At 43.1% G+C, this 72,089-nt stretch overlaps 1 protein-coding gene across 1 annotated transcript; it reads left to right on the plus strand.

Moving 5' to 3' along the window:
• The first annotated feature begins 6,777 nt into the window (after positions 1–6,777).
• On the plus strand, positions 6,778–52,290 carry KCTD8 (potassium channel tetramerization domain containing 8). The gene is made up of 2 exons (XM_081875878.1): positions 6,778–7,701; positions 50,364–52,290. The coding sequence occupies exons 1-2, from the start codon at positions 6,795–6,797 to the stop codon at positions 50,822–50,824; spliced, it is 1,368 nt and encodes a 455-aa protein (XP_081732004.1). The 5' UTR covers positions 6,778–6,794; the 3' UTR covers positions 50,825–52,290.
• Positions 52,291–72,089: the final 19,799 nt, after the last annotated feature.

Here is a 72,089-nt window from a genome sequence, read left to right on the forward strand (position 1 = left end):
TTAGGGACTGAAGCTGGAAAGTGCGATATAACAAGCTTCTTTCACCTCCTCCTTATGCCAGGAGGACCATTGATCCCAAGGAAGGAGACATACATGCAAACAGAAGGCACTAGGTTCTATCACTGGCATCTCCAGTTGAATTAGGGAGTGAGGAATCCATGACCTTCTAGATATCGCAAGACTACAACTCCCAGCATCCCTGACCACTGGCAATGCTGGTTGTGATCTATGGAAGCTGGACATCTGAATAATGACAGGTTCCTCACCACTGAGTTAAGAATCTCAGGTGAAGACAAAAGATCCTGAGGTGCAATTGCAAGTTATTATTGAGAGCTGGACCATAAAGAAGGCTGATCATTGAAGAATTGATGCTTTTGAATTCTGGTGCTGGAGGAGACTCTTGAGAGTCCCATGGACTGCAAGAAGATCAAACCTATCCATTCTGAAGGAAATCAGCCCTGAGTGCTCACTGGAAGGACAGATCCTGAAGCTGAGACTCCAATACTTTGGCCACCTCATGAGAAGAGAAGACTTCCTGGAAAAGACCCTGATGTTGGGAAAGATGGAGGGCACAAGGAGAAGGGGATGATGGAGGACAAGATGGTTGGATAGTGTTCTCGAAGCTACCAGCATGAGTTTGACCAAACTGCGGGAGGCAGTGGAAGACAGGAGTGCCTGGCGTGCTCTCGTCCATGGGGTCACTAAGAGTCGGACATGACTAAACGACTAAACAACAACAACAACATTGAGCTAAACTGACCAATAGTTTGACCCATTCTGCGTGCCATGTTCACAAGACTCTGGGGGTAAATCTCCTCTTGCAAATTTCTCTGTATTGCCTTTTCCTGTCGTGTTTCTGATGCCAGTTTCCTCACTGGCAACCATAGACTGGATGCTAAAGTTAGATTTGCATTATTATGAGGAAGACGCCACTGAATTCTGCATTTACATATGTTAGCTTATTAAGCTGCTCCGTAGAGCTTGCCACCTTTAACCTTATTCATGTATCGCAGCACTAACGTTAATTTATCCTTATGATGCATTTGGGAGACTGCTGCTTTTAAATGCAGCACCTTGCAATATGAAGGTGTTTTACATTCTGATTACATTGCTTCACTGCAGTATTACGATGGGGGGGGGGAGTAGTCATTCCTTACGATTCCTTTTCATACATAACTGTACTTAAAGACCAACTAACACTTACCTTAAAGACCAACTAACACTTCAATCTCCCAGGACATTCTATACAAGATCTCAAAGTAGCTGTTCTATTACAAAGGAATTTCAGAAATAGACTGGAAAGAGAAGCTGCTGAATTGCAACTTATTACCAAACTTAAAACCATGGAGAGACCTGGTCTGAACAAAGACATTAGATTCTTATCTCATTATACATGACAAAGCCATTTTTCACCTTCTCACCCCTTGCTTTTTCCTGTAAGACCTATTGCAGTCGTTAAGAGTCGTCAACAGGCTCATCACAGCTATCTGCCAATCACCCAATCCCACCACCCTTCTGAGTAATACCCCTCCCCACCTTCTCACTATATAGAAGGGTCTGGTGACTTCTGTTTCAGTGTATCTGAAGAAGTGTGCATGCACACGAAAGCTCATACCTAGAACTAACTTAGTTGGTCTTTAAGGTGCTACTGGAAGGAATTTTTTAATTTTGTTTTGACTATGGCAGACCAACATGGCTACCTATCTGTAGCTAAAACCTATTGTGTTTATAATACCCATTTTTTATAAAATCTCTCTCTGTGTGTGTTTGTGTGTGTGTGTAAGAGAGAGAAAGAGAGTATACATATAAATATAAACACATAATCTTCTAAAGGGCAGTTCTAATTGGTATCATTCTTAATAATGGGGTCTTCCTGCCAATAGCATTTCACTATGAAGCAGCCTGGTGGACAGTTGCCTATTTCTCCTTCTTGGGCAAGGGTCTTGACTGGGTGTATCCAGGCACTCTGGAAGGAAGAGGAAATGGGTTTTCTAAATCCATTTCAATTGGTGGAGAGGTAGAGGTTTTGGCACAGAAACTGCTTTGGTAGCCCTGTACGATGACCTCTGTCAGAAGAGAGGAGAAATGTGTCCCTGTTAATTCTCTCTGACCTCTTAGATGCTTTCAATACCATCACCCGTGGTATCTTTCTGGAGCAGCTATCCGAATTGTGGATAGCTGCTTTGCGGTGGTTCTGGTCCTACTTGGATTATATCGTTTCCAGAGGGTGATGTTGGGGGGAGTGCTTTTCAACCCCATGGAGCCTTCAATGTTGAGTTCCTCAGGAGTTTTGGGGTACATTGTCCGCAATATGCTGACGACACACAGCCTCCTTGGACTGGATGAGAGTCAACAACTGAAGTTCAATCCAATTAAGAATGAGGCACTGTTAGTGGCTGGTTCCCTAAACTGGATGGATGGAAAGTTGCCTGCTCTGAGGTTACACTTCCTCTGAAGGAGCGGGTGCATAGCTTGGGGATTCTTCTGGACCCTTTGCTCTCGCTTGAGGCTTCCACCAGCTCTGACTGGTGGCCACGTTGTGCCCCTATCTGGAAGTGGATAGCCTAACTTCTGTTGTCTGTGTTCTGGCAAACCTCTAGGTTAGATTACTGCAATGCACTGTATGTAGGGCTGCCTCTGGAGATAGTTCATAAACTTCGGATAGCACAGAATTTGGTGGCCAAGTTGCTCATCAGCGCAAGATGGTTTGTGCATATTACAGCAGTCCTGGCCCAACTGCAATGGCTGCCAATTAGTTTCCTGGCCCAATTCAAAGTGCCGGTTTTGACCTATAAAACTTTACACCGATAATAGCTGACTCTTGCAATAACAGTAGCTGTATAATACCTTATCTTACACATAAGTGAATGGGAATAATTTGTGCTCCATTGTTGCATGGAGTGTGGACAGTACAGAAAAGAGTAAATTATTTCTGTTTTAGAATGCAGCTATAAATGCAGGGCACCCAGAGCCAAGGCAGATAAATGGCCAGGAGAGCTATAGAATGCAGCTTTGTGGGAAATATGATAATAGATTCTGCAAGTATGGCCCCCTGTGGAGAAATATACAACCTGAATAATATATTTTTGAGGAAAGAAAAGGTTTTGAATGAGGATATGTTGATACTTGGAAGCTATTGAAGATACAAGTTCTACTATGTGCAAACTCAAGATAAATCAAGATAAACTGGAACTTAAAGTTTTAAAAGCAATGGTTCTACACCACCTCAAAGGGTATAAAAGCACCCAGCAACGCAATATCTCCCTTGAGTATTGATATATTGCAATGAAATTTGATATACACTTTACATTTTTTTGGTTTCCAGTTCCGTCTTAAGCTTGAACTCGACACCTATATTTAAAAGAAGTGGAAGGAATATACAGAAGATACCTCAGTGTGATATCTGCCTTGATGAATGAGCTATCAGAATTAAAGTTGCAGTGAAGTCGGTATAAAAGTTTTCACTTCAAGTTTGGATATCATGGCAATCATGCCATTGGGTCAGGAAAACTGTAAAACATTTTAAAACAGAACTTTCCCTTGAACACTGAAAAATACCAGTGAAACTTCCAATGTATATAATTGCAACATAATCAAATGAAACTCTGATTTCATTCCTCCAGCACCTCCCTGCCTCTATTTTCCAGTGCGGGGGAAATATGCAAAAATCGGTGTAATGTTGTTATACAAGATTTAGTCTATACTTTAATTGCCACAGAAATAAAACTTAGCTACCTCTGCATCCTTAATGGTTTTGTGTTGCAACTGTGCCCAACTCTATCAATGAACTTCCAGAAGGCAGTGCATCCATCTTCAGTCACTTGGTTCTCATGCATCAGCTAGTTCTGGCCATTAAGATTTATATACTGATTCGTTCATTAACATAACCAAACGGAAGGCAACTTTTTATTCCATGGACAGAAACTGTTCCAGTGTCTGCAAGTATGAGGCCTGTACTTGCAGGGCTATATATCTGCTGAGAATCTAATATGGTAATATGTATCACTTTCTCAAAGATGCATTTGTACTTTGCACAACGCTCCTCCGATGTCCTTCCATGACGTCGGCGTCATTGTCAACTCCTAGACACTGGCAAAATTCTATTGTGGCTGAAGGGAGGTATTAATGTTTCAATTTCAGTTCAAATTTCCTGCCAATAACTGAATGGGATTCCCCCTCCCCAAAACTATCAAATGCCAACACTGCATGACTATTGAGGAGGGGGGCAAGCACCTGCACAGAATTGCACCCAACAGATCCATTGAAGGGTCAAATAACACTTGATGCCCCAGCTCTGCATCGGAAACCTTAGTTTAATACTACTTCTTCCTTGCAAAGTGCTCTAAATACTGTATACCAGTTGCATCCGAAGCGGTGCATTTAACCCTTCCCTCGCCGGCTACTTTCACACCCTGAAACATTTTCCCCAGCCATAGCTGTCAACTGTCCCTTATTTGGCGGGAAACTCCCTTATCCCAGTGCCGTGTCCCGCTGCTGTCTCTTATTGATAATGTCCCTTAAATTTCCCGGGTTTCATGCTCGCCTGGCTCGGGAGGGACGCAGAAGGGCAGCATTTCAGGGCCGCCACAGCGCTGAAACTGCCTCATGCAGGGCTCGCGGGCAGCGTGGGCGAGAGTCTCTCTCCCTCCCTCCCTCTCGGGCAGGGAAGGGCCAATGGAACTCCTCACGCCAGGACGACGGCAGCCCCGACGTGCTGCTTAGCATACCCTCCAACCAGTGCAGCATCTTAATGTAGTGATTTCCCCCTCTGCATCCCTTTCATAACTCTATTTTTATAAATCATTTGTCCATCCATAGTTCAAATTTTCACTACAAGTTTTCTGTCAATCCTACCAATAGCTTTTCAAATAAATTAGAAACTTTCCCCATTCTTTATTAAAGAGGTCCTCTTCCTGGTTTCTAATTCTGCCTGTAAGCTTTGCCATCTGGAGGTTGTTCATCAGTTGTCTGCCACTCTTCTTTGGTGGGAGTTGTAGACCCTTAGGGTCATCTAGTCCAACCCCTGCAAAACACAGCCAGTCGCAGCAAAAGCAGCATGGCTTCATCAGTGCCTGATTTCTGTATAAGCTAAGCAAAACCCCTTATTTTGGCTGCTGATCCCTTATTTGGATTTGGATTTGATATCCCGCCTTTCACTCCCCTTCAGGAGTCTCAAAGCAGCTAACAATCTCCTTTCCCTTCCTCCCCCACAACAAACACTCTGTGAGGTGAGTGGGGCTGAGAGACTTCAGAGAAGTGGGACTGGCCCAAGGTCACCCAGCAGCTGCATGTGGAGGAGCAGGGAAGCGAACCCAGTTCCCCAGATTAGGAGACTACCGCTCTTAACCACTACACCATTTTCGAGGCTGCTGGTCCCTTATTTTCAAATCTGTAAGTTGACAGCTATGTCCCCAGCTGCTATTGGCTAAACCAAGGTCCCAACCATGGACAGAGTCAAAACACTCAGGGGAGCGCGCGCATGCGCAGTAAGAGGTTGCCGTCCTAAACCTTGCATTCTTACTATCATGGGGCTCAGCGGACCTTCTATTTCCGTATAAACCTGATTAGATTCGGGTTGCAGGTGAACCCTCCTGGGCCCGGCCCCTGCTCTGGAGGAGCAGCTCCGCAATGTGTTTCTACTTCACCTCTCCAATATCCTCTCACTCATAAACCGAGAGGTGGGGTGGGGTGGGGGGACTCTAAACGAGACCCCAAAGCCACCTCTTTCCCCTTCCCAGCGCCCCGCTCCCTCATCCCAGCAACGAGCCGCGCCTGCCCAGTCCTCCCGCCGGTCCGCGATTCCCCAGAAACACGACAGCTGTTCTGTTCGCAAGGTCCCGGCCGCTTCTTTCGCGCGTGGTGTTTTTTGCAGGCTGGGCTTGACGTCAGCGCGCCTTTCTCGAGTTGCCGTCGCGGCGGGTTGGGAGTTGGTGAGGCAGAGAGCGAGCGAGAGAGCGGACGACGCTGTTGCCTCACCAGAAGCTGCTTCCCGCGCTGCGCTCTCTCTCTCCCCCCCCCCACCCCGCCGCCCCGCGCTGCTGCTCGGTCCGGAAGGCGCCGCTGGTGGCACGCCGCTGCGCCAGAACCCGCGGAGTGGTGCATTTAGCTGACGGCAGAGGAGCGGGAGGAGTCCTCCTCCTCCTCCTGCTCCTCCTCCGAGGGAGCCGAGGCGCCGGCAAGAGGGGAGAGCGGGGCGCGGGATGTCCAGGAGTGAGGCGCTCCCTCCTGAGGAGAAGATTCTCCTCAAGAGAAGAGTCGAGCCCTCTAAGTGGGAAGTGGGGGGATAAAGGGGTCTTCCTCCTCCTCCTCCTCCTCCACCACCACTCCTTCAGCGCTGAACGAAACGGGACCTGTCTTGTGGGGAGCCAACGAAGGAACCCGCTTCTCTCAGAAAGGAAGAAGCCGCTTCTCCAAGAAAGGCGTCCCGCGGCTGGGGGGGGGGGGAAACACCCTGTGAGGAGCAAAAAAGGCGGGAGAAGCGGACGAGTGAGGAAAATCGCCCGAGGCGCATAGAGAGAGCAGGGGGGAGGCGCGCGCGCGCGCGCAATCGAGGTTGTGCCACCGAGTGGCCTCTTGGCCAACTGAGGAGAAAGCAGCCGGGCCGCTCGGGCGCGGGAAGGGGGAGACGAGCGCGCACGTGGCCCCGGAGGAAGGCGAGTGGGTTGGGCGAGCCCGCCCGCCTGCCTGCCTGCCTGCCTTCCGCGGCTGCTGCGCGCGCGGCGTCCCGAGGCACTCGCGGAGCGGCGGGCGCCGCCGTCCCTTCCCGCTCTCCGCTGAGGTAAAGCGCCTCAGCCATGGCCCTCAAGGACGGCGGCGGAGGGGTGAGCGGCGGCGGCGGCGCCACCATCCTGCCCATCAGCGACATGGTGTCGTCGTGCTCCTCTCCGTCGGCGCCGTTGTCGGCGGGCGCCTTCCCTGAGGTGGTGGAGCTGAACGTGGGCGGGCAGGTGTACGTGACCAAGCACGCGACGCTGCTGAGCGTGCCGGACAGCACCTTGGCGCGCATGTTCTCGCCGCGGCGGAGCGCCCCGCGGGAGCTGCCCCGGGACAGCCGCGCGCGCTTCTTCATCGACCGCGACGGCTTCCTCTTCAGGTACGTGCTGGATTACCTGCGCGACAAGCAGCTGGCGCTGCCCGAGCACTTCCCGGAGAAGGAGCGGCTGCTCCGCGAAGCCGAGTACTTCCAGCTGGCCGAGCTGGTCAAGCTGCTGTCGCCCAAGGTGGCCAAGCAGAGCTCGCTCAACGACGAGGGCTGCCAGAGCGACCTGGAGGAGGCCAACTCGCCCGGCAGCGGCGAGCTCCTGGTGGCGCAGCAGCAGCAGCAGCAGCAGCAGCGCAGCGCCGGGGAGAAGCGCGCCGGCTTCCTCACGGTGGGCTACCGCGGCTCGTACACCACGCTGCGCGAGAACCAGGCCGACGCCAAGTTCCGCCGCGTGGCGCGCATCATGGTGTGCGGCCGCATCGCCCTGGCCAAGGAGATCTTCGGCGAGACGCTGAACGAGAGCCGGGACCCGGACCGCCCGCCCGAGAAGTACACGTCGCGCTTCTACCTGAAGTTCACCTACCTGGAGCAGGCCTTCGACCGCCTCTCCGAAGCCGGCTTCCACATGGTGGCTTGCAACTCCACCGGCACCGCCGCCTTCATCAACCAGTACCGAGAGGACAAGATCTGGAGCAGCTACACCGAGTACATCTTCTACAGTAAGTCCCCGATGCTCTTCCTTCCCCGGGGGTGAGAAGCTGAAGGTGGAGGCTTCACGCTTAATAAGAATAATTTTATTATTAAGACTTGCCTGGAGAGCTCAGTTGGTTAGAGCATGGTGCTGATCCCGCCAAGGTTGCAGTTTTGATCCCCTTATGGGGCAGCTGCGTTTTCCTGCATTGCAGGGGGTCGGACTAGATGATGCTTAGAGCCCCTTCCAACTCTACAATTGTTGTTGTTTAGTCATTTAGTCGTGTCCGACTCTTCGTGACCCCCTGGACCAGAGCACGCCAGGCACTCCTGTCTTCCACTGCCTCCCGCAGTTCGGTCAAACTCATGCTGGTAGCTTTGACAACACTATCCAACCATCTCATCCTCTGTTGTCCCCTTCTCCTTGTGCCCTCCATCTTTCCCAACATCAGGGTCTTTTCCAAGGAGTCTTCTCTTCTCATGAGGTGGCCAAAGTACTGGAGCCTCAGCTTCAGGATCTGTCCTTCCAGTGAGCACTCAGGGCTGATTTCCTTCAGAATGGATAGGTTTGATCTTCTTGCAGTCCATGGGACTCTCAAGAGTCTCCTCCAGCACCATAATTCAAAAGCATCAATTCTTCTGCAGTCAGCCTTCTTTATGTTCCAGCTCTCACTTCTATACATCACTACTGGGGAAACCATAGCTTTAACACTCTACAATTATATGACTCTATTTATACCTTGTCCATCTGGCTGGGTTTCCCCAGCCACTCCAGGGTTCACAAAAGTGATTTATAATTTTTTTTTGAAGGCTCCGCAGTAAGAGATGGAGCTAAATCGGTCTCTAAACATGTGCAGAGTGCATTTTAGTCTCCCACCTAAAGGACAAGGGGAAAGGATGGAAGAACAGGGGGAACCTGGCAGCTTTCCATGCAGTCCTGCATTCTCTTTCGAAGAGTTTCCAACCAGATGCTGCTGGGAACCCCCAAAGCCCTGTGTATCTAGTCAGGCTCGATCCCTGACAGTGCTGGCTTTAGTTGCTGGGATATGCAGGTTAGGGTGTTGCTAGGTAATTGAAAATATTTTCTTTATTTCATCGCTTCAAAGATGTAGTTGGTCCCTTTTAGAATTCTGCATTAATTTGCCCAGTGCTGCGGGCACTCATGTGTAGAAATGTCTCATTGCAAAGAATCTCGTCTTGTAAAGCCCACTTAGGCTCATACATACTGCAGAGGAAGAGAAATTTCCATGTGGAAAGTAGCTAAATAAGTTACAACTTATCCATTAACTACCACTGCACCAAGTATACCACAAATCTTTATCCCTATACATAGTATTTAAATGTGTGTGGCAGGAAAAAGAAGAGCCCCTAAGCCCTCAGTTTCCAATGTGTAATCTATTTCGACTTGAAACAGAACATAGTCCTGGAAACCCCACCATATGGGTGGGCTATAAATCATAAAATTATTATTATTATTAACACTTTTTGAACAAATTCATTGATATTTGCATACCATTTATACATTGGGCGCCTGTGCAGTGAAATACCAGTAGGAGGGCAAATTTGACTTTTTCAGGATGAGAAAGCTCTTCCCTGATGAGTTTAAGGACTCCTGACATTGTTTCATCCCAAGGCAGATGCACATATTTATGTTCATCACCCACCAGCTCGCTATTCTTGATAACTCAAAGCCAAATATGTGAACTGTTTTCCTGGGAAAGTATTCCTTAACTTGAAACTGGGTGATACAAAAAAGTTCCACATGTGGTGATATATACCATCACTTTGTTCTTGAGTGTGTGAATATGCATGTGTGAAGTGGAACTCAACCCGTATTTTTAGTACTCCAAGAAGTTGTCTTCTTGATGCAAGTTGTTATTGATCATTTTTCTTAGAACCAGTAACTTAAATCAAGAGGATCACGTTGAAGTTTACTGTGGTGGAACCAAGTCACTACCAGCTTATTAGTATTATGGTTGTTGCAATTGTCAGTCTTTGGAAATGGGTGAATGGGTTCCTATATTTAAGGTTTTAATATTTTTCCATGCAAAAAGTTTGGAGCTCCCCATTTCTGCCTATTGAAACTATTTGAAGTCCCCCAAAACCACAACCTTTCTTGCTTTTTAAAGAAAGGTTTAGAGAGTGATGCTGTTTGACTTTGAAGGTTTCACAGAGTTTGTTGAAGGAAGCTTTGCACAAGATTAAAGCAGGCAATGCTAGAAGTAAGGAAGGGTTTTTAATATTTCATCACTACATTTCCTTCCATTCTCATTAACTACAAAGTAAACAGACTCCATCTGGACACATTTCAGTGGAGGACAGAACAGCAAGAAGAGTCTCAGTTTTCCAAAGGCTACTGAAAAGATAAACCTCAAAAAGAAAAAAAAAAGCAAGAAGCTTCTCAGTAGGAAAAATTCTTTAAATAACTCTCTCTTAGGTTCGGTGTGCATAAGTGTACTTTACAAACTTCAAGATATTTGGAAATGAAAAAAATAAACTGTAGCTGCATACTGCTAGACGGCATCCTTAAATCTCACAAAGTACATGTTGTGTTGAACAATAAGTAGGAAGTGATTTGAACTAAAGAAAAGCATAACTGGATTCCATATGCGAACGTCTGTTTGGCAGATTTTTCCTTCCCAAGTCTCAGTAAGCTTTAGGTCTTTTAAAAAATGTTTGAAAGGGTTTGAGTTAAGTCTTGTATATGAGAGACAGAGTGGAGTGAGTGTAATTTTTCCTATTCACTTGCTTTTGTGGAGGTGCCTGTGTGTTTATGCTTTAGCTAAGCAGGGAACTACGGATAGAGGAAATTGGAGCACTCTAGTGCAGTGGCTTTGTGACTAGGAAATGACTGCAATTTAGCACTTTTAAACAAATCAAACAAAATATAATGGGAAGTCATTTATGGATTTTCACTGATTGGCATATTAAGCAGCAGCTGAGGACAACTCATGCACCCATTAGGCTTTTTGAAATTGCTGCCAGCTTCCTACCTGTGACCATGTGCAGGAGAAAACATGTTTCAGGTCATTACACATCTGCCCCTTTTTTGCAGTGATATTGAAAAGGCTCCTCACATTTCATGTGGTGGCAGCTGCTGGTTGCATCACCCTGAGCATGATGGTCATGTGAATCGACTTTGAGGGCCAAACTAGACACAAAGTTAATTGTATGAATGTAGTTAACATGCACTTTAAAATATTAGTATGTAAACAGCAGTCACAGGGAACTTGAGGTAGCATTGCAACCACAGGGAGTGGACAGGGAGAGTTTAACCCTTTCACGGTTCCCACAAAATACCCCCAGCTGCTACTTGTACTGGAAGGTAAAGGTAAAGGGACCCCTGACCATTAGGTCCCGTCGTGGCCGACTCTGGGGTTGCAGCACTCATCTTGCTTTATTAGCCGAGGGAGCCTGCGTATAGCTTCCGGGTCATGTGGCCAGCATCACTAAGCCACTTCTGGCGAACCAGAACAGCTCACGGAAACATCATTTACCTTCCTGCCGGAGTGGTACCTATTTATCTACTTGCACTTTGACGTGCTTTCGAACTGCTAGGTTGGCAGGAGCAGGGACCGAGCAACGGGAGCTCATCTGGTTCCATCTCCTTTTCATAGAATCATAGAATTGTAGAGTTGGAAGGGACCATGAGGATCATCTAGTCCAACTCCCTGCAATGCAGGAATACGCAGCTTGATGTCCAAAGGGTTCCCTGCAAATATGGACTGCAAACATTAAACGAGCAGACTCTCCCTTTATTATCAGTTTGCTTTGTGTCTCATGAAAACAGCTCCAGAGAGGTAGGCCAATGGAAGATGGTGGCACAATGGTGCTATTTGTTTTTTGCCACTTGTTCCCAAAATCTGCATGCTTACAAATAAGTCTCCGAATCTATTATTCCAGCTTTTTTTATAGGTATAAAAATAACTATCTGAATAATCTTTGTGCTTCAGAGTCCTGTTGAACACTGAGTGTGCAATTACTAAGTTTTTTCTCAACTTTGACTTCTGCTCTAACATACTATCTAGACTTAATTACTCTCTTCCTTACTGCCTCCTGTATCAGGAACAATATTTACAAGGACTCCTACCTGCCATATTAAGCTACTTATAATTCCTGGCAAGACAGAGACTCTGTGGGTGATTGGTTCTTGCATCTGAGAACTTGGCCAACAGCCTGCCCTGGAGGGAATTGTACTCACTATGAAGGAGTAGGCAGGCAGCCTGGGTTTGCTCCTGGATCCAGCTTTGTAACGGAGGCCCAAGAGATTTCAGTGAGGCTGGTACCACTAGCTTCAGTTGGTACCACAGCTGTAATCATTCCTGAATCAGGAAAGGTTAACCACAGTAATTCAGACATTGGTAACTTCAAGACTGGATTACTGAAGTGCAGTCTGTTATATTCTTCTTCTTCTTCTTCTTCTTCTTCTTCTTCTTCTTCTTCTTCTTCTTATTCCCCGCCCATCTGGCTGGGTTTCTCCAGCCACTCTGGGCAGCTTCCAACAGAATATTAAAATACAATAACCTATTAAACGCTTCCCTAAACAGGGCTGCCTTCAGATGTCTTCTATAAGTCTGGTAGTTGTTTTTCTCTTTGACATCTGTGAGAGGGCGTTCCACAGGGCGGGTGCCACTACCGAGAAGGCCCTCTGCCTGGTTCCCTGTAACTTGGCTTCTCACAGCGAGGGAACCGCCAGAAGGCCCTCGGCGCTGGACCTCAGTGTTCGGGTAGAACGATGGGGGTGGAGACGCTCCTTCAGAATGTTCTACTGATTTTATCTGTGTTTTGTTGATAATTTATTTTTGTCAGTATTTTTATTCATTTTCAAATTTGTGGCTACTGTTCTATTTACTAAAATGGTTCAGTTTTATTTTGTATAGCACTTTGAGCTGAGGGTGGTGGTGGTCTGTAAGTCTTTCTAAATAAATAATCAATGGGGAAAGCCCTGCTGGGTAGCTCACTGATATCAGAGACACTTTTGGTGGGAACATTGGACATAGCCATCTTTGTTGTGGTGCCTTAGCTCTGGGTTACCCTCCCTCAACAGATTGGTCTTATGCTTCTGCTTATGGCATTCTGTTCTGCGCTGGAGACTTAAAAAAATAAAAATCCAACAGGGTTTTGGATATGTGGCTTTGCTGACCCTAATATTACTTTGTGTACCCAGAGTCCTTCTGCTGTAATATTTGTCTGTGTTTGTTTTTTGTTTCTTTGATTATTTTTGTACTTTGGGCTTGTCTTAGACTTGTGAACCAACTTGAGTGTCTCATTTTGAGGCAGAAGTTTGGGATAGAAATGGTTTTAATAAATAAAATTCTCCCAGCAACTATAGTGCCTTTGGAGACCGCTTGTGTGTTTCATGGGCAGTTGTTTTAAACCGAGCCTCTGTCTATGACTAGCAACCTTTTGGATGCTATGCTGGAGTCTGCAGGGGACGGGACGGGACGGGACGGGACAGATACATATCTAACATTGAGGCAGCTTAGTGAACCAGACTTGCTTAGTTTCAGTTGCAGGCCTGCGTTATGTGCAATGAAACCATTATCTGAGTTACATGCTCTGTATTAATGTGTCAGTTAAGGACATAAGAAGAGCTTGCTGCCAATGTCCCATCTAATTCAGCATCCCATTCTCACAGTTGTTGACACAGCTTTTCAGCTAATGTGTTTACAAGGTCAGAGTTTCTTTTTTTAATGGTAAGAGGGGTGGTCAAATTCAGTTTGCTTCTCCACAAAAGATGGTTTGCACATGGGTGTTAATGTCCTTCTTCATTTGAAAAACCCAGTGGATCTTAATGGAGTTCACATTTAACACGTGAAAGATTCTTGGGGTATCTGTTCTGTGCTACTGTGCTAAGCTTAGGTTTATTCTTGCAATAAATGCACTAAAAATATAATTTTTTAAAAAAAATCTGTCCAAATAATGTTGCTTAGTTTTCCATCTGGAGTTACAATTCTCTGCTCCCTCTGCATTGGTGGTTGCGGAAATTGTCACAGCCAAGCAAAAGTATTTTATCATCAGCCCTTTTGGGACATGAGCTCATCATATTCTTTGCTTAATATATACCTATAAAACATATGACACCTGTCCCGAAACTGTTGGAGGGCAGACTGTAAACGTAAATGCATCACTGGAAGAGATGAAATATTTTCTTTCTGAATCTGTTGACTTTATAATACTGCTGAATATCCTGAAGAAGTGAAGCACATTGATATCACATTGTTTATTGGATGTAACTTAAAGTTTGTTTAAAAATTAAAAGGGAAAGTGTCAGGACAGACTTTTCATAAGTCTACCTTTATCAAACAGTAGCATCAAAACTGTTCTATAATCACAAAGTTTGTTGGTTTTTTTAATAACCTGATATTAAGGGGCAAACCCTCTGAAGGTGGCCAGCAAAAATATAATCAAATAACCAAAAACAAGTTCAAGTTACCTGCAGACAACTTGTAAAACAAGTTACTTGTGCATGGCTTAGAGACAACTGCATTTAAGCAGTATATAAATTATCAAAATAAATAATAAATAGAACAGAAGCAATTAAAACATGAAAGCCAGCATCAAGCCAGAAGTCAAATGCCAAATCAAATAAAAGAGTGTTTACAATTCAATTAAAAGTCATTAGTGAGAGTGCCATAAGAACTCCCTCTCCAGGGACCTGTGAGGCCACTACTGAAAAGTCTCTGTCCATGGTACCTGCCAACCTGATAGCTCTTAGCTCTTAGCAGAACCTCTGAGTTCATCTCCAGGCCTGTGCTGGAGGCAATCCGTCTGGACCCCAACTATTTAAGGCCATTAAGAACTAAACTAGCAGTTGAAAGTGAGCCCAGAAGCAAACACAGAACCACTGCAACTGGTACATTAGTATCACATAGTTCAAACTCTCATCTGCCACAAGCATCTTGGCTGCTGCAATCTGTACCAGTGGAAGTTTTCAAATTGACTTGCATGGTTTAAAGTATTATAGGAATCTATCATGGATGTAACCAAGGTGTGTATGACTGAAGCTAATAGTTAATCGTAGGAAGTCCTGAAGATACATATCTGAACTCTGCTCTATCCTCTGCATCTTACTACTTAGGGGAGTTGCTTTCTTACAGTATGTTTTGTGAAAAAAGTATTCAGCTGTTTGGACTGCAGTAGCATTCATTCTAGAACAGGAGCCTTCAACTTGTTCAGACCAGGGACGTTCCCTAAGACAAAACATGCAGCATGGGAACTATTTTGTACCACAATTGTCTCAGGGCTCAGCCACACTTGTCTCATGCCTAGAAAGCATGGGTGTGAGTGGTTTTATGCTGGACCCACACTTTCTAGGCATGAAAAACCCACTCTTTAGCTTTAAATAAGGGCACATGCCAATTGAGAAAAAATCCGATTGATGTTTGTTCTGATAGAGCTTGTGAGGCAAGCAAAGTCTAGGTAAGCCCTCAGTTCCTCTGCTCTCTTCTTCTGTTCTTTCCGACTCTCTCCTCTCTCTGTATTCTTTCATTCCCTTTCTTTCATGGCAACTCCCCTATGTTGCATCATGTCCATGTTGTATTCCTGATCCACTTGTTCAAAAACAGTGTTCTAGACATTCTTCTTGCTTGCAAGATCCACTTTTTTACTAGAAGCCAGGTGCAGAACAGTGTTGAAGGAGGCAGAGCCAGATGCAAAATGGCGTCTCAACTCATGAGCCATGTATTGAACCATGTGTTCCTTCCAATCAGGGATTCTAACTGCCCAAATTGGGTGGACCAGTTTTGCACGTTATTTACCTAGGGGCTGCCTCTGTCATGTATGCAATTTGAATACAAATTGCCTTTCTGAGGGGATAGGCACTGCAGTTAGGGAGTTGTGGTGAATGAAAATAGTTTTGAGTCTCCTTGGAAACTAGAGTTGTTAGACACAAAACTACAGATCATTGCCCCTTTTCATTTATATTGTGAGCTTGGGGAAAACGCAACATTTTGAATAGGCAACTTGCTCAAGACTGCCTGGCACTTCTGGAAGTCTGAAGCGGCCCTAAGGCTTCAGGAGCAGCCTAATTTTGTCTGGGGTGCCTCAGTGCACCTGCTTAGCACCTTGGAAGACCCCCCAAAATCTCTCTGAAGTGGCTTGATTCAGCTCAGGGGTTTGTATGAGCACAATGCACATTCTAATGCATACACTTACAGCCCTCACCTAAGGTGACTATAGGCAAGTAAAGATGGGGAGGTTGGTTTGTTGATTAAATATGTGCCAAAATGGAGACAATGAAGTTTGCCTTGTACTATTCTGTTGTTTTTGTTGGTTGGTCTACTCTTAATTACTGATTCACTCTGTTGCTATGGAGTAAAGCATTAGTTCTACCTAACTCTTCATACAGTAGTGCAGCATTTTGTCAGAACTTCCAGTTTTGTTTTACGGTTCATATTTTGACTGTCAAAAGTCAAGTCATATCAATAACTTCCAAATAAATATATGCAACGTTATCCATAAAACAATTAGTAACCTGAAGCATCTGTAACAGCACAAAGGAAGTCTCACTTCTTGGCTCCAAGCCACAGAAGAACATGGGGCTTCTCTCATCACTCTCTGCCAGAGGGCAATAACTCATTTGACATGACAAGGGTGGTGTTCATCCCATTACTATTCCACCGTTAATACAGTACAGTGGTACCTCGGGTTACATACGCTTCAGGTTACATACACTTCAGGTTACAGACTCCGCTAATCCAGAAATATTACCTTGGGTTAAGAACTTTGCTTCAGGATGAGAACAGAAATCGTGCTCCGGCAGCGTGGCAGCAGGAGGCCCCATTAGCTAAAGTGGTACTTCAGGTTAAGAACAGTTTCAGGTTAAGAATGGACCTCCAGAACGAATTAAGTTCTTAACCTGAGGTACCACTGTACTGGATACCTTCAGACAGCAAAACATTGCCATGGGTTTATCACTTCTGGTTTTGCACAGAGGAGGAAGTCATGCCGAACACTATAACTGTTGCCACTACAGTTCAGAAGTGGAAACAAAGTAAAATTTTAGTGCACCTTTTCAGAATTATCTGCAGGGTAAAATATCATGCACATTTCTAGTGCTGGATTAAAAAAAAGTATTTCAAATACCTAGGTGTCACTATTCCCCCTTTTCAGTTCTGAAAATTACTGTGATTAGGTTTGTTGGAAATACACAGCTTTTTCTGGCAATTACAGCTTTTTCACTTAATATGTCCCATGTAGCAATCTTGAAGAGTGTGTGAGAGAAGCCTAGTAGATGGAAGCAAGCAGCAAATATTAAATTCTACTGGCTGAAATTCTCAGAATAATATCAAGATATTTAACTTTTTTTTTTTTTAAAAAAAGGGCTAGAAACTAGTTTTGTTTTCAAATAATGCTAGTGTGACTACTCAGAGCTTATCCAAAAACATTTTATTGTTGCTTTCAGAGTGACAAAATAACATGGTTAAATGTTACAAAGTGTTTACATAATTTTCAGGGTAGATATTTCATTGTGGCACAGCTCTCTTTGAATTAATGAAGGGGTCAAATGCGAGCCCATGGCTGAATACCTGAATTACTCTCCTGAGAAACATCTATCTGCCTTATTCTCCACTCGGCAGTGGTTAGGGTTTGAGTTGTGCCCCAAGACAAATGTTTCTATTGACTTTGAGATAGAAAATATGTAAAAAAATAATAATGTATCAGTATTTACATCAAAGAAAGTAATATGACCATGATTTCCACCCTTTTAAAGCCCCCTTGATTTCAAATGCTAATTGATCTTTAATGATCTTAAATGACATTTAAAACTTAGATTTTGCCCGATGTGGATCTTGAGAATACATTAACTACCAGCTTATTTTGGTACGAATATGAGTAATCATTGATGTAGAAACTGTATTCCTTCCATCATTTAAAATACATGGTTGGATGTGATTATCATTATTGCTTTTTGTTGGGAACATACATTCTACCCATGCTCAGAAGCAGTCTTGTTTTAATATTTCACATGTTTAGAACGCGAGGTGCCCCTTACTTAGATGGCAACGTATTTGTATTATTTTCATTAGAGCTAAAATGCAAATCGATTAATAAAACTTTCAGTTTAACATGTTATGTTAAAAGCTGTTCATGTTCTGTCAAGCTCCAAAACGCTGCAAAATTACAGCTGTTAAAGATGACACCTTTAACAGTCATGTTATTTAGGCAATATAGATATGATTTGGTATGGTATCCTATCCTATGGTTAGTTCCAGCTTCACCACTACCTTGGAAGATGGATGGCTGTCAGGAACAGAGTGGTGGACCTAACCCTAGACCTTCAACCTTGCCTCTCCTACACTGCCAAGTTTCATATCAAACATTTCCTAGGTATAAACTATAGAACCTACTTCTGCCCCCCCCTTTCTCAAGATAATGGCAGAATGCAGTTCTGCTTACTACCCTTAACACAGGACCACAAGTGTGGCCCCATAATATTTAATTTTTCACATGCACACTGGGCATCTTAGACTTGAAGGATGAAAGAATGCCTCACATCCAGCAAAAGAGGTCTGAGTGTGTGAACTTACTCCTTGCTTCCTCAAGAAAAGATGAACACGCTAAACAAGGCAGAGCGTGCAGCAACAATTCTGTGTAGTTGTTTGCTCTTCGCTGACACTTTATTGACTAATTCATGATGGAGACTCTTCCTGAGTGAAAATGGTGCTAGTATTGCCGTTCCTTGTGCTGCTCAAAACTTTTTAAAAAAATGTCAGTGTGACGTTAACATATGAGAGTGCTGGAGGTGACTGCAGCAAGAATTCTTCTGGCAAAGTATTGGGAGATGCAAGAACTACCTACTCTGGAAGAATGGCAGACAAAGGTGATTGACTTCATGGGATTGGCAGAGATGACCGGCAGAATTCGTGACCAGGGGAAAGAGGCAGTGGAAGAAGACTGGAAGAAATTTAAAATCTATCTTAAAAACTGTTGTAAAATTGATGAGTCTTAAGATGTCAAGGGGTAAGAAGCAGAGAATTACAGCTGTAACCAAAAAATTTATGGGACTTTAATGAAGGGAACTAAATGGATAAATTGACTAAAGGGTTGCTAAAAAAAATTCTTTTTAAAATAAGGATGCAGCGAAAGGGAGGTATGGGGAAGTCGATTGAAAGAAGTTACAAGAAAAGAAGATTATGAATTTATTTATGTTTGATTTGTTTATGTTTGTTTGTGTTTTGTGATGTGTTTGTCTTTTAATTATGTGTTTTAAAAATTGAATAAAAAATTATTCTTTTTAAAAAAAGAGAGTGCTGGAGGTGAAATAGTTAAACAGGTTACCCAATCAGAAGCCAGGCGGGTGGAGTCAGAGGGACTATAAAACCAGCTCTGGGAGGGGCAAAAGGAGGCGTTCATTGGTAGTTGGGTGGTTGGTTGGAGTGGGAGTGAATTGGGATAGAGTCTGCGGGGAGGTTGAGTTAGTGTAGCGGAATAAGCTGAGTCAGGAACAGTTAGGAGCTAGGAAGACAAGTACCGTATTTTTCGCCCTATAGGACGCACTTTTTCCCCTCCAAAAATGAAGGGGAAATGTGGGTGCGTCCTATGGGGCGAATACAGGCTTTCGGTGAAGCCTGGAGAGCGAGAGGCTCTTGCTCTCCAGGCTTCAGGAAGCTCTGCACGACCCTCCGGAGCCCAGCGCCAAGCCGCGCCGGCCTCCAGAGGGTTGCGCAGAGCTGCCTGCGCTCCCGGGCTCCGTGCAGCTCTGCGTGACCCTCCGGAGCCCGGCACTAAGCCGTGCCGGGCTCCGGAGGGTTGCGCAGAGCTGCCTGTATTCCGAAGCCTCGGGCGCGCTGAAGAGTGTGCCTGGGCTTCGCATAGCTGTCCGCAAGCCTGGGGAGACCGGCACGGCTCCCAAGGCTTGCAGATAGCAGGTTGTTCTGGAGGCTGGGGTCGGGGGAAGCTCGGGCTTCCCCCATGCCAGCCCCGTGCCTGGGGGAAAATTTTTTCTTTCTTTATTTCTCCCCCAAAAAACTAGGTGCGTCCTATAGGGCCGTGCATCCTATGGGGCGAAAAATATGGTAAATATCTGAGAGGTGGTTTAGTGAGTAAGAGCAGGTAGCGGAAGTTATAGGTCTGGATAGGCACCCCATGATTGTAATTGACCAATACCATTTATGAAACCACAAATTGTTAAACTGCAATAAATAAGCAGAAGTTTATATTCCAATTGAATCCTGACTGGACTCAGTATTGTACCAGGTAGGGCCTGGGTGGTCGCAGCGAGAAATAAAGTGGTGGCACAGGGATCAGTAGACGGTGAAACGTCTGGGGACCCTGTGTGATCACCACAGTCAGCACCAGTTTTTCTCTCCCATCTTCTCACTGCTGACTCTCCTACCTTATAGACCAAGTGGGCAGCAAGGAAGAGGAGAGCTATTGTGAGAGGGAATTAAAGATAAGTGGTGGCGGCTGATCCTGGCAGGGTAGAGCAAACACAGGATGGAATTGTCTGTAGCTTGTGCTATATTTGTTCTCCCATTTCATTTAGGCAATAGGGGCAAGCCGCACTTGCTTGCTGCTGTGAAGCTGGAGTATATCACAAGTGTTGCAACAATTATGTAGTTCAGAATGGTGTTTTGGCAGTCATGCCAACTTCAGGAACTGTACAAAGCTTGCCTGGAACTATACAAAGTGCAACCATCAACACATGGAATCTGGTGCCTTTTATGTGTGTAAAAATTTCAGTTCCAAGTACACTTAGTAGGGAGTGAGCCAGCCAGACTTCTGTGACTTACTTCCTTGTAATTGCCATCTAATTGCCCTGCATATATTTGAATTAATATACATATTTGGCAACATTCTCTTAGTAAAATGTTTTACTACCTCTTCTGTTCCTAGCCTGCAAACTTTCATGGCAAAAAATATATCTCTGGACCTAAATCTTATTTTTAAAAATTGTACTATGCTTAACAGAATAAAACCTGACTCTATGCACTACCACCCCCCAAAAAAGTAACCTAGAAGACCAGGAGAGGGATTTTAGCATCATAGTAATGAGCTCTTTAGAATGTTCTGAATAGATGGGATACACTTATTGATACTGCTCTATAAAGATGTCTGAATTTATGCTGTGATGCTTCCTTTAGTGGAAAAGCTACAGGGCTTATATCATCATTGTAAAAGAGGTCTTTGCTCAACAAGAAACAGATGCTGCAGAGTAAACATCATGCATAGTAATAAGGTTTCATTGCTGGAAATTCAGTAACTGATACTACTCTTACCTTCTGGCACCTTAAAGATCCCCCCCCCCTTTGATCACTTCATGGGGAATCTGTTGATAAAAATCTGCAGTGTCTCGATTGAAGAAATGCTAAAGATATTTGAAATGTATGAACTACAGTATATTGTTACTTGGATCAGACTGCATGTCGGATTCCCGCCCCCGCCCCCCACTTGACAAAGGCTTCACTTGTTTAATATTAGCATGTGAGTCCAGAATAATTTTGCAAACTTTGCAGCACTTGGCTGTTCCCAATCAGTGGCAAAAGAGATTGAAGGAAAGAAGCTGCATGGCTGGAGCACACTATTTTTTTCATGAGTTACCAGGGTAGCTTCTTGGATTGAGAACTTTGAGCAGTTCCTTGTTGGGTGTTGTGAAGCTCTGAATAGTATGAATCTTAATGAAGGCAGCCTATGATGCATGCAGCTGGTTTGTGCCTGGGGACTAATTCTTGACAATACGGCAGAATAATCTGCCCTAATCAGTCTTTTGCCATGAAGCCGCTAGGTAGCCTTACACAAGCAACTCACTCAGTCGCTCCCTCCTGATAACGTTGCAGGATAGTGCCTAGAGACAATTTTTTTAGCTTCACAGCATTCCCACCTCATCACGCTTTCCAGGATAAGGTTAGGGAGCCTGAACAGAGATCGTTCCTCCACTGTCTCCCTCTGCCCTAATTTTTGCCATAACATTCCATGGATAAACTGGGCTGAAACTCAGGGGGAGAGCATATACTTTGCATGCAAGAATCCCAGATAAATTCCCTGGCAGCTCCCTAGGTGTCAGAAACTGGCTAGATGAGAAGTGGTGGGAACCGTAGGACCGAGAGCCTTGCCCCCTGGGGAAAGCCGAAGTAGAGGATTTGGATTCTCGATCCTGGTGGTGGACAAATGGACACACCCGAGAGGAGGGGAAGAGCTGGGAAGTGCTGGAGATTGGGAGCTTGGAGGATGAGGAAAAGGAGGAAACAGGCAGGTGCCCCAGCACAGAGCAAAGACAAGGATCAGCAGCTTCACCACAGAGCCACCCTGACAGTTTTTCTGTGGACAGCATGCAAGCCTACCCCCCCAAAAATCCCCCCCCCAAGGCGTCTGATTCCTTTCACAGAGCAGAGAGCAAGGCAGAAACAGAGAGGGTCCATTGGGGCTCCTTGCCAGTGGTGTCCAAACTTTTTTCAAAGAGGGCCAGATTTGATGAAGTGAGGGCCGTGAGGGCTGAGGACCAAAGTTGTTTACCTTTTTTTAGGATTGAAGTTGTTGAGTTTTTAGCATTTTACCCCAAAGTTGTTGAGCTTCTTTTAGGGTTGAAGTTGAAGTTGTTGAGGTGTTTTTTAGGATTTTACCCCAGGAAATAAACTGCCGCAGGGGCTGGATTAAACTGACCAAATTAGGCCCCCGAAGTGGACTTTGGACATGCCTGCACAGAGGGAGGAGCCTGACACATAGGGAATGGGGTGAAGTGGGAAGTACAAGCAAGCCCAAGCAACAAAGTTGGAGCATACCGCAGAGGTCTCTGTACTGTATGTTCTCTGTTCTGCTTCCTTACTAAAGAAACTTAACTGCAAGTGAGCTGGTGTTTCCCTGACTTTCTCTGATCTGCAAATGAGCTGTTCTCCTTTTTCAGTTCCCTGACACCAATTAGGGCTGGGAAATACTCCTGCGTGAAACTGCAGAGAGCGACTATGTGAAGCATAGAGATTTAGGTAGACCATGGTTTGACTTTTTGTAAGGTGCCTTCCTGTGTTTCTATGCTTTCGATATCCCCTAGGTTATATAAGCATGTAGGTCCATGCCAGGCCATTTGTGGCTTTTCCTTTTTAAAAATAAATACATACATACCGTATTTTTCGCCCCATAGGATGCACCGGCCCATAGGACGCACCTAGTTTTTTGGGGGGAAAATAAAGGGGGGAAATTATTTCCCCCCCCCAGGTGCTCTGCGCTAATCCCAAAGCTTGGGGCGTGCGGAGCTCAGCGCGCCCCAAGCTTCTGACTGCCGGCAAGGTCTCCTCTAGCCCTGGGAAGGCTGGGTCTCCCACGGCTAGCGGATAGCTTCCTGAAGCCTGGAGAGCGAGAGGGGTCAGTGCGCACCGACCCCCCTCGCTCTCCAGGCTTCAGCGAAAGCCTGCATTCGCCCCATAGGACGCACACACATTTCCCCTTCATTTTTGGAGGGGAAAAAGTGCGTCCTATAGGGCGAAAAATACGGTACATACATAAATTTAAAGTTATGCATTTCTGCATACTTAGGGAGTTCCCCAAGTATGTAGAACTGTAAACCATCCCTTGTTTTTGGATATCCCACTTGGCACATATCAGTTTGGTACTGGAGGGAATGACAGTTAGCTTTTTGGATTGGATTACAATACAAAATAAAAACGCTGATTTTTCTCCTTTCATTTCATTTTTTAAAAAGGGAATTTTCTGAAAATCAGTTAAACAACTTGTACATGTAGTTCACTTAGGCTTTCCTTTTCTTTTTTGAGACTGGAGAAGCAATTATACTGTTGTACCTTGGAAATCGAACAGAATCCATTCTGGAAGTCTGTTTGACCTCGAAAACCAAATCGCAGCTTCTGAGTGGCTGCAGGAAGTTCCTGCAGCCAGTCAGAAGCCATGGAAGCCCCATCGGACATTCGGGTTCCAAAAGAACGTTCGCAAATTAAAACAATCACTTCCGGGTTTATGGTGTTTGGGAGCCAAAACGTCCGAGTTCCAGGGCATTCGACAACCAAGGTACGACTGTAGTAGCTATGGTAGACAACATAACTATAGAGTGGTTTTGGGGAGCCATGTTCAGTGCAAATAGGATTAGAAATTTACAAAATCTTCCAGGGTTATAAAGAACTCACAAGTGTATTGAAATATGTACTCTTTTGGAAATTGTTTAATAATTAACAATAATTTTCAATTATTTAATTAATTTAAGGATTGTTATTCCACTCTTGGGAGAAGAAATTGCCATAGCAGTTTACATAAAACAGGAAAAGCAATAATACAATCGTGGCATACAATAGCATATTTCTAAACAAAAATGGCAGTGGCAAAACAGCATAAGAAACTTCAGAGATAATGAATAAGGAAAACCTGGTTTCCACATTCCTGTTCCACTCAGCAGTGCTTTACTCTCCTATTTGGCGATTTGTTGTTACCTAAATCCTAGCTTATCAAGTTTTGTTCTTAAAGAAAAAGTAGCTACGGATCTTTCCATAGCAAGCCAAGAGACAAACGTTGTAAAACTCTTGTCAGGACTGGGCCGTTTAAGCCATTTGATTGTACATCACCATGTATTTGATTGATTAACCCATGTAAAAAACTCAGTGCACCTAGAAAGCTAAGCCATCAGGAAGAGAGCTAAGTTCTAGTGCCTTTACAATGCAGAGTACACACAGTTCACAGAAGTGGTTGAGTTGTCATACTGCTACTTTCTGTCTCAGATTTTTCTTTAGTCATTCTTTTTTCTGCGTAGTTTTACAGAGTGGTTTTGATCTACACTAGATGGCAGTACACCGGTAGGATGGTTTGGTAATCTAGAATGGTTTAATAACCAGCTTTCTCAAGGTTAAGGGAGAAATCATCTCATTTACTCTTTTCCTTTGCATACAGAGAACTGAAGAACTGCAGTTTGGTCTTGACTATAATGAAAGGAGGTAAATCAGAAGTACACTGCAAATGATCTTTCTCTCTCATTCTTATGAGAACTAGTCACATTCCTTCCAGAGAGACTCGATTCAGACTCGATTACTGTACTCTCTTCTTTTTTTGCCAAATACAAATTCACGGGCATTTGAGTAGTGCATTTCTGATGCTTTACCTTCTCAGCTTCCCTTGTGCATCAAACCAAGGGTCTGTTTAGTCTGGTATCCTCCTCTCTGACCTATAGCCAGCTCATCCCTGGGTCAGAAGCCTCAGACTGACCATATTGCTGGAAAAAAGCCTGGTCCCATGAAGATTGCGATTCCTCTTTTCTTTCTCAGAAGCCCAGACGACATTCAGCTTGTACAATTTGCTCATTTCTTAATAAGCAAATAATAAAGCAAATAGCAATAGTTGTTTCATGCGTTGGTGCTATTGTATCTAAACCAGCTTATCATTACTGGAAAGATTTGGAAGAGCATTGTGGGTTTTACTTTAAGAAACAGATATGTCTTAAATGCTCTCTGCTCTCAAAGTTTTATTATTCATTAGATGCAGTTCTGAACCTCAAAAGCTACTTACCATAGGTTGCATAGAAGTTGAAATTGCAACTGACTCAAATATTACAGCCACCAAAGAAAGTCCAATAGAAATACGTGGGGGGGGGGGTGAGAGAGAGAGAAGGGAGAGGAAAAAATATATCCAAGTTTTTCACAAAGTGGAGAATCATATGGAGAACTTCTGCATCAGTGGCTGCAAATGTTGATGCTCAAACTCTCCACGTTATCATCCGCGTCCATGTAATGAATAACCTAAAAGCAGAAGATTTCTAGAACTTCCCATGTGGCTTTTCTAACGTTTGATCCAACGCTTAGAACTTCTTGAAAGGATGGTCACCAGTAATCTATTTTACTGAGGAAGAACAAACTGAAGGGCCTTCCTTAAATAAGACCACATTTTAAAATACTATCTACCAGTTTGCATTAGTTTCTTTGATCCTTAAGAGTACAGTGGTACCTCGGGTTAAGAACTTAATTCGTTCCGGAGGTCCGCTCTTAACCTGAAACTGTTCTTAACCTGAGGTACCACTTTAGCTAATGGGGCCTCCCACTGCTGCTGCACCACCAGAGCATGATTTCTGTTCTCATCCTGAAGCAAAGTTCTTAACCTGAGGTAGTATTTCTGGGTTAGCGGAGTCTGTAACCTGAAGCGTCTGTAACCCGAGGTACCACTGTAAATATGTTTTTACTCATTGAGCTACAGGGCTAAATTAGACATTTTTAAAATGAGAAATTGGCTGGGAAAAGTTGAAGTTACACACAAGCTGATTTTCACTGCATGAGAACAAATATACATATGTTAGGCAGGTTTCTAGCCTTCTCAGGCTGCTTTTCAGTTAAACAACAACACTGTTGAGGAACTTGGTCTCACATTTAATTTGGCCCCTGGATAACCTTACCATCTGTGTTGGCAAAGTATCTTACATAATTCTGGGATGAATCCCATTGTGCCTTGGCAATTAGTGGCCAGGTTTCTCAGATGGCACTTTTAATCTAGTGTCTGCCATAAGCTGAAAAATATCCCAATTGCTTAGACCTGGCACACACCAAGTGCCATCCGTTTAAACTTGAAGGATTTCTCAATTTCTGGTCATAAATAAATGCCTACAGTTTATACATAGTGCTTATTCTAGTCTTGTAATTTGTGCGCCTTTTAAACTCCTAATGGATTTTAAATTACAGTGGTACCTCGGGTTAAAGATGCTTCAGGTTACAGACTCTGCTAAGCCAGAAATAGTACCTCGGGTTAAGAATTTTGCTTCAGGATGAGAACAGAAATCGTGCTCCAGCGGTGCAGCAGCAGTGGGAGGCCCCATTAACTAAAGTGGTATCTCAGGTTAAGAACAGTTTCAGGTTAAGAACGGACCTCCAGAACGAATTAAGTTCATAATCCGAGGTATCACTGTATACCGTTACATGCCACCCCAATCTCTGAGTGGTGTGAGATTCCAGGGGTTCCAGACACTATCCCAGGCTTTGTGGTTCCTTCAGGAATAAGGCATAGTGGAGACTGTGGTGTCTTTATGATATATGGTTTATTTGCACATATATACAACCTTAGCCTGCAATAGTGGGGTTCTCAGCATTAACACACCAAGCGCTTCTTCCATAGCCACAGCCTCAAACAGAAATTGTCAATGTCCTCCTTACAGTATGGTTAACAGAGCTCAGTACATTTCTCCAAATATGATTTGATCAGCACAGAACAGAGCAGAATTATTATTTCAAAGTTACTAGGTAGTTTCTTTTTTTATCCTTTAATTGATTATGCTCTACATTTGCCCTTCTGTTACTTGCAATCAGCATTGTCCATTTATAAAGAATAGTGAATTTCCAAGCTAAATCAAGCAACAATTTCAATACCTGCTGCGAGTTTTCAGAACACCGGACCCCAACTGTGCTTATTAATATTGCATTGTTTATTAGGAAAGTAACTTGGTGATTTCTCTCTCTCTCAAGCTAAAGGCCAAGGTTGCACCCCACTGAGATTGTAATGGTGTATTTCCTTATACAAAAGTATTGGTCTAATTATTTTTAACTGTATGAAGGAAACCCATTTGACTGCATGTAGTACAGTTGAGGTCTTCTGCTTCTGCAAGCTATAAGATGTCAAATACTTTTCTTAGAGCAACGGTCCTGAATTTTAATAGGAGAAAGAAGAGAAACAATGAGTTAAAAATACAGGTTTATATGCGTGGATCAATATTTTTTATTATTAACTATTGTATACCTTTTCCTTTTAAGTTTGCATTTCATATGGGCATTTTAATTTAATCTGCAGTGTCACTTGGGAGTAGGAATTGGGCAATCATAATGAGTAGTCAGGTCCAGAACTGCAGAATCACAGGAGCATAGGAAGGTGCTTTTCATCAGGTGAGTCTATTGGCTCATCTAGGTCAGTACTGTTGACACGGGGGCAGTAGTGGCCCTTCAGGTTTCATGCAGGTATCTGTCCCAGCTTTGCCTGCAAACACCAGGGGTTGAACCCTGGATCTTTTGCTTGCGGAGTATGTGTTCTGCCACTGAGCTACAAGTCTTTGTCTCAGAGTTTGAAGGGTGTGTTTCTTGTCATTCTAAGTAAGTCTTGCACCTGGGTGTTTGGCTTGGGCAAGTAGCAAGTGCCCTTAAATGAGATTTAGGTACCTGAGTAGAAAACTGCTCCTGTCCAATAAGGCCATGCAATCTCTAGTTCGGGCACACATATTCTTTCACTACTACTTACTTGGTACTCGCAATGGAACCTGGGAATAAGCCCCATGCAGTTTAATGGGACTGACTTTTGGGCCAACCTGTATAGAGTTGCATCTAACTATTCATTTTGAATATAAAAATGTATGCCCCCATTTCAGCATGTACTTCATTTTTCTTCACAAAAAATACTCACAGAATGTGAATTCTTAACACATACTGTTCTCTTACATTGGATGAGTAAAACTTTTCAAAACTCTCACTTGAAAACCCTGATGCTTTAGTTTGATTACATATTCCCTTAGTTGCAGATATTCAGATCATGAAAGATTAATGTTATCTGGCAATATTTTTAGATCTAAAGTTAAACAAAATGTTCATGGCTTAACAGTACTTTATAAGTATGAAAAAGCACTGGTTTGCATGACTAAAGTGCTCCTATATATTATTTAAATAAAATTCTGTATCACCTTTTATAGACCCTCTAGGTGATTTATTCTTTCCTTATATCTATCCCATATTTCTAGCAATGATTTCATAAAATTTGGGGCCTTATAATTCTTCTTTTTGCCTTTATTATTTAGTCATAAAATGTCTTGTAACTTTTGAAGTACGATGTTCTAACTTTTTGTAACACCCAGTTTTAAGTGATTCATCAACCCACTCTATAATCCAGGGTAAACAATTGATGTGATAATAGGAAAATTCAAGTTGCATCTTTTAACTCTGCGTGGTATTATTGTTTTCTAATTTGATACTGTTTTGCCTGCCCACAAAAAACTGGCAAATAATTGCTGCCCCTCCCCATTTTTAAAATGGTAAAATTCTTCTGATTTAATAGCTAAACTTTCAAATAAAAAATATATAAGGGGAATAACTACATTTACGTAGCTGACAGCCTTCCTGAAAGGATTTATTATGAAAATAATTAAACATTGTGCCTTTTTTGGTAGAAATATAACCAAAGGTGTATAGATAATTGCAATTGCACAGAAGAATCATGTAGCTTGGTTCAGATGATCATCAAAAGCCATCCTTTGGGTGATAATGAGCCACCTGCAGTGAGCCTTCTTGCATTCTTGCTTTTCTGCACATGAAGAGAAGGGTGAAAGTTGCATCTCTCACTTTTGACTACAGTATATCACAGTTGGATCAAACTTTGGATTGGTACAGTGGCTTGTTTGCTCATTGGGGTTACAATATGCAACAGTTACACAAATTTGTAATTAATGGGAAGGAAAAAGCTACAACTTTCCTTCTATCAAGAGCAAACAGTGAGAGTGTAAATATTTATTTAAAATATTTATAAGCTGGACCATGCCCACTTTTTAATTTATATATATGGTAAAAAAATATTTTGTTGAGAAAACTTTTCATCTTTCCTCATTCCTGTACTTGTTTGAAAGCTCAGCTTTTTAAAAAGCAGCTGTTAGCTTTCATTTTTATCCAGAATTAGGACAGCAGCCTGTGTTAGTAACAAAAAGTCTCTTTTACTACTATCTTGGAAACTTTGCTTGCCTGGGGTCTTTTGGAGCAAAGTGAATTTAAATTATTCCTGTAAAGTAATTCTGTAGAAAATGGATAAGGCAGTGTATTTCAGAATGCCATGCAGAATAACTCCACTTTGCAGTGCACAAGAAGAAGCATGAGCTTTTTGATTTCACACATTTTTACAAGATGCCTTCCTCAGCTATGTATTAATGGGTGCTGTAAAATGATACTGGCACAAAAGTTGAAAGTCCTGAGCAGTTGTCCTGAACTGATGTTGCTCCTTGTATAATAAATTCTATACGTTAAGGAGATGACTACATTCAGGAAGCAGAAGCAAACTTCCTTTTTTTTTTTTTGGCTTGGAGAAATTATGTTGGAAAAGCAACAAGGAAGGAAGACCAATAAAATATTCCTGGCCAATCGGCAGTACAATACAGATGAGCAGTTGATTACATGTATATATTGGTAAATTGCCATCTGAAACGTTGCCATCTGAATCCAAGTTCTTGGGTTTTGGTTGTAGCAGGAAGGTGTGGCAGGACAGGATGAGAGTTATGTTTTTCAAAGTGATTAGAATGCCAAATTTGGACTTGGACTCTGGAGGGTTTGGAACAGTTCCTTTATTTCTCTCACCCTGCAGGGTTATGTGGGGCTGGGGCAAAGAAATGAATAAGATTAGATACACTCCAGATACTCCTCAGAAAAAGGGTGCAATGCATATTCTATATAATAAGTAAAATGATAAAATTACTTCAGCCTATTTGCTATATAAAGTTTTCTACTTCTGGTGGAATATAGTTGGACTATGTGGTTTTAAGCAGTAACCATAGGTAATACTCCATCCATAGATACAGACTGGACCTATCTGGAAACAAGCAATTTAGCAGCTAAGGGGCATTGAGATTTCTGCTGTCATTGTTAGAGCTTAGCAATAGATTTTTTTCATTGATTGATTGATTGATTTGCATACCACCCTCTTGCAAAACTTCAGGGCAATGTACATAAAACATTTAAAAGCAGTTTTTAAAAAAACACCATTGAAATACTCAAGAAACATTTTAAACAACTGCATAGACTTGTTCACAAAAAGAAGTCTCCTGAACATCAAAAGCGAGAGTGCCTTCCAAATTTCTTCTGGAAATGCTCCACAACTTGGGAGCAGCAGCACTAAATGCCAAACTTCTGGCTGAGGTCAGTTGGGCCTTGGTTACACAGGGGCAACTAACAACATTCCTCCATATGATATAAGCTGGGATGTTAAAGCTCAGGTGGTTCTTAAGGTATCCTGGAACTAAAATGTTCAGGGCTTTGTATATCAGCTCTTCTGAAAGCCATAGCATAGGTGCCAGGGAGTCAAAGATCACTCTCCCAATGCTGTTCTCTGGACCTGACCATGCAGGCAGGATGGAGTACAATGCCTCCAATACCATCCTACGCAGTTAACTTTGAAGGATACCATGCTCTATCTATGGTGTCAAAAGTCACTGAGAGATTCAGTAGTAGAAGCAGCGTCACATTCCCCCTGTGGTCTCTTGATATAGGTCTATAGCTATTTCAGGCCCAAACCCAGGCCCAAACCCAGATTGAAGTGGATCCAGATAATTAGTGCCACCCAGGAACACTTTCCCTCAAACCAGGGTATTTTTATTATTATTAATGTTTGCAAAACGTTGAATGCTTTTTATGTTGTTGGAAATCACTCTGAATGTGATTTGTGGCACAGAAATGCAACTGTAAATGCCTTAATTTCATAAAAGCAACACATCACTGTAGAAGCTCCCTAAACTCGAGCCAGACTTTCTGGATCCGGTTTTCAGCACAAAATAGCCTCACACACTTGACAATTTGCTGCACCTAAAACATAGAAATAATACTATTTCTAAAAAATGCAGGCTAAAACTATATTTACATGAAAAAGAAACCACTGAGGCAGTGTGAGGAATCCCACAACTGATATAAAAGACAGAATGGAAGAAGTGAGGATAAAATAGGAAATAAACTGTTGTGAATCAATTATTTATAGCTTTCTTTCTTGCAGCTAAAAACCTTCTGGTTGAAAAACACTGACAGTTTTAGGTAGCTGATAAGAAAGCAAAGGTAGAGAAATATTAATATCCAACAGCTTTATGTATTGGATCCAGAACAGTAATGTTTATATTCAGCATTTTATAATATGTGGTGATGGAAAAGAATACAGTGCATATTTGAGCTGTAGTCACTGCCTGGAATTGGTTTTTTTAAAAAAATAAAAATAAAAATTGAGAGTATTCATGGACTAATGAGTATATAAAAATAATTTCCCCGTTGGGAAATTTGTGTCTGTTGGTGGGCTAGTTAGTTATTCATTTCTGTGCCTCCCATGTGTCGCGAGAGTGTACCAGAAATTTTAAAAGCAACACTAAGGTTGCTCTGCCAGTTCCAAGTTGGCCTATAGCTCATTGGGGGTTTCAGGTTGTTGTAGCATGAGTCAAAACTATGGACATTGCTTGGAATTGTGGAAGACAGTGAATCAGGGAGCCATTAACAGCTCCCTGACAGCTTCCCCTAGACACATGTCAAGCTTCCGCTTTAAATCCTTCTCTCAGGTGTGCGTGCAGGAGCCAGGCCCTGTGACTGGTAGAGCTTCGCAGGACTGGGGCCTTCCTAAGTTTGTTCTGAAGAGGCAAGGCGTGGCCTCACAGGTGAGGCCAATTGGTAACTCACAGCACCTGGTGGCAAGAGCTGGGAAGGGATATAAGGTCAGCATTTTCCCTTCGGCTCTTTGCCACAGCAACACGCTTCCTGCCTTGCTGCGTTTGGCTTCTTGCTTCCTTATCCTTGAACCTCGGCTTCTTGACTCCCTGCTTCTTGATCCTCGGACCCCTGACTTCGTGGCTCCTTGCTTCCTGATCCTCAGACTCTTGGCTTCCTGACTCCTGGCTTCTGGACCCCCGTTCCTGCTCCCACCCCACCATCTTGCCCCCGGTCCTGACGTCCCCTGCCGTGACTTCGATCACCCGTGAACCGGACCTTGACACCTTTTCACTTGTTCAAGTCAGCTTGCCTACAAGACTAATATGTGCAAGAGCTACATGATGATATCTTAGACACTAACATACTTTAGTAAATTTTGTGTGATTACATGGCATCGTATACCAGATTCACTCACAAGGCAGCAGGATAGCCTCGAAAGTTGTTATCCATGAGACAGTGGCCAATGACAAGTTTGTTTTTGCCAGACCAAGGCACCCTGAAGATTCTGTTCTCTTACCTAGTGTCCCTGAGTTTGTTCTGGAGTTGATATATTGAGCTGGAAGGAATCGGAGCTAGAGGGCTATCTTAGCTGGAGCCCAAATAAAGACTGTGTTGAAACTTGAAGCATAGCAAGTAGGTAGACATCTCTGTGGATCAGACAAGGGCAGAAAGCCAACCTTGTATGAGTTATAGTAGTCCTGGCTATTTCAGAGGCATAATCATGCTTACCAAGTGAAGCGAGCAATGTTGCATACACTTCTACCTTTCTATGCCCAAAGTGGATTCACTAGACCAGGGCCCACCTGTTGACACATTTGCAACTTGGTGAAACTGTTGTGCGCACTGTAACCATGCACACAACCATGCACGCATGCACAGCAACTATACACACCCACCTTGCCCCCTGCCTTGTCCAGCAATTAGTTCAGAGAGGAATGACATGAATCGCCCACATCCTCTAGTTTGGAGCTCTACGGATAGAGCAATGTAAAAATGAAACCACCTGGGATATAGGCATCTAACAGAACCGGAAACTTCTGATAAAATTCATCTGTTCTATATATTTTAATATACACTCTGCATATTTTTTCCATAGGAACTTGTGCATAAGCAGCAGCACAAGAATGTGTCTTACCTACCCGCAAACATAACACCTTAAAGAATAAAAATGAAGCGTTAGTAATTTCAGTGCATATGAAAATTCATACTGCTCACAATTTTCTTTTCGGATAAGAATATGTTTATTTCTGGTGTAAGTATTTGAAAATTTAACCTTGGATGTCAGTGGCAAACCTTCCAGTTGCCTCGTCAGGTGTTACATGTACCTGAAATTTCTCCATTTCAGCAGTATTATATAAACAATTTATGATGATCTTGTTATTGATTCCTATGCAGGTGCAGAATGTGAATTTTCAATTCTAAAGCTCCATAACAATGAATTTAATTTGCATATTCTGTCTGGTGTAAAGTTAGTTTTTTCCATAGACATATTTACTAGTTGCCTCAAAGCTGAAAAGTGAAAAAAGATAAACCAGGCAAGATTAATATATAATTTCACATTTCACGTGATAACTCTTATACTTTTTATGTGTATAACGCATTATCCAGAGATGCAATACAGAGTTAAGCAAGTCTGGAGACAGTTATGCACATGCTTAACGTGCCCATTTCAATTAATGGAATTTAAAAGTGCCTAACTCTGTCTAAACATCTGCTTATTGCAGTAGACTTAAAGAAGACATGAATAATTGGGAGATTAGTCTCTTGAATTGACACAGACTCCCAAGTCATAAAAATTTAGCCTATAAAAACACACACATAGGAAATACTACTATTTCAAACTAAAAATATTAGGCATTAACAAAAAACAAAAACAAAAAAAGAGTTCCTTAAAAGAATTGTCATCTCTCCAAGATGTAAGGAGGCAGGAATTTGGGTGAGCTGGCACGGCTTGGGTTCATGGAGGCTCATGTACACTATGCTAAACCATGGTTAAGCATTAGGTATGAACTGGGTCATTCCTAGTTTGCACAGCACAGTAAGCCAAGCTGTGGCTTGCTCTGACTACAGAAATGTGTGGGCTCCTGGAGAGGAACTACCAACCTGCATTGCTTCTTTCTGGTCCTTTTTACTGCCACACTGCATTGAGTAAAGGAAAGGTTTGGCTTAGCACATTGTCTGAATTTTTGGTTAATTTCTCAGCTCACTAACCCTGCGCCAACGTTTGTTGTCATTCCCATATTGCAGCACTTTCCAGATTGTGTGTTGCGACACGTTAGTGTGTCGGCTGCAGTGTGCAGGTGTGTTACGCAAACTCTCCCTGCACTTCTCCCAGGGCTGGAAAGGAGTTAGTTTAATCTCTGGTTTGCTAGGAGAACAGAATTACTTGTCGCAAATTGGTGCATATCTAAAAAGTGTCACCAACATGAAAAGTTTGGAAAGCTCTGCCATGTTGTTTCTCTTTTTCAAGCTTGTTTCATTTACCTTTGTTTTTTTGTTTTGTTTTGTATACTGCCCTTCATCTGTAGATCTTAGGGCGGTTCACATCACAACATCAAATACAATATAAAAATACATGATAAAACAAAAACCACAAACCAATAACCCCCCTCCCTTCCACAAACAGCAATGCAGTGTAGACTGATTAAATTACTCTGTCAACTGTTTTTACCATTTTCATGTTCCTTCCTTGTCCTTTCCTTCACTGCAAGCTAATAGTACAAAAAATCATATTCTAGGCTTTCTTGAGTCATGATAAATTTGCTTTTGCCAGTTTTTATTTCTTAGTTTGCTCTGCTTAAACCCTGCTGATCTTTAGATCATGCATTGTTTCATGTCATACGTAATCTATTAAAAAATTTTGGGGTGGATTTCCTTCACTTTCCCTTATGAATTAATTTGTAATACTGTTTCAAAACTGCTGAGCATGGAGAAGCATAATGCAAATTGGTAAGTGCAGCTCAGATCAGCTAGAACTCTTAACGCTGATGGGTTTCAAACCAAACTATCTGGATTATTCCCCTGAAAATAAGAATCTCACCACGTGAAGTCAAGTGAAGTGTAGAATCTGATAAAAATTTCATCTTCTGTTTAACAAAGTAATTGGTGTCTGCTGTAAAACCATATTTTATAAAATTAGGAAAAAGTTAGATGATGTTAACAATGCTTTCTTTCTTGCCCAGCCCCCTCCAAGAATGACAAAAAAATTTGGGGGGGGGGGCCTGTGCGAACCAAGTAAAATTTTGTTTCCACTTTACTCCACTCATTAATTTTACTTGGCATTCGTGCATTCTGTTTGCAGATTGTTGTTGTTGTTTTACTCACAGAACTGTTTCAAAACTTTTGGTTTCTTGTAAAAGTAACAGTCTTGTGGCATGTTAACCACTGACAAATTATCATGGCATAAGCTTTTGAGTTAATTGTTATTTTTTGTGGATGGGTGGCATTATAAACAGTGAGGTCTGTTGGAAACAAAATGCAGAAAAGCTCGGCATGAGATTATTCCCTCAGACCAAAATAATCCATGACACAGACCTGCTGCTATTGATAAAGCCAGTTAACGCATGCAGTGTGATAAAATCCATTGTACCAATTCTACCTGTATTGAACCTCTTGATATATTCTAACTCAGTGGTTTCATAGTGCATGCTCCCTTGAAGTTCCTTTGTTTAAGGATGGTAGCTTTAAGTTATTGGAGGCTGAAACATTTATCTATGGCTTCTCTATGTTGCCAGTGTTGTGACTGACCTGTTTGCCCTATGTAGAATGCAGAGGGCATTGATAGCAGATGGTGGCGTATGGTACCTTGAGAGATGCGTATTGTTGCTTGATGAAGGAAGTGAATGAACCCCTGATGCTTTGGGTGGCATTTTTAAGTCCTGTAATACTGCTGTCAGAGTAAATATGGGGACAGAGTTAGCATCTGGGTCTGCCCCAGGGTCTGTGCCTGTATCCATGTTGGATTTTTTTTTGGGGGGGGGGGCGTCTGTAAGCAAGTGCAGGCCTGCCACCCAAGGCCTGTGTGAGAGAAGTGTCTTTGTCCAGGATGGACTGTAGATAATAGATGATACAGTTTTAAGTGAAAGTGGCCTGTCATTTTCTTATCTGGTGCTGTCCTGTAGTACATTGTTATTGGCCTTTTGTTCTGGTTTTCTCCATTTTGTTGAGTAAGTATAATAATCTAAAGAATGCTTGATGTAACTTCTTTAAGTGTGAGTCTCTGTCCGATGAATCTGAATGGATGCAGTTGCTGGAAAGTTACTCATAACTACATACTTCCAGCTTTCACCCAGAAACATCACAAATTCCACAAGCCCTGGCTATAACCACATAAGTGAAGAATCGGATCAAAGCCAGATTGGTAGGAAGTGGCTAGCAAACACTGCTGCCATGATAATTGAAAGTGGAACTGCAATTCTCCTGGGAGTGATGGGTCACAAAAATGTGATTACATGGGAAAGTTAATATAAACAAACTAGCATCAAAGTGTATTTTACGATCCTGGTTTGCTTAAACCACGGTTTCCCAAACTTGGGTCTCCAGCTGTTGTTGGACTACAACTCCCACCATCCTTAACTAGCAGGACCAGTGGTAAGGGATGATGGGAATTGTAGTCCAAAAACATCTGAAGATCCAAAGTCTGGAAAAAAATAGCTTAAACTAACTTTGGTTTGAATAAACCTAACTCTCTGAGTTTGGTCATTTTAAGGAATTGTGCTTTCATTCTCACCTGTCAAAAAATAGATGATATTTTAGAATCCAATCTAGACAAGAAATTATTACTTAGTGAAGACAGGGCTGGAAGAGTATGGTGGAAACAGAAGGACTGTTTCACAAAAAAATGGAAAGAATAGTCAATAACAGAATTAAAGGAGCCATCAAAAATTCAAAGAAATATAAGCCTTTGAAGAATTAGTACAGTATAACAATAAGTATAGATTAATACTTTCAGTACAATAATTCTCCAAATTTTAATTAATCTGGGGAGCATTGAAGGCTGTGATCAAAGAGGTATTAATACAAAAGACTTCTTTATTAAGGAAGAACAGAAAGAAAAAGGTGCAAGATATTACTTTGCAAATATGCCAGTTGGAGGAAGAACATAAAAGGATATGCTGAAAGGCTGTATATAGAAAATTGGAAGCAGTGTGGAACCAATTAGATATATCTAAATTGCTTCCAGGTAAAAAACAACAACTCTTATGTTTTCTAAAACTGTGTAGTTGAAAAAGGCAACAAACTGGATAGACTATTAGCAGCATAATTAAGAAAGAAGCAACAGCAACATTTCGTGAGGTACGTAGATTATAGTTGTACACCCGAGAGATATACTAAGTAAATTCAAAAAGATTTTCATTAAACTTTATTCATCTGAGAATGCTTGTGAGGAAAGTATTAAATCTTTTATGCGGAAGGTATATTTACCTCATTTATTGAAGGACAAAGCTGAGAGTCTTGAAGCTCTGATAGCAATGGAACAAACACTGAATGAGCTAAAAAAAGGGGGGGGGCAATAAAACTCCAGGACTTGGAAGTATTTACGGATTAAAATTATAAAATCATATTTTACTCTGTAGCTTCCCCACTATTAAAAAAATTTGACATTTATCAAAATGTGTTCCGTAAAACATAAGAAGAGGTCAAAGTTATAGTTGACCCCAAACAGGGCAAAGATTTTTCTAAACTTGAGTCTTGCAAGCTTGAAGCATAGAAGTAAGGAACCTCCAACCCATGGGCTTCAATTTAGCCTGCAATGCTATACAGTGGTACCTCTGGTTAAGAACTTAATTCATTCCAGCAGTCCGTTCTTAACCTGAAACCGTTCTTAACCTGAGGTATCACTTTAGCTAATGGGGCCTCCCACTGCCACCGCGCAATTTCTGTTCTCATCCTAAGGTAAAGTTCTTAACCCGAGGTACTACTTTCGGGTTAGCGGAGTCTGTAACCCGAAGTATTTGTAACCCGAGGTACCACTGTAATTCAAAATCCACACCTACATGCCCCCTGCACTTGTGGGGTAGGTATGCAACACTGGAAACTGCCTAGTGCAGCTGAGGGAGAACTTTCACCGGGAACTGCCTATTGCAGAGCAATCCATACCCCCAGTCTGCCATGCTTGTCTCTGTGTGGCAGAGATCTCCTTCCATTTGGCTCTGCAGCAGAGGTGGAGCTGGCCAGCCAAGGATCCATGGGATCCAGCTACTGGCAGTGTGACTGACCCACAAGGGAGGATAACCACTTCCCACCCTGGCCAGCATAAGGAGCAGAACTTTGGATGGGGAGGTGGCCCCCCACTGGATGGAGGTTCAGCCGCACTATTGCCAGATGGGAAGTAAGACCAGAGGAGCAATCCTACCGCCTCCTACTGCTAAGTAATTTAAGCCCATTAATTTCAGTGGATCTACCCTGAGTGTGATGCAATGGAGTATCAACCTTTATAAGTATTATGTGAAAGTATGGGTGGCAGAGTTCTCCTTCCATTTGAATGAGGTTCAATTGCTCAATGGGACCCTCCCCTCACTCTCTTCCACCTGCACCCACTAAATCTGTTCTGGAGAGTTGGGGGAAAACACAGAACAGGTTTGGAGGGCATGTGGGGTAAGGAAAGTCTCATTGCGCTAGCAGACCTCGTTCCCCATATGAATAATCCACTTAGCACTACATTGAATTCTACTTTCTGTTTTTGTCATACATACATACAACATACATACATACATACATATGTGTGTGTATCTCTTCCTTGAAAAAAAATGAATCATTCATAAGTACTTACCACATTTAAAGAAAATCAACACCAAGGCAGAATCCTTTTAGAGGCTACATTTTAATTTCATTTTAAGGATTAAGAGATTCCATTTCAGGCCATCTGCTTCTTGTCTCCCTGATTTTCATTGTACATATCAAGACTTGTCCCTCCCTTGTAATTAGGCTTCTATAACCAATTTTGTTTTCCGTAGATAGAGACATAGGCTGGCTCAAAATAATTCTGATTTTTCAAGGGCAATTCATACATTTTCCTTTGTAAAATGCAAAGGAACTCTATTAATATAAACTTTTATAAGCTTTTATCTGTCAGCTGTTTCTACAATCAAGACGCCTTTTTCTCTTGATCTGCTCTGCTGAAAATGCTCTTCCGACATTCTAGCACAAGCAATACATTCTTTTACATTCGGGAAATGTTCATGGTTCAGCTTACTGATTTAATGGGGAATTTGTTCTAGACTGGTGAAAAGGTTCCTTAGCCTCTGAGACTTTCGTACATAGGTGACCATTTGAAATTGAAATATTTAATTTCATTTTCAAGTCCAGAAATTTCACGTGCATGCTTGGACCAAAACTCAGTGTAATATATTTGCAGTATTTGTAAGTTTAAAAAGTATTAGGTTCTCCAGTCTCCTACAAGAGTGTGTAAAAGGGTAGTGTAATTCATAGTATTAGTGAGAAATAGTCTTCAGAAATACAGATGTTTTAAAGCAAGACGTGGTATTTGGGGGGAGTTTTATATTGTAAATTTATTTTCCCCCCCCATTGTTTTCTGTGCATATGGCTATGGGTCTATTTCTATGTTATATTCATTCTTAGGTTAGGCTTGAAAAAAATATTATTTATTTAGAGCAGCCATTTCCTTAGAAGGTTTTTATGTTTGGAGGAAGGCTTGCCTCTCCCCAGTAGTATCATCAGATAAAACATTATTCATATTCAATGTGTAATCATACACATATTTACCTGGAATTAAGCCCCACTGAACTTAGTGGGACTCACTTCTGAAAAGACATGTAAAGAACTGCAACCACACAGAGCTCCCATGCCTTTGGAATAAAGAAGAAATGGTTCTCTGTCAGAAGGAACATCTATATAAATATCCGCTTGCGGTAGCCTAGTTCTTAGTACAGTGCAACAGATGAATCCAATGGCTACCTTGTACTTTCAAAAGATGTTGTTGTTGTTGTTGTTGTTGTCGTCCATGGCATTGGTACACAAATTTATCAACAGCAACCCACAGATTTCTTTCACTAAAATTCCGTATGCTGCTTGGAAGTTTTATTGCATTCAAATGGTGTCTACATTTTGTGAAATAAATAAAAAAATAAAATTGGAATCAAAGTTGCCAACTTTTTTTCTGATAAGGCTTATGTACCTTCAACAACAGCATGCCTGAAAGACATTTAGAACTGGGATACTTTTAGAAAGAAATTTTGAACTGGGAGAAACTGTTTCACACAGCTGTTAAAAGCTTTGGAATCATGCCAGGAAAAGAGGATCTTCATATATGCTTAATATGTTAATTTTAATACATTAAATGGGTAGGAGCAATAGAATAGCACAGTGGGCAGGGAGGGGAGATCATTCCATTGGGCAAGCCAAAATGCTGGTGCATAAGGAGAACTATCTTCTTAGCTCTAGGCTGAATTCCATCCCATATGTTTAAAAGGTAGATTTACTTTCATATGCCCTTTTAAGCACCTTCCTTTTTTTCAAAGGCCGTAAGATGCAAAATGTAAAGCTCTAATAGACATTTCCTTGTCTTAATATGAAGTTGGTTTGGACTGGCTTTATACAATTTGCCTGTACTCATAGTGGGGTCTATCATAAATAAAAATGCTCCGATGACTCTTGAGGCTGGCATTTCCCCCCAGGCTCTCAGCAGTCCGAAATGAAGATAAGTGTAAAGCTCCATTTTGCTTCTCCTGCTGGTTGTTGCACAGAGCTGCTTCCTATCATTAGTCTTGAGACAGTCTACCATCTCCTGAATTCTGCACTGCCTCTTTAAAATGCTTTTAACACCTTTCTAGCAGGAGAGAGTAAGAGTGGTTCCAATCACTTCTGACTTCTACTGTAAAGTGCAATTTGTTCTCAGTGATATTGTGGACTCATGAGAGTTTAGCAAAGGAATATGATACACTACTTGTCCCTGTTTCTACTTACGGTTGAGTGGGGGGAAGTGGTACCAAAGAGGTTTAAGCGAATGGGTGAACATCATTGTGTGTGCTGTTCAGCTTTTACAGTAGCTAAAGGCCTTTAACACACTTTGCTGTACCCATAATCAAGGCCATATCACACAAGCTTTAAAATATAACAATTTGATTCCCTGTCTGCTGCATAAATTAAATAGAATATGGGTGCTGCAAGCTTTAATCAATAGATGGACCTAAGTAGGAGTGGAGAACCTCTGGCCCATGAGTCTAATAAGGTCTGCCAAGTCTTCAAGATGGATCCATCCATTTTGGACTAACCTTTCCCTGGCCTGGTATCAGGCGCAGGATAGTTCAAGATGTGGCTTGAAGCTTGCAACTAAATGAAAAAAGATTTCGGAGTGTGTTCCTAAATGTGCTGCTTATTGGATGACTAGTATTGGGGGCTCGTTGGAGCCAAGCCTGGGCAGACCCTCCAAAGTCTCTCTGATTAAGCCAGGTACTTTCCAGGTTAAGCAGAAGCCCTGTAGCAGCTTCTCTTTAGCAGCCCACATGTTTCTGTGTTCTCGCTAAGCCATAGTTTGGCTTACTGTATCATGAAAAACAGCTCGCATTGGGACATTACCAATCTAATATATTAGTTCATTTTCCACTTTTGAGTTCAGTTTCTCTTCAACAGCAATTTAACATTGTTTTCCAGAAGCCTTACTATGAAATCATATCTAAAAGTTCAATTCACATTATCATTGAACTAAGAAGAATTGGACAGTTTAAATAAATAACCACACGTAGTATTAAATATAACTATGCCATCAAATGAAGATGCTTAGTATGTTTCCCATATATCTTCTGAATGTGTTATTCACTGATTAATTGGGAATCATGCTGACTGGTGCTGATGAGACTTGGGGTTTAACACCTTCTGGAGATAGAACCTCACCCTGCCTCCAGCAATATATGGTTGTTTCACATCAGTCAGATGATTTCCATTGCAATTTGTCTCTTTCCTGATTTATGGCTGGGAGAGAGGGAGGGAGCCTATTAAATCAAATGGACTTCTGGTACACGTTTATTGGGATATTGATGTTTTATCACCAATTAGACTGTGTTCCTCATCTCATTATCCTGTTAGCTTTGCTTTTTTAATCACTTTACCGTATTGGACAGAGAAAGGTTTCTCTGGCATTTTGATTTTTTTGTGTGTGGTTTGGAGAGAGAGGGGAACAAGAAGCCAGGGAAAGCATGCATAAAAGAAGGAATAATTAACCTTAGAACAAGATGTTGGACATGTGAACCATTTAAAGGCAGAGCTTGCCAATGTGGTTCCCTCCAGATGTCGTTGGACTACAACTCTCCTCATCCTTGTCCACTAGGCATGCATGGAGGGGCTGACAAGAATAGCCATCTGAAAGATGCCACCCTGGATATCCCAGATTTAAAATATAGGTCTAGTAAATGCTAAGCAGTCTATATTTTACATGTGTTGTGCAGTAAAAGAATGTCTTGTGGCATAAGAGAAGTTTTGTTTGCATTATGTGAGCATCACACTTTGCTTAATTTGAGTACATGATAATTTAGGCCCAGACTGCACAAATGGCTGACTACATTGCCCCTGGTCTGCACCACTTCAGATTACAAGTGAAGGGTTATATTACTCAGCGCTCCACTATAAAAAAAAAACAAGATATCAATGAGGAGACTTTGAGCATATCCTTCTTCCTGATTGTGCTGTATTTCAGTATCTGTCTGCCCCTTTGTTTCAATGGAGGATCACTCAAGCATACAGCACTAATTGTTGTCTCCAGTCATGCTGTCCCAAAATAATTTGACTGTGTGATCACCCGCGTGGCCAGATCAGGCTAAAGACAAGAATTGGGACTTGAAACAGCTTTAATTGCCTACTCCATCTTTGTTTATATGAGTACAGATGGCAATATTAAGATCATTTGACTTTTACTGTAGCTGGCACAACATATCTGAAACTGTGAAGAACTTCTATGAATCCAGTGTGAGTGGCCATTCGGTGATTAAAAAACCCAGTGTTATTAGTATGCTAATGATGATACCCACTTTGTTTCTCTCTAAAACATCAAAATTAAGGGTGAACAGATTATTCTGGAAGTAGAAAGGAGGAAGTAGAAAGTAGGCAAACTTCCTTCTTTCAATCAGATCAGAAGAAAAGCACAAGAGACCTTACAATGGCATGGTCCTTGGTTTACCAACAAGAGTAGACTTGAGACTGAGTATGGAGAACATGTCGGTAGCAGCAACATGATGCACTTATGGAGTGAGCCATTCACCTGTCCTTTGCTGAATCAGGGTGGTTGTCTTTATAGTCAGCTTTTCTCCATAAGTGGTTAAAAATACATATATTCTTGATATCTCTGTACCTTATGGCAACACCAGTATTCTTCATTATTTTAAAATCAAGATATGATTACTTTTTCTCAATGACAATTGTTTACATATTCAGGCTGTTTTAGGATTTTCAGTTTATCGTAGAGCTAAAACTGAAAAAGGAAGGGAAAAAATACCCAAATGGATGGAATGAAGATCCTTTCGAGAAGAAGGAATATTTTCCTGAATGAGTTTCCATTAATTCTAAATGGCTGCTTAGAAGTACTCAGCTGAGGAGTGCTGCTTTACTGCCCTGGCAGTATATCTGTGGCAATATTCCCAGGCAATTATAACTTTCCACTGGCCTGACCTCCAATGTGACTGTCCAAGCTGTGAGAGGAAAATAAGGCCAAGTAAATGGAATCGGACTGAACAAAACTAGAGTGAAGTCAGTTTTTGCCTGTTTCTTTTAGTCCAATTTTCTTGGGATAATTAAAGCAGTAGCAATAACCATTCAATCTGTTTTCATTAGTAGAAAGATTAAATGTGGTCGTTGGAGGAAAAAAACCCTGGTTCTCTTTGTGTATGAAGATCTGAGATACTCATATACAAGTTCTATTAGAATGTGCTGTGTTCTTTAAGGATTGGATTTCTGCTGCTTCCCCTGTTTTTGCATGTTATTTTCATCCAATGCCCATAGAATCTGCTACTGTAAATAATGCTATATCTGTGTCTTCTCATGCACAATTATAAATCTGATTTTTTCCCCAGCTCATGGGAAAACAAACATTCACAAACCCCTTTTTTATAAAAAAAAAACTCCCAGAAAATTTATTATTTTGACACAAATGTGTTTTCAGGTGCTGAGTGACTGCACCTCAGGCTGAACTAGTTCCTACCCACCCCATCCTTATTTATATCTGATTATGTGTTCAGTGCTCATGTTCAATATGAAATGTGCCCCATATTGAGCTTAATGTGGCTCACTTGAGCATGCTGCTGTTAAATCAACTAGAATGTGTCTCTAAGGGTGTGTTTTCTAGGTTACATCTTGAGTGTGTGTGGGGGAGCTAACACTGTCAGGATCACATCCCTGATTAGTTCTCCACTTAATAGTTTTGTTCTGGGACAGCCAAAGGGTATTTGCTTTCTCCCTGTGATGTTGGAAGAGACATCACACAACAAATATTGCCCGTGCCCTCTGGAGCTAGTCCATTGGCTGAAAAGAGCTTTATTCTGCCATTTAGGTTGCAAGTCCAAGCCCTCTTCCATCCCCTCCCCTCAAAGCAGTGGATCTGCTTTTGAGTTTGCCATGAGTGAGCAGCTGCGAGGAATGTGGAATGAGAGTTTGGAGACACATGAAATGATGGTTGGCTGCCATGCAGTAAATGCTTCTGAACACGATGGCCTGGGTGGTGATCAGTCACCACGGAGAGATAGTTTCCAGCGGCAATGTCTCTACAGGGGCTCTAATGTGTGCTCCAATCCTTGGACCGGGCTCCTATCTGGAAAACTGATAAATAAGGAAGTAAAGAGAAACTAGGGATTTTTCTCCATAGTAAGAGTTTCTATTGAATTCTTATGGTGTTAAGTTGTGTCAATAGGTGGGTGCTGTTGTGTAGGTAGGGAGAGGAGAAATTCAGGAGCAAAGGTGGTGTCTTATGCTGAAAGCAATAGAGATTTATTTACAAGGTTATTCAGAACTGCTGCTGTGCAAAACACCTTCTCAAAACTTGCCAGCGATAGCTGGGCTTAGCCCTTCATTTTGAGCCCACAGTAGAGCATTAACTTCTTTGACACTTCTGAAGAAGTGTGCATGCACACGAAAGCTCATACCAAGAACTGACTTAGTTGGTCTTTAAGGTGCTACTGGAAGGAATTTGTTTTGTTTTTTCTTTGACCAGGTGTGCCCAAGTCAAATCACTCAGGTCCACATTTATATTTACTAGCTCAATTGCTCCTTCAACTTCACAATTTCAGCTCAGTTTCCCTTCCCTTTATTTGCCACAGCACAATATAATGGCTTAGTATCTTTTAAAAAACAAACACACACGACGATCCTATTTTCTCTTAGCATGCTTTACTTCTGCTACTAGCAGAAAGTGTCTGGTATTTCTCAGGAATTCTACAAAAAAAAAGTGTGCAGGTTTTGAAAACAGTGATTAAAATCCATGCAGTTTTGAAAGGTTCAACCCACCATTTTGATTCAGAATGGTGTCCAATAGTATCCAAACATAGACAGGAACCTGCTCCTTCATCTCAGAAGCCAACATGCAAAAATTGTTTATGATATCGCAAGAGGTGCCCAAATGCATAGAGATCAGACAAAGAGACAAGCAATACTCCAAAAGGCATGGTAGATTTTACTTCCTGATATTACAGTATTAATGACCCTGGTGTCTAGGAGCCTGCTGTATGGATATGAGTTCTGTTCAGACCTTTGGTGCCGCAGTTGGGGGTAGTGACAGCATTCATGATTCTACTCTTATACCCAGGCACTGAAATCTCCACATATATAATGTGAACAGGGTTTATATTACGCGCAGCAGAGCTATGATACAGTAAATGGGGGTGAGCTGATGGATTAAAGCCTGATTTAAAGCTGTGTTCTTCAAATTGGGAACATACTTCATTTGATTTGTAACCAAGATTGGTGATGACCACCATGCGGAATGCCAAAAAAGGAGTGCTTATTTATTATATTTTTCAGTGATTGGATAGTTTGTATGCAAATGAAGGATCGAAAGTGACGTTCAGTGATTGAATAGTTTTAGAAAGTTGCTACAGTTACGTTGTTCTGGAGCTCTATATAAGCAGGCTGACTGAGCTCTTCAGTTCAGTTCTGTTCTGGCCTTTGAATAAACAAGAGCTGTTTGAAGAATCGCTGTGTCGTCTGATATGTTCGCCCACAACTTAACACTAACCTTTGTGGCTGAGTGATGATGATTTGAACTCTAGGGCTCCTACAGACATTCCCGCCCACCTGACATTTGTGGTGATTTCTGCTTATAATACTATTAGTGCAGTCATATTTGATCCTACCTTTTGGGCCTGCAAAGGTTTTGGTGCGGTCACACAGCTTCATGCCCAATCAGTTCATATCCTGAAATTTCCTGTTGAAATTCCGTAACTTTTTATGCCACAAATGTTCTGATTTATTTTTGTCCTGCTTTTATTGTTTTAGAGCCCCTCTAGAGAGCAGTAATGCAGTAGCATTGGGAAGCATCACAGAAAATACTAAAGCAGAATAAAGCCACCACAAATGCAATATTATTGTGGCAGAATACTGTACATCCACAATAAAACACTAGTCTGGAAAAGGTCCCTGGTCTCTCAAGTCTAAGTCTAAAACTGTAATCACTGCACCACACCTGGGAAATCCCTCTCACTTATCATAAAAGTTGTGTGGGTCAGCCTAGCTCAGTTCCCTTGTTAAATCAGGAAGAATCCACGATTCCCAGAAGTTTGGAAGCATTGCTTTAGATGAATGGCTTATCACTTAGAGACATGGAGTCCTGTTCTGAATGATAAATTGCTTCATTCATTTCAAGTCACTACATAACCAGTCACACACCATTGAGCTCAATGCTATTAAAGGGTAATTTCCCTTATGGGAATTGCACTCACCACAACATAATTCTACACAGCAAAATCCTTTTATCCCCAAGTAGATAAAGGAATTTGAAATCAAAGGCGTCTTCGAGTTTCAACTACAATCACACATCTGGCCCTCATTTTAAAATGCCCATAGTCCCAAGAACATAATCATATGCCTGAAAAACTTTACCATTTACACAAAACTGCCAAATCTAGTTATGAAAGTCATCTGTTTTCCACTCAGGGAAGTGAGATGACACCACCACCAATGCTAATACCACCAGAGAACTGTAATTATTCTGAGAAACAGCTTTTTTTGTTGTTGCTGCCCACTTAACATTATTTGTAGTCAAACCTAATGAAATAAATCAAGACAGTATTTTGCCTTCGTTAGCCCTATGTTTGATTTTCTCAGTTTCCCTTTGTTTTTGTTCTCAAACCTATTAAAAAGCTAATTATCACTACAGCAACATTTGCCTTGTGACCTACATTATAGAAAGGGTTACTTTGAGGTTTCTCTTACAACTCCCAGTTATTCTGTGCAGTCCTCTTTCAGTCATATGCCTTCCGAGTGGAAACCCCTGCATGTTCATCCAGAGCTGAACATGTTTCAAAAGATGTAGTGAACTCCAGGTATTTAGGACACCCTCGTTCCCTGTAGAAGGATGTATGGAGGGATCCCCATTGGGCTCAGTGGACTGACACTTCTTCCCACTCTCCAGTCGTATCACCCGGCAGTTAACAGGAGGTCTGTACAGGCCTCCCATGTCCCCATCCAGTTCTCCCCCTCTGTGTTTCTCAAGTTGCTCAAGATCTAGATCGAAGCAGCTCTGCACTTCTCCTACAGAGAAGGCAGACTGGGTGGAAATACAGAAAGCATGCGTAGACCTCCCAGTTCCTGGAATGTTCTTCCTTATGATGCTTCTGCACAGGCTGAGGTAGGGAGAGGGGAGAAACTGGGCTCTTTTGCGCCTCACTGAATTTAGTAGGGCTTGCTGGTGAGTATACATGCATTTGCTTGCACTGCTTACCGAAAAACACCCTCCCCATCATTCTTACTTGGTACCCAACCTCCCAGTTCAGCATAAGGTCGCCAGCAAGTCTTCTCACCTGCATTCCCACCCCTCCTCAGCAAAGCTCTCTCTCCCTTTCTATCAAAGGGAGGGAGCAAGGGCAAGCAAGCGCAAAGATAGTCCAGGCATCTCCAAACTCAGCCCTCCAGATGTTTTGGGTCTACAGTTTCCATCATCCCTGACCACTGGTCCTGTTAGTTAGGGATGATGGGAGTTGTAGTCCCAAAAAACATCTGGAGGGCCGAGTTTGGGGGTGCCTGAGATAGTCTCAAATAAATCAACCAACCAACCCACCAATCCTTCCTTTTCGATATGGAGGAAAGCTATTTAGGGGGAACAAACAACATAAACACCACCAGAAAATAAAAACAAAACCTCTTCCCCCTCTTTTTTTCACTGATGGGGGAGTGTGTAAGGGAAGAAAAAAGTGCTTTCCAGTTCTTTGTTTACGTTATTTGTTTAATTTACTTTGCTTGTCTATCCACCTGGATTGTTAGCAGGCTCCAAGTGGAAAGATACTGGTGAAACTGAAAGAGTTTGTTGGTTTGTGTGAGGGCTTATCATCATTTCTTATTGGTTAGGAGGGAGGAGGGAGAGAGCAAACAAAGCTGTCAATACAGTGCCTGCAAATTATCTGCAAATTATCTGTGAAGTATCAGTTCAGCTGAGCTACCCCCTGGAAAGCTGTCAAAGTCTTCACCTTTTGTTCACTGGTATATAAGGATGCTATTTCAATAGCGGTATTCAACAATATGGTGATTTATCACACAACCCTAGGTCAGCTTCAAATATTGTTGGAGGAAAGGGGTTATCTGGACCTATTTTAGTCTGACTTCAGGCCTAAATTCAGAGCCAAAGGGGCCTTGATGCACTGAGTGCTGACCTGTAGGACTGTTACCAGAGAGAGGCATTAGTTCAAGGAAGGATCAGAGAGATGAGTATTCAAAGTCTCACCGTCACAGTGCTCACTGGGTGACTATGCCACTACCGATCTTCATGAGGGGGTGGGGTTGCGGGCTCACGACCCCGCCCACACTCCCGCGGGGCTGGCGACAGCCTCGCGGGAATCAGGGATTCCCCAGTTACACCCCCGCGCGCCAGCCAATCGGCTGGCGGCAGGGGTGGGCCTTCCAGAGGCCACATAAGGTCGGGGCAGCCCTCGGCTCGCCCCTTTCCTTCCCTGCAGCGAGCGCGATTTCCCACCCACCCACCCTTTAGGTTTGCCATCGACCTTGCTATAATAATAATAATAATAATAAATTTTATTTATATCCCGCCCTCCCCAGCCGAAGCCGGGCTCAGGGCGGCTAACAACAATCAGCAATCAAACCATCAGATATTCACACATTCTAAAAATATTACATTATAAAAATCAATTAAAATCAAATTAATGGCAACTAATTAAGCAAGATTCTATGGGCTTCGGCTGGTCGCCGCTTGGGGCCAGGTAGGAATTTTTCCATTTGGCTAATTGGCTGGTTCGGGAGCCACTTGGTTTTTTCGCCTACCTCTTAGCAATTTGTCACAACTTCCTCGGTTATGGCGGTAGGCATTGGCCGGGGTATTGTCATGCAAATGAGGTTGGGGGGGAGGAGCGCCATCACCTCCCCCAATGATTGAAGGGTAGTTCGTTAAAGGACTCCGAGGGGCGACGCCTCGTCCGAAACCTACGGAGGCTAGGGCCTAAAGCGCGCCCCCGAGCGGTAACCCCTCGGGGAGCGCCTAGGGATATGCATCTCGGGTAGCTTCCCCTGTTGGTGTTTAACCCTTCCCGGTTAGACCGGATAGTCGGTTAGGGGCCAATGCCTAAAGCCAATACCTCTCTTACCTGTAATCAATAAAGTTGTGGCCATTTTCGCCCATTAACTTAAAATACTTGTGTCCTGTGTCTTTATTCATTACACCTGTGGGGGGGAGGGAATAGCCACACAAACCACTTTGAGAGTTGCTATAAAAACAACATTTGGAGCAGTGCTATTTTTCTACAAAAAGATGTGCAGGAACTCACCACGAACACCTCCCTTGTTCTCTTATAATGGCAATGGCGCCCACCTGAGAGGTGCCAGAACTCTGTTCCGGTGATTTCCGGCTGGGGAAAAAGCCCTGATTAGAAGGAGAACTGTGCTCACTCTGAACTCTTTGGCTAAAGGCAGGGAATTTTTTAAATATATAATGGGCAGTCAACGTAAAATTTTACCCAGCAGGCTGAGTTAGGTCCATTAATTTCAGTGGGTATACTGTGAATGCCACTCAATGTAACATTAAGGAGTATGGTTTCCCCCTTAAATCTTTACCTTTCTTTTTCGTCCAACAAGCCTACAAGTTAGCGCACAGTAAGAAAACACAAGTCAGTCTGTAAACAGTCCTATTGTTTATGGATTATTTATTTAGTTAATTCATTCATTACCTACTCATACTTTCTCTCCCCCTCTCCTTTTATTAGGACCACCGCAGAGGACAGTGTCTCCCAAACAAGACCATGAAGATAAGAAGCACGAAAAAGTTGCAGACAAAGGAAGTGAGAGTGGGACGTCCTGCAATGAGTTGTCTACCTCTAGTTGCGACAGCCACTCTGAGGCCAGCACTCCCCAAGAAAACGCTGCCAGCACTCAGCAGTCTACAGGGCACCAGCCAAATACTCTAACGTTGGATCGGCCCTCTAAGAAAGGCGGGGCACAGTGGATGCCTCCACCAGACAAACGCAGGAACAGCGAACTTTTTCAGACACTCATTAGCAAGTCCAGAGAAACAAACCTGTCCAAAAGGAAGGTATGTGAGAAGCTAAGTGTTGAAGAAGAGATGAAAAAGTGTATTCAGGATTTTAAACAAATCCATATTCCGGATTATTTTCCTGAACGGAAACGCCCATGGCAATCTGAACTGCTACAAAAATATGGGCTATAGTTTTTTCAGTATTTTATGACTTGTCGGTGGTGCATTTGATGTATATTAAGTTGCCAGTTTCTACTGATGTAGTTCTTTTTGATCTACTCATTGGAGTGATTCCTGCTGCTTATTTCTTTCTGTGAACTGGATGTTGGGTAGGACATGGGTTGACCTTTTTTTTTTTTTTTCTTTTTCAAAAATGAAGTAATAAAACGAAACTAAAGCATTATGGATTCTTTTATAATAGTTTTAAACGTGCATGATCAGGAAATTTTGGTTTTCAAACTTCTCATTTGTGAAAGAAATAAATCATGAGAGCATTCATCATCCACAATAGCAGTGATACAAAATTCCACTGGATGAAGAACAATGGGGCTTATGATAACAGAATTAAACATGAACACTATTTAAAATGTTAATGCAATAAAGCAAATGTCTATTTTGCATGAGCACAATAGTTGACAAGTAGATCACAAAAGAGCAAGAGGTTTGTCTGCTTGGATAAATATTTTGTTCAATGCCAAGACGATCAATGTAAAATGTCTTTGGAATTGAACTTTGTGAGGATTTGTGTGTGGCTGTGTGTTCGTTTTGTAAGGATGGTGTAAATATGCCTTATACTGTTCTATGATTGCACCAACACTCATCTATTAATGTTTGTCAGGACTATTTCTGTGAAATGCAAAACCAGATTGTGAAAACTGGTTTCATGGTCTGAAAAGTTTCTGTTTTCATGTTAGCCAACAAAGCTGGAAAAATAAAAAAACCTAAACATATTTATTAAAAGGGGCCTACTGTTAAGATTTTTTTGATTTATTACTCTTATGTTATTATTAGTCTTTTGTCTGCATCTTCAAATAATTTTAAGGAGAGTTTTTGCAGTGTTCTCATTATGTTCCTACTCTGCTTCCAAATTGCAAGCAACACATTTCAGCCAAAAATGAATAATGCTTGGGGTACATGAGTTTTAATTAAAATGTTCAATAGAGATTCAGTGTGATGGGGGGAAAACAATGTTATTGATTACTGCTCAGTACAGTAGCGATAAAATCTCAACCAAGAGCACACAATGAGAATTTGAGTTGACAAGGAAAATAATACTTCTGACAACTGTTGTGAAATTACTGTTAAAATACTAAATTTAAGATGTCGTTAACAAGGTACACCAGACCAAAGGAACTATTTTCCCAGTACACAAAAGCTAATATTCATCCATAATGACACAAAAATAATCTAATCAAAAGCTGGCGTGCTTGGGATGAATGAAGAATTTGCAGAGACTTATGAAATATTGTTGAGTATTAGATTTTTATATATACCAGCAATTTGTCTTCTTTTGTCTGATGCTTTTCTTTACAGTAGTAACAGCATCTCGGCTAATTTGACAAAGTGTATCACATCTGTAAGGGTTGCTTGGTGCCCCAGGTCTATACTGAATAATCTTCAGGCTTTCAAAACTTGTAACTCAATTCATTCACTGAATAAATTTGTTTCAAAGCGCGCTGTTTCTATTTGGGTCAGTTCACACATCACAGTGACTCCCATGTGCTTATTTCAGGAACATGTTTGTTGGTCAGTGTTGTTTGTGTGATTTCCAGGGACTGATTATGCAGGACCCTATCTACATAGAGATGCTAGAAATCATGAGCTAGCTGCATGCTGGTGGTCCTGTTTGGTCTCAAGCTGGTTGGGTGGGTCCACTATGATGTGTGAACTAGCCTATTCATTTTCTTCTGATATTTTTGCACCACCTTTCCAGATAAGGTGATGGGAGGGAAAACTTTATGTAGAAAAAGCTCCACATTTGTTTAGATGGATGTGACTGGAGTGTGTGTGTGTGTGTGTGTGTGTTTGTGTGTAGGCAAGTGGGCACAGGATGGTGGAAAATAGGTCTTTGCAATGTGAGAATAAGGATAGTGGAGAAGCTTCCCTCATGCATCTTTTAAGGCAGAAGGTTTTGGGTTTTTTGCTAGTGTTGGGCACAGCCTCACAACCCACCTGGAGCTAGTGGTGATCGTAATGCAAATGGCTGCTAGTCCAAAGAATCAGCAGTGATCGGTGTTGTCAAGCTGAGATGGATACTGAGATTGACATAATGGGGTGTGTGTGTGACTATGATGCCCAACCTCCATTGTGGTAAGTACTTTTTCCTCAAGAAATTTCTTCCTCCAACTTTGTGTGGCTGTTCAGTCACTAGGAAAGGAAAATTCTCAAAGCACCTCATCGTAGAAAACGGAAGAAAGCAATGAAAAATGAAGCACATGGTTAATTTTCTTTCCCCTTCCCACTTTTCTAAGCTTTCCTGGGATGATTCTTTGAAGTGGACAGTTGATTATATATATATATGTAGCTTTCCCACTAAAATAAGTTCTCAAAAAGTGACTTTACAACATGTTAAAAACCCAAAGAACGTGATATAAAGCTATGAGAAAACAACTAAAGAGACATCTACGAAAATAGCACAATGAAGATGCTTTGCATATAGAAATGTTTCTTCTTGGCAGCAGAAAGAAAACTGGCAAACAGTCTTGGCAAGCAGCTCTGGGGGAGGGACACCACAGAACAGGATTACAGTACACTCCGTGTTCAAACCAATACCTGTCACCTCTGAAAGAGAATCAGGAGCTTTCTCTCGGGACTTGGGAAAAGATGTACAGGAAGTAGCATTCTGGAAGGTAGGAGTGGGAAACATGCAGAACTCTTGGTTTTATTGGAGTCCCACCCAGCAGGGTAAATGGTCAAGGGTTATAGGGGGCAGCAGTCCATCAAATTCTGGAGGGATACAGGTTCCCATTTCTGCCCTAAGATATGCAAGGAATCCAGCCTTTAAAGGTGACAACCAGAGCCCAGAAGCTAAGAAGCAGCAAGTAACAAGTGTGTGTTCTCCAAGGGCACAGTCATAGCATTCTGCAGAATATGGAAGCATTTCTGCTACCACCCTATAAATAAATAAATAAATAAATTCGCACACTTACAATTTTAATCATAGAAATGTATGTTTGCCTTGTTAAAACCTCTTCACACAGTTAATGTTCCCAAAAGGAGATGAAAAGTCTGCCTCTGTATCAAACTATATTGCAATCCATCAATCTGTATACCTGTAGGTCCTCTGAAGTAGCAATGCTTGATCTGCTAATCTTTTCTCCTTCCTTGCAGTCTTATCTATTGCTCTGAGCCTTATGCTCCTATATCATTTCCTAACCACTGGGATATTTATGGAAGTCTCTGGCATCCAACTGTATCATGGAGGAATTTCAAACAGCAAGCCAACAGACTGCTTCCAAAACGCCGCACATGTCTCTTTCAGCTGCTTTTCCTGTCCAGATGAAACTAGGGTGTTTCGTTCATTTCGGCAGTGGATGCTGCCAAATAGTAAGACACCGCTCTGCATCTGAAGATGAAACCTGCCCCATGAGGGCTTGCTGAGCTCTTTAAAAAACCCATTTCCACCGGATTTGCTTTGCGCTAAAATTCACACCCACAAAAATGCTGTTTGATGTGAAAGCCCTGCCTTTGTTGCTTGCAGTGAAGAGACCCAAGTCCCACAATGCTCAGAGAAGCAGTGCCCAGCTCTTGCCAATGTTGACAGCATGGTAAGCTCTGAGTCAGAAAATCATCTATATAATGAAGGGTTGGGTTTTGAAACTTGCATGTTTTTATCTCGATGAACAACAAGAGTCTGCTCGGGACATTGTTGTTGTTTAGTCATTTAGTCGTGTCTGACTCTTCATGACCCCATGGACCAGAGCACGCCAGGCACTCCTGTCTTCCACTGCCTCCCGCAGTTTGGTCAAACTCATGCTGGTAGCTTCGAAAATACTGTCCAACCATCTCATCCTCTTGTCGTCCCCTTCTCCTTGTGCCCTCCATCTTTCCCAACATCAGGGTCTTTCCCAAGGAGTCTTCTCTTCTCATGAGGTGGCCAAAGTATTGGAGCCTCAGCTTCACGTTCTGCCCTTCCAGTGAGCACTCAGGGCTGATTTCCTTCAGAATGGAGAGGTTTGATCTTCTTGCAGTCTGTGGGACTCTCAAGAGTCTCCTCCAGCACCATAATTAAAAAGCATCAATTCTTCGGCGATCAGTATCCCATTATTGGTTCATAATGTGTTGCCACCACTGTTTCCCAGCTTAAATTACCTTTATAATGGCTACTGACTTCCAGCAGCTTAACTCATTGCAACATGGCACAAGGGAAGCACTGTCTATGGAATGCAGCATTTTTAAAAATGCCTCATAACAAGCATAAAGTCCCAAATAGTGCATACAATATTGAGCACACTTTGAAGGCAAAGTCTGCACCCATTGCAACAGATGTTTTCTTTCCTGGTGGCCAGCGAGCACAAACACAGTACTTATATTATAAATTTATTGTTTGTTATGGAATGTATCTGTGCTTTTACTCTGCGCCAGCTTCAGCTTAACCTACCTAACAGTCTTGTCATAAGGGTAAATTGAGGCTGAAAACCATGGAGGAATGGTGGAATGTAAATGCAAAAAAATAATATTTGCCCAGTATAATACTTGTCTGTTCATTAAAAGATATTGCCTGCATGTAAAGGTAAAGGTAAAGGACCCCTGATAGTCCAGTCGCGAATGACTCTGGGGTTGTGGCGCTCATCTCGCTTTACTGGCCAAGGGAGTTGACATTTGTCTGCAGACAGTTTTTCCAGGTCATGTGGCCAGCATGACTAAGCTGTTTCTGGCAAAACCAGAGCAGCGCACGGTAATGCCATTTACCTTCTTGCTGGAGCAGTACCTATTTATCTACTTGCACTGGCGTGCTTTCAAACTTCTAGGTTGGCAGGAGCTGGGACCGAGCAATAGGAGCTCACCTTGTTGTGGGGATTCGAACCACTGACCTTCTGATTGGCAAGCCCTAGGCTCAGTGGTTTAGACCAAAGCGCCATCCGCATCCCTATTGCTTGAATGTATTGAGCTATTACTAAGAGAGTACCTGATGCACACACACAACCCCAGCTGTCATTAATAGCATTTGTCACGTGAAACCCCAAATGAGTGCACTTTAAGACAACCAGTTACTGTATGTCCATGTTGAAAATAAGTTATGCTCTCTTTGGTCTCAACTATGCACAAATAAGCCTAAAGTGGTTCGCTCTTTGCATACACAGAGATGTGCTATGATAAAGGATTGCTAAAATCTGGATAATTTTACATGATCAGATAACAAGCCATTATGTTCCATAGTCAAGATCATAGGTAGGCAAACTAAGGCCCAGGGCCCAGGGCCCAGATCCAGCCCAATCGCCTTCTCAATCCGGCCCATAACGGACAGTCTGGGAATCAGTGTGTTTTTACATGAGTAGAATGTGTCCTTTTATTTAAAATGCATCTCTGGGTTATTTGTGGGCATAGGAATTCATTCATTATTATTATTTTTTCAAAATATAGTCCGGCCCCCCCACAAGGTCTGAAGGACAGTGGACCAGGCCCCTGCTGAAAAAGTTTGCTGACCCCTGGTCAAGATTGAAGCCCATAGGAGATCATCTATGGAATGTCAGGGGTGACTGTGCAGAAACCTGTCAAGGAAGCACTATTAGGTCACAGAAAGACAACTGACACTTTCTTACTCTCTAAAAGGCAATCTCCTGGGTTTGACTTCCTACCTGGTCTGTGTAGCAGGGAGACCTGATATTGCACATTCTTTGTTCTTGTATACATTTGACCCTCACTCGCCCAATAGGCGGATATGATGTTTATGCAGAACTGATAGCAGTTCTCCAAGCTGGCAATTTCCCTTTGACTTGCTCAGATTAAACTTCTGTTTGTTATCGTCCATCCCAGAACTGCCTTTGGTCATTGGCTCAGATCTTCAGCAGCCTTCCTGGAACCCGAAGATGGAAATGAAAGGTAGAACTGAATGTCATCCATCCACCCATTGGCAATGCCACAGCCCAGACTCTTAAATTACTTCTCCTGGTGGTTTCATGTAGATATTGAATAGCATCTGGGACAACACAAAGCCCTGTGGAACCCCAACAACATGAACACTCCAACAGATCCTGCTTCTCCATTAGGTTTTCAGAAAAGCCTCAGAGTACATCTTGGGTTCAGCACAGAACAAGACATGTCTCTCTAGCTTTCGTCTTCCTCACACAACAGCTCTGGCTATTGTTCTTCTACCTACCAGTCAGGTGAGATGGGTGAGGGAAAGACTCAACCATTTGCTCTTTTGAGATGCAGATGTGGGGTACTTGAGCCGCATGTTTTTGTTTTCTTAATGTTTGGGAAAATGTAATTAAAAAACGCATTTGAAAAATATCAGAAGGAGATAAATTCCAGTTAAATTGGGTCAACCAACCCTCCTCCCCGATAACCTAATCTCACAATCTGATTGGGGGGTAAACTGCTCTACCTGAGGGATCTTCTACCTCCAATATTTGTGTTAAGCACCATAGTGCTAAGTCTGGAGATAAAGCCTATCTGCTCTTTAAGAGTGAAATGCAGCCTTTCTTCCCACCTCAGTACTTAAGTGGTAGGTAAAGGTAAAGGGGTCCCTGACCATTAGGTCCAGTTGTGACCAACTCTGGGGTTGGGGCACTCATCTCGCTTTATTGGCCAAGGGAGCCAGCGTACAGCTTCCGGGTCATGTGGCCACCATGACTAAGCCACTTCTGGCAAACCAGAGCAGCGCACGGAAACACTGTTTACCTTCCCGCTGGAGCGGTACCTATTTATCTACTTGCACTTCGTGCTTTCGAACTGCTAGTGTCAGGGAACTGCCATCGGAGAATCAGGTGGTGGAAGGGCTCACAGAGGCTAAGAGACCCTCGGATGCGGAGGAAGGAACCAGCAGGGGGAGAGGGAGAGTTCCTGCAGAAACTCAATCGGAGGGATGGCTCCAAGATGCTTCCAGTGAGAACAGCGGGGAGGGCTCAGGACCTCCGCTGGGGACGCCTACTCCGCACAGGAAACTGTCACGCCGAGAATCCCGAAGGAGAGTTTCTGTCAAATAACTCTTATGTTGGCGCAAATTCTGGAAATGCCCACTGACGGATTCTGCCAGCGATTGAGGTAGCCATGCACCCATGGCTCCGCTGACTGGGAGAGTTTAGAAACTGATTGCATGAGTTTAGAGCTCAACCATTTACGCACAAGCAGCTCCCTTAACCCATAGCAGCAATCCGTCAGTCTTCGATGCTGCCTGGGCGAAAGAGAGGCATCATGAGCAACCCAACCGGAGACGGAGCAGCGGGAGGAGCTGGAGCGGGACCAACTCTGGAGGAGAGAAACAGAGCGTTGGAGCACCAGCTGGCACTGCTAACGGTGCGTCTCGAGGAGAGGAGAGCTCAGGATACACAGGGGAAGCCCACCCCCATCGCAAGGAAGGTACCGGGGTTGGTACAGAAATTCGGGGGTGACCCAAGAAGCTACCAAGCCTTTAAGACAGAAATGCAGTACGCACTGAACCTGCAGTTTGATGACTTTGCCGATGAGGAATCGAGAGTGGCTTTTGTGATTGGGCACCTCGAGGGGGGAGCTAGAGAATGGGTGAGGCCCCTGATGGCATCGAATAATGATGCCTTAAAAGACTTGAGGAAATTCTTTATCGCGATGGACTTGATGTTTTCCAGCCAGATTGAACAGGGAGTGGTACGCAGACAGTTAATGGCGTGCAAACAGGGGAATCAGTCTGTCAGAGAGTATTGGACACAGTTTACAATGCTTATACATTAATTGGGGTGGGACCTGTCTTCGGACCCGATACAAATGCTGTTTGAAGAAGGGCTAGCCCCAGCGGTGAAAGATGAACTTTCCCGCGCGCCCCGTCCGGAGTCCATGGATCAGCTGACCAAGGCGGCGCTTGCGATTGGAGCACGCCAGGAGGCAAGGGCTCTGGAGAAGCGGGAAGGGAGAGGAGAGCGTTGTAGTGATTTCCGCATTCCTGAGATGCCGGAGCAACCTTCCCCGCCAGTGGAACCGATGGAGATTGGGACTGCACGCGCGCGCGGAATTTCAAACGTCAACGAAGGGCGGAAGAAGGAGGGGAAGAGCGCCAAAAAATGCTTCCTCTGTCAACAGCCAGGACATTTTGCCAGGGTCTGCCCACAAAGGAAGGGATGGCAAGGAATGGTGGGGGCTGTTGGGAGTGAGGAGGAGGGGGTTAAGGAGCAGGTAAAAGCCAACGCCTGGCTGCCAGCAACAGGGCACAGCAGCCAGGCCAAGGATCAGTGAACGTGCCCAAGCCTGAACCCCCAAGAGTGGCTCTAGTCGTAGAGGTGCTGCTAGAGCTACCCAATGGACATCCACTCACGATAAAAGCCCTGTTAGACTCAGGCAGCTCCTGCAATTTCATGAGTAAGGAGTTTGCATCAGAGCACCAGATACAGACGCTGCCCTTAAGTAATTCCTTGCAGGTGACAACGATTGATGGGAGGGAACTTCTGGGAGGGGAAGTGAACCAACAAACGGTCCCCATGACAATGAGGGTGGCAAGGCACACGGAAGTCATTGCATTTCATGTAGCCACCCTGGCGGGGCCACCCATCATATTAGGAATGAGCTGGCTGGCGCTACATGACCCGCTAGTGGGATGGCACCAGCGGACAGTCTCTTTTGGGTCAGCTCATTGCCTAGAACACTGCAAGGGAAGAGAAACTCAGGGGTTGGCCAGGGCAAGTCTGGCAGGGATGGTGGTGGGGGAAAAGGGAGAAATACCACCACAATACGCCGACCTGAGTGACGTCTTCAGCGAAAAGGAAGCAGATAGACTGCCCCCGCATAGACCCTTTGACTGTCAAATTAACCTACTCCCAGGAGCCCAGCTACCAGTGGGCAAACTGTACGCCATGTCGGACAGGGAGATGCAGGAGTTAAGGGAGTTCATAGACAAGAACCTGAAACGAGGTTTCATCAGGGAGTCAAGAGCGGTGGGGGGTAGCCCAGTGTTTTTTGTGGACAAAAAAGACACTACTAAACCCAGGCTGGTCGTGGACTTCCGGGCCGTAAATTCGGTGTCAGAACCAGTGGCCTTTCCCATGCCCAGAATTGATGACATTTTGACCAGGGTGAGGAAGGGAAAGATTTTTACCAAACTGGACCTGAGGGGGGCGTATAACCTGATACGGATGAGGAAAGGGGATGAATGGAAAACCACCATGTTCACCCCCTTGGGGGCCTTTGAGTATCTCGTTATGCCCTTCGGTTTACAGGGGGGCTCAGCATGCTTCCAATCCTTCATGAATCACGTCCTGGGACCTTTGCTTTATAAGAACTGTGTGGCCTTCTTAGATGACGTGTTGGTCTACTCAGAGGACGAGGAGCAGCATGTCCGAGATGTCCGGGAGGTCCTAAGCAGGCTGCAAGCAAACCAGCTGTGGGTAAAACTGGAGAAATGCCAGTTCCATACCAGAGAGGTGGAATTCCTGGGGTACCGTTTGTCAGACAAGGGATTGGCCATGGATCCCAGCAAAGTCCAAGCGGTACTGGAATGGAAGACACCCAGAACCAGGAAGGACGTGCAGAGATTCCTGGGGTTTGGAAACTTCTATCGGAAGTTCATCAAAAACTTTGCCCATTTAACGGCTCCCATCACCGATTGCCTCAGTAGTAAGAAGAAATTCGCCTGGACGGAAGAGGCGCAGCGAGCGTTTGAACAGCTAAAGAAAGCGTTCGCGTCGGAGGAACAGCTCTTGCATGTAGATCTACAAAAACCGATGAGGGTAGAAACGGACGCATCAGATCGAGCGGTAGGGGCGGTGCTTCTCCAACCGGGAAAGGATGCGTCGGACTGGAGACCGTGTGCCTTCTTCTCGCAGAAGTTGAATAAATCCGAAAGGAACTACACAGTGTACGACCGGGAACTGCTCGCCATTCATGAAGCGTTTCGGCAGTGGCGACACCTGCTGATTGGAGCGCAGCACAAGGTCCAGGTGTGCACGGACCACAAAAACCTGGAATATTGGAGAACGGCCCGAGTACTGAACCAGAGACAAGTGAGATGGGCACAGGAGTTCTCCAAATTCCATTTTGAGATTCGCTACGTACCGGGGGCAGAGAACGTAAGGGCGGACGCCCTCTCTCGTAAGCCAGAGTATATGGAGGGGGAGGGAGCGCCCGAAGAAAGACATGTCATACCCGAGGACCACTGGGTGTGCGGGGCAGCATTGGTGGGGCAACGAGAACTATTGGAAGGGACAGAGAATGATGAATACGCCCAAGATAAGCTCAGAGGGCTCAGGAGGGCTGGGGAGAACACCGGGGGGTTTGAGGAAAGGAACGGGGCGTTGTATTACAAAGGGGCCTTGTACATACCAGAAGGGGAGTTGAGGGGTAGAGTACTCAAACAACTGCACGACAGCCCCACCGCGGGGCACTTTGGGCAACACAAAACAATGTGGTTAGTTACCAGACAGTTCTGGTGGCCCAAGGTGAGGGAAGATGTACGAGAGCATGTAAGGGGGTGCGACCGCTGCCAACGAGCAAAGGGGGAGAGGGCGGCACCGGTGGGGTTGCTAGAACCATTACCCACACCCGAACAGCCATGGGAGGCAGTGTCCATAGATTTTATGATGGATTTACCAAGATCCAAGGGGGAAACTGCGGTAATGGTAGTGGTAGACCTGTTAACCAAGATGTGCCACTTTATAGCTTGCTCACATGCGGTAACGGCCGAAGAAACCGCCAGGTTGTTCATAAAACACATCTTTAGGTTGCATGGCGCCCCCTTGAGGGTGGTCTCAGACAGAGGGAAACAATTTACTTCCAGGTTCTGGAGAAAGCTCATGAGCTTACTGCACGTGGAGGTCAATTTCTCGACCGCCAGACACCCAGAAACCAATGGGCAGGCGGAAAGAGCAAACAGTATTCTGCAGCAATATCTGAGGTGTTATGTGAATGACAGAGAGAATGATTGGGTAGAGAAACTAGCCCTGGCCGAATTCGCCTACAATAACGCAGAGAATGTGTCCACGGGCATGAGTCCATTTATGGCCAATTATGGGTGCCACCCCAGGGCCTTCCCAGGGGAAGGAGGGGAAAGATGGAGCGTACCGGCAGCGGAACATTTTGTGGAAGAAATGGAAGCTATACATCAACAGCTCAAAATGAATTTGGATAGGGCCAAGGAAGAATACAAGAAGCAGGCAGATAGGAGCAGAAGGGAAGGAGAAACCATAAGGGTGGGGGACCGGGTGGTTGTCAACCCAAGGGTTACCATTCAAGGGAGGGTGCAAGAAATTGAGACCGAAATGATTGGGACCCTTTGAGGTCATACAACAGGTCAATCCGGTGGCCTTTAAACTCAGGCTGCCAGACAACATGAAACTGCACCCTGTATTCCATAGGTCATTACTATCACCATACCGGGAGGGGCGGGAATTTTGGGGACGTGAAGGTGAGGTTCCCGCGGCACCGCAAGTAGAAGAGAGGGAGCGCAGCAGTCATGTAGCAGAAAAACTCGACTCTCGGTGGAAGGGCAAACAGGTGGAGTATTTAGTGGCATGGGAAGGAGAACCGGAGTCCGAAAATACCTGGGTACCAGCAGAAACAGTCAGAGATGAGGTTTTAGTGGGAACGTTTCATCGCCGGTTCCCACGGAAGCCTCAGCCCATGGCTAGGTTCTGGGAAGAACAATTCGGCACCACTGACGAGGAAGAGGAGTTCGAGGGGTTTCGAGAATCAGTACAGGAAGAGGACGAAGACTCAGATGGGGAAGAGTATTCGGGAAGAAGGGACAATAGTAGGTGGGGAGCAGTTTTCGACTCATCCAAAGATGAGGAGGATTCTTTCCGGGGTTTCCCAGTCTCACCACCCAGAGATGAGGGGGAAACGGGGGGTGAGGGGGGTCCTGGAGGGGAGGTGGATGTCAGGGAACTGCCATCGGAGAGTCAGGTGGTGGAAGGGCTCACAGAGGCTAAGAGACCCTCGGATGCGGAGGAAGGAACCAGCAGGGGGAGAGGGAGAGTTCCTGCAGAAACTCAATCGGAGGGATGGCTCCAAGATGCTTCCAGTGAGAACAGCGGGGAGGGCTCAGGACCTCCGCTGGGGACGCCTACTCCGCGCAGGAAACTGTCACGCCGAGAATCCTGAAGGAGAGTTTCCATCAAAGAACTCTTATGTTGGCACAAATTCTGGAAACGCCCACTGACGGATTCTGCCAGCGATTGAGGTAGCCATGCACCCATGGCTCCGCTGACTGGGAGAGTTTAGAAACTGATTGCATGAGTTTAGAGCTCAACCATTTACGCACAAGCAGCCCCCTTAACCCATAGCAGCTAGGTTGGCAGGAGCAGGGACTGAGCAACAGGAGCTCACACCGTCGCAGGGATTCGAACCGCCGACCTTCTGATCGCCAAGTCCTAGGCTCTGTGGTTTAACGCACAGCACCACCAGCACCTGATCCTTTGCGCAGAATAATTGTACAAAGTTAATTCAACATTTCAGCCACCCCTAGCCTGCTGCTAGAGTAGGACTGTGAGGAGAAATGCTGACTTTTACTTTTCCCAGAATAATCTGTACAAAATAAAGGCAACCCACACCAGCAGTGGGGCGAAGAAGGCTGGAAATGCTAATTGCAAGTGTTTCCATTTGTGTTTGTGTGTGTGCACTCTGGCCCAAAACTCAAAATTGTGTGGAGACCTCTTCAAAGTGTTTACAGTACAGTGGTACCTCGGGTTACGAACTTAATTCATTCCAGAGGTCCCTTCTTAACCTGAAACTGTTCTTAACCTGAAGCACCACTTTAGCTAATGGGGCCTCCTGCTGCTGCCGCACCACCGGAACACAATTTCTGTTCTTATCCTGAAGCAAAGTTCTTAACCCGAGGTAATATTTCTGGGTTAGCAGAGTCTGTAACCTGAAGCGTATGTAACCTGAAGCTTATGTAACCTGAGGTACCACTGTATTTCTAAAACATTTTAAGATTTAATAAATAAATATATAGTTTTTTGAAAGTATTGCTCATGGGTTTGCAAATCCCATTAAAGCTAACCCAAGCTTGGAATTTTTTTCTGTACCTTGCATCCTAAGGAGAAAGACTCTGGATGTGTTTTATTGCCAGACAAAAGTTATTACATTAAAGTTTGATTGCAGAGCCCTTACAAGAAGATGTACAACTTGGAAGGCTGCCCACAATGCCTGCCCTTCATAGCAGCAAATAGAGAATTCAGGTGTTCATGATGGCCCCAAAGGGAGTCAAATAAGGCCTCCATGGGTGCAAAATTGTTTTCATTTCTGTGACGGTAGTAGTGCTTTGAGAACCAGGTTTATTATTAAAAGGAAGAGAAATAACTTTTCCTTGTATAAAGTCTTTTTGTGAGTATTTTTTAAATCCAGCATTAAATATGCTTTTGCCAGCAATTTATTTGACACATGCAATTATTTCAGCATGGAAAACTATCTCAGCTTTCATATTTCCTATGATGTTAGGCAACAAGGAACTGTCTGAAAGTGCCCATTTCCTCTCTCTTTTTTTTAACATCAAGTAATTAATTATATTTTAGATTCAGATAACAGTATCAGTGAAGAATTGCCTAGCTAGTGCTGTGTATTGGAATAACCAGAATGCAAAATGAAAATGACACAGACACGGGGAAAACCACAAACAATCAATTTTTCTAAAAGAGCAAATGATTGTTTTGCAGAAACACTGATCTGGAATTTAAATTGTATTTCAGATGAGATATCCAAATCATCACATTACAAATATATATATATATATAAAGATTAGACATTGAAGAGCATCCAGGGAAACACGAGCCCTCTTTTCAGTGGATGATGGATTTATTTTTAATTCTTTGTAATTAACACAAGATTATGATTTGATATGAATCTGGTTATTGCTTCCCTCTGTTTTAGAAGTTTGAATAAGTCATGGCTGGGGAACATTTGGTTCTCCAGATATTGCTGGAATGCTACTCTCATCATCCCTTGGCCATTGGCCAAGCTGCCTAGGGCTGATGGGACCACAGTTTCCCCATCCTTGGTATAAGTCCTCCGATGGGCTTGTTGTGTACATTGACGTACGTTTCCCAGTACATTTTCAAGCACAAGTGTTGGTGCTGCCCTAAATGGTCTCGGCCTGGTATCCCTGAAGGAGCGTCTCCACCCCCATCACCCAGCCTAGACACTGAGGTCCAGCTCCGAGGACCTTCTGGTGGTTCCCTGTTTGTGAGAAGTGAGGGTACAGGGAATCAGGCACAGGGCTTTTGCAGTAGTGGGGCTGCCCTCCTGTCAGATGTCAAGGAGATAGGCAGTCCTATGTAGGGAAGTTTTTAATGTTTGGTGCTTTGTTATGCTTTTATATTTGTTGGAAGCTGCTGGGGCAACCCATTCAGATGGGCAGGATACAAATAATAAAATTGTTGTTGCGGCTTCCTTCAGTTTTGGTCTAAATACAGGGGCAATATGTAGGTTGAAATGTGCCATTTAAACAGTCATCACAGCAGATCCATCATCCATGGTATGAGTCCAGCTCACACTCTCCATTGTGGTCATGGGGCTGATGAAGTGTTCCCCATGAGACAGACACCAGCTTCTTGAAATGAAATAAATCTTCATTCCTGGGGTACATTAATACATCTCAAGAAACACCAAGAGCCATCTTAAGGGCTGTAGCAGATTTAGGAAGGAACGCTGAAACACAGGAAGCTGTCTTATGACAAGTCAGGTCATTGGTCCATTTAGTTACTGCCTACGCAGACTGGTGGCAGCTCTCCAATGGGAGACATGCCCAACCCTACCTTGAGATGCTAAGAAGAGAACCTGGGACCTTCTGTATGCAAATCAGATTACCTATGATGGCCCCTCCTCCAAATACTATCTTCCAATTCACCAGTAGGCTTGGCTGTACAGTACGATTGCTTATTATTGGAGGCTGGGAGGCTTGTTAGTTCCATGACTTCTTGCTAATACCCAGTCCCTTGGACAGTGACAAATCTACATTTTTGAGGCCCTGAAGCTTGAACTGTCATGGGGGCCCATTGTCAACCAGCAACAATGCCTGAGTAACCACTGTTCTCTTCTTCAGTGGTGTTGTTTACAACAACCTTTACAACACCTGTGCTACCAACTCTCAAACTTTGGGATTGTGGAAATATGTTGTTGTTGTTGTTTAGTCGTTTAGTCGTGTCTGACTCTTCGTGACCCCATGGACCAGAGCACGCCAGGCACTCCTGTCTTCACTACCTCCCACAGTTTGGTAAGACCCATGTTTGTAGCTTCGAAAACACTGTCCAACCATCTTGTCCTCTGTTGTCCCCTTCTCCTTGTGCCCTCCATCTTTCCCAACATCAGGGTCTTTTCCAGGGAGTCTTCTCTTCTCATGAGGTGGCCAAAGTATTGGAGCCTCAGCTTCACAATCTGTCCTTCCAGTGAGCATTCAGGGCTGATTTCCTTCAGAATGGATAGGTTTGATCTTCTTGAAGTCCATGGGACTCTCAAGAGTCTCCTCCAGCACCATAATTCAAAAGCATCAATTCTTCGGCGCTCAGCCTTCTTTATGGTCCAGCTCTCACTTCCATACAACACTACTGGGAAAACCATGGCTTTAACTATACAGACCTTTGGTGGCAAGGTGATGTCTCTGCTTTTTAAGATGCTGTGTTGAAATATATACAACAAAAAAATGATCAATTTGAATCATGCCACTCAAATTGGGTCTGCTAAAGTCACTTCTGGGGCCCCTCTGGAGTTAGGGGCCCTTATACTTAAGCTTCATTGGTTTCATAGTAGATGCCCTTGTAGCTGCCCTATGGCCTGTTGGTGAGGGGGTGGCAAGAATCCCCAGTACCACCAGAGCTGGCATGTTAAGCAGGTCTTGCCCAGGATCTCTGATCCTTTCTCTCACAAGCCTGCCTTCAACCACATATGGTTGAAATGTTGGGTGATAACGCCGAGGCCGGTGCCTCCTCGCCCCCATGCAGAGTTGCCCGATGTCCCATCACACTGATGTGACCCATATCCAAGGACATGAGCACACGACTAGCAGAGTCCAAACAGAAGCTGAGCCTTGAGGTGTAACATCTAAGCCTAATTTATTGCGCACAACATAAAAGAACAAAGAAAACATGGCTTCTCCCTCTGTCTTTTGTCCTCTGAGAGAGAACTGCAAAAACAATAGCTATACTGAGCGGAAACAGCATATCTCCCTTTCCACTCACATGACTCCAATAATCAGTGCTGGAATGTAAACAGACATGTGACATGTAACAATCCCACACATCTGCAGCACGGGAGGAATGGAATTCTCAACATGAAATTGTGCAAGCCAAATGCGCATAACATGCATTGGGAGGATGGCTGAAATAATGTTTACGATGTTCTCTGAACACTCAAAAAAAGACCCTAGAAAGGCTAAGCGCCGTTGTTCTCCTGGTATCCATGGGCAATGCTTTTGCCTCTAATAAGAAAATTTGCCATCTGGGATTCAGCACAGCTAGAAAAGGGCTGGAAGACACCAATTAAACCTGAACTAATCTCCTAAGACCAGCGGGCTTCAAATTAACCCTTTGCCTCCATGCTTGCCCTGATGTGGCACTGCGCTGCCCCCCCACCTCCATCCAAACAAACCCAACTATTTCATGCCAAAGCAAACAAACACAGAGCAAAAGGAACCCACATAGCTGCATTATGAGTCCACTAAATCCTTCCCTGCAGAAGGAAGATAAATAAGAGAGCTGGAGAAAACAAAAAGTAATTCAGGCAGAGGGCTCAGGAAGCTTAAATACTATCTTGGCTGCGCTCAGCAGTCCTTGTTGGAATCAATTCACATAACACCTCAGGCCGTAACCTCTGGTGAACCAAACATGCTCCAAAGAAGCAATAGCTAACAGTTTTAATTTCTCTCCCAAGCAAGGCAAACAATGGCTAGATCGTGCATATTATATATTTAAAATACATTCCCCACCACCGGCAAAGAATCCTGGGAAGTGTAGTTTCACACCACAGAGCTACAATTTCCAGCACCATTAAACTACAGCTCCCATGATTCTTTTTTGGTGGGGAGGGGGAGAATGTGCCTTAGATGCAGGAGGTGTGCACAGAGGTCACAAAATAGCATGCCCTCCAAGTGTCCCGATTTTCCAGGGACAGTCCCTGAATTACCAAAGCCTTCCTGGTAACGTCCCTATGATTGGATCATGGAATGTCTTTCTGAGAAGCACATTACCACTCCTTCCTTGGAGGTTTCTAAGCAGAAGTTGGATGGGCATCTGTCATGGATGCTTTAGTTGAGATTCTTTCATTGCAGGAGGTTGGACAAGATGACCCTCGGGGTCCCTTCCAACTCTACAATTCCATGAATCTATGGTATAGAATAATTCAATAAAACAAACTATTGTATATTTGGTGACACAAGTAGTGGCACCAACAGCTTGACCATCAGAGGTAGAGGGAAGATCCGAGATGAGAGTCACCATTGGCACTGAGTGTCTCAATGACTTGGGCCATTTCTGGCTAACCATTTGCGAATCGACAGCTCTGCCATATCAATAAAGTAGAAGGACCAGTGAAAAACGATGGCAGTGGATTTTATGTTCTTACCTTGATGGACAGTGCATCAAGAATGACTGCCAAGATTCCATCAGCATTTTAAGGAATAATGCATAGATGTGCATCTAATAAATTTCCAAAAATTCTTAATATTGCTGAGACATTTATTAAAATACTGTCTTATTTTTCATTTACTGCTAATGACTGTTTCATTTATGGTTAAATGACCATCTGATTATAGTTAGCTCATGCATGTGCATCGGTGTTTTTTTTTACAACAACAATTTATAATTTATATCCCGCTCATCTGGCTGAATTTCTCTAGCCACTCTGGGTGGCTTCCAACAAAATATTAAAAATACATTAAAACATCAGTCATTAAAAACTTCCCTAAACAGGGCTGCCTTCAGATGTCTTCTAAACATCTGATAGTTGTTTGTTTCTTTGACATCTGATGAGAGGGCGTTCCACAGGGCGGGCACCACTACCGAGAAGGCCCTCTGCCTGGTTCCCTGTAGCTTCATTTCTCGCAGTGAGGGAACCGCCAGAAGACCCTCAGAGGAGGACCTCAATGTCTGGGCAGAACGATGGGGGTGGAGACACTCCTTCACTTAATTCTGAACCTTTTATTCCTGGAAGCTGTGGGTTGTACCCATCTAAACCAAATAGCCAGAGTAGAATAAACAAAATCAGTGCAACTTATTGAGGTCCATTGATTTCAATCAATGTGAAGGGAGAGCTGGACCATAAAGAAGGCTGATCCACGAAGAATTGATGCTTTTGAATTCTGGTGCTGGAGGAGACTCTTGAGAGTCCCATGGACTGCAAGAAGATCAAACCTCTCCATTCTGAAGGAAATCAGCCCTGAGTGTTCGCTGGAAGGACAGATCCTGAAGCTGAGGCTCCAATACTTTGGCCACCTCATGAGAAGAGAAGACTCCCTGGAAAAGACCCTGATGTTGGGAAAGATGGAGGGCACAAGGAGAAGGGGACGGCAGAGGACAAGATGGTTGGATAGTGTTCTCGAAGCTACCAGCATGAGTTTGACCAAACTGCGGGAGGCAGTGGAAGACAGGAATGCCTGGCGTGCTCTGGTCCATGGGGTCACGAAGAGTCAGACATGACTAAACGACTAAGCAACAACTCTATGACTTCGTTGGATACCACCCAGCATGTTTGAAGCAACTCATAAGTAAAGCACTGTGTGTGAGGTGACATAACATTTCAGCTTGCATCCATTCATCAGTATGATGAACATGAATGTATGACACAGATATCGCTAATCAAAAGACAAAAAAAGCATCAGCAAACTATCTCTGCTATGTAGGGATGCCCATTCCTGATCTCTAAGAATTTAATTGTGTTAATCACATGCAGATTAGGGAGATAGATCATTGAAATAGATGAGTTCCTGCCATGGAATTCTTAAACTGACACAATCCCTATTTCCCCCCCCCCCCCATCACTTTTGAAGCCATAATCCTTTAGAGACTTTAGGACAATCCAGTACAGTTTTCAGTACAGGTTGAGACTTTTTTAGAATGCCTAAATGTCAGTCTAGTAATTATTCCATGTTCCTTGACTTTTTGATTCTTCCAGTGTACCTGTTTTATTTCCCCGCTGCCCTGAATAAATTATTGAACTGCACTTTTACTGTGTAATTGAAGGTTTTCCATTGCCTTGTGCTATTACTGCTTTTACTGTACATTTAGAGAAGTTCAATTTTCAATTTCATATTGGACAGTGATTGTTCCCTGGGATGTATTTGGGGGTTTTTCTTCCTACTTTCTGACTTTTCAAAAATAGAGGTCGTCGCTGACAAGAAAACTCTTCTCTTGGAAGTTGATGCAAAGCCTGTTTTCTACTATCAGGACCATAAGCAACTAGTTTAATGTGGGCATGCCAAAAGTTGTTTTCTAGATCCTGACCAACGTTTCATGGTATGTAAGGTTTATCAGTCTAAAACACTTGCAAGACCCCTAAAACCCCATTTATTTCCATCAGCTGTTGAAGCTAAAACTATGCATCATTATTTGAAAGTATACCGCACTGAGTTCAACAGCTTTTGGGTTTTTGTTTTACTTCCAAATAGGTATGGAAAGATCTGTACATTTCTGTTCCTTCAGTTTCTCATTTTTCCATTCAATTCTCCACATTTTTCAGCAATTTGTGATTTGTTTTTTAAAAACCATTATGAAAATCCACCAGCATTTTGGTGCAAATTTCTCCTAATAACCCCCCCCCCTTTTTTTGCAGTTTTGACTGATGTATGCATAACTTTGTATTTTGTTTTCACTAATATCTTCATTTTCATGCACACTTTCTCCAGTATATGCATTCTTGTAAACACTGGTTGTTTGAAACTCTGCATCATAAAATTTGGATATGTGCAAATTTTGAAGGATGGCTGTCTTACAGTTCACATATTGTTTCGGAAACTGAAGTTGATAGACTCAGCTTTAAATGCACATGTACGAGGAACCATTAAAATAAGCCAGACCTGTGAAACTATTCTCTCTGTGAAAAAAATCATATACAGTGTATATGTATGTATGTGTGTCTGTGTGTATATATAAAAATATAAATATATATACAGTATAATTTTACTACATTTATCTCCCACCTTTCCTCCAAGGCACAGATGCAGTTTGTCTAAGCTTCTTGGGATACATATCTATCCTATTTATTTATTTAGATTTACCATATAAAGTGTTCTGTTAATTGGCAATGGTGTATAAGTAAACAAAGATTCAATTCTCTTTCTAAAATGCTTTTATTTCTTTAAAAAACAAAAGGACTGGGTTCTCTACATCTTTTCAATAGATACAGAGATGTCATTTTTATTTTTTAAAAGTCACATAACCTACAATATCACTTCTGTTCCCAAGACAATGATTTGGTTCGTCAGTGCTCTAGATAGCAAGCACAAAGGTAAGCACATTCAGTTCCACTGATTTCAGGCTAAAAGTTAAGTCTATGCTCAACCATTGAAATCTATTAAATTTTAAAGTGCTTAACTGTTGCTGGATCATATGTATAGTGAGTGCAAATTGCCAAAAGATGGCATTTGCCAACAAAGCATTTTAGCTAGCTCTTAATTTTAGGCCTTCTAAATGCTAGTCCAAATTTCATAATATGAAATTTTATCCTAAACATTTATAAACAAAAGTTTTGTCCACGTATCTGGGATGCTATAAATTTTCTAGTTTTTTTATTTAAAAAAGGTAATTATCTACTTTTGGGTCTATCTTTGCATATATCAGAATAAAGGGATCATTACTTTGCCTGTGGCTCATTTACTATATAATCTCATTTCAGTCCCAACCTTCAGTGAATGGTAATGGATATTGATCACTTGTTTTAACAGTGGAGTAAGAGATTCAATTTAACAATGGCGTAATATCTTTATAGTGGCTGGACTGTGAACAGAAGGTGTTCATTATTTCACAGGCAGCATAGAGCAATTTGGAGGCTACCTGTATTTCTATATTTGCAATAACTGTTCGATTTAGAAGCAAGAAATGCATGCATGCGATACATACATATATACATACAGGACCCAGTCTATACATTTGATTGTAAAATGTTTTCACTGTTTTCATATTCTTCTATATTGTATTTTTACACTGCTGTAACCCACCCGGGACCTTATGGTGAAGGGCAGATAAGAAATATAATTTAATAAATAATACAAAATTTAATAAGTAAAAGATCTGAATGTAGAGATGTCTAACCAATGTCTATTAACCAAATGACAGCTAAATGGAAGCTCCAGACTCCACATGCCTCTGAATGGCCCTTGCTGGGGAACAAACAGTGGGAAGAGGCAAACTAA

Source organism: Podarcis erhardii (assembly GCF_964252035.2).
Source record: "Podarcis erhardii genome assembly, chromosome: 9".
NCBI lineage: Eukaryota > Metazoa > Chordata > Lepidosauria > Squamata > Lacertidae > Podarcis > Podarcis erhardii.

Excerpts from the sequence above, each read along its gene's own strand:
- KCTD8 (XM_081875878.1), top strand. The coding sequence starts at position 6,795 with ATGGCCCTCAAGGACGGCGGCGGAGGGGTGAGCGGCGGCGGCGGCGCC. Across the intron at positions 7,702-50,363 it reads CACCGAGTACATCTTCTACA|GACCACCGCAGAGGACAGTG; the intron begins GTAAGTCCCCGA and ends TCCTTTTATTAG.